The sequence below is a fragment of the Pteronotus mesoamericanus genome, unplaced genomic scaffold (genome assembly GCF_021234165.1).
Source record: "Pteronotus mesoamericanus isolate MK-2021 breed Mesoamerican mustached bat unplaced genomic scaffold, CSHL_Meso_final contig_173, whole genome shotgun sequence".
Taxonomy (NCBI): domain Eukaryota; kingdom Metazoa; phylum Chordata; class Mammalia; order Chiroptera; family Mormoopidae; genus Pteronotus; species Pteronotus mesoamericanus.
Genome location: NW_026555072.1, coordinates 4,126,464 through 4,180,668, shown reverse-complemented (window position 1 = coordinate 4,180,668; position 54,205 = coordinate 4,126,464). Strand labels below are relative to the sequence as shown.

The window sequence follows — 54,205 nt, the reverse complement described above, 5'->3', positions numbered from 1 at the left end:
CTGGATCATATGGTCAATGTATATTTAACATTGTCAGAAACTTCCAAAATGTTTGTACTATTTTACATTTCTCCCTACATGTATTCATAGTTCCAGACTCTCCACAAACTTGCCAACACTTGGTATGGTTGCTCTTTTTAATTCCAACTATTCAAATAGTTGTGTAGTGGTATTTCATTGTCATTTTGATTTGCATTTCCCTAATGATTAGTGATGCTGAACATCTTTTCATGTGTTTGCCATTTATATATCTTCTTTGTTGACGCATCTGCTCAAACAATTTGCCCATTTTTCTGTTGTTTGTATTCTTATTGAAAATTCCATCAGTTGTAATGGGCAGTGCAAGACATGACTAAAAACTCAAAAATTTTACATAATTCATGACTACCCAAGGACAAAAATTTCATAATGATTATTTTCTAAAATGTATGCTGAACTGGAATATTCTCTACATGTCATAACAAACTTGAAATTCTTTTAAAGTTTGAAAAGAATTTAACTATTTATAATCAGTATTGCTGCGAAGTCTACATAGGTTCAGAATTTAATTAGTAAACAAAAATAATCTTATTTCCATGTATTCTTTTGGTACATATCAACACCTTAGTTGTTCCTCAGTGCATTAGCTAAAATCATCAAAGTTTCTACCTGTTAAGTCACATTTCACACTTTGTGCTAATTAGACTAATCCCACAGATTCCATTTTACAAAAATAATTTGTCAAACTTGTGTCCATGTTCCAAACTTTTGTCCAAAAGTGGCAAACGCAAAAACCTCTATTGCATTGTTTGTGCAAATACTAACAGCTAAGATATGATTTGCAAGCATGAAGATGAATTCTATTGAAGATCTGCAGAGCAGGCTATATTCTAGGGGAGCTACAGGCTTTCCTTTGAGGAAAAGCAGGGCCATAGGTTCGCAGCTCAATTGTTACAGTTGATGTGGGTTTCCTTTTAGATGCCTGGAAAATGACTATGCTGACCACATCCACATTCTGAAATACTTTTTGAGAACTTGTAACCAAACTGCAGGAACTGACTCATGTTGCAGTACCCAGCCACCACACAATCTTTCAGAATAAACTCCGGTCAAAGGCAGAAATATCAAGGTTTTAAAAGATAGGCAGCAAATTGCCTACTTACATGGGGGAATAAAAGGGGAAAATCCCCAGAAACATGGGCAAAACGGCTCAAGCCCCAGCAGGCCATCAGACATGATCAGAAAGACCAAACAGAACACACAATTTCATGAGCAACAGATGTGTTTCCTTCAAAGCTAAAGGTCAGAGACTGGTAGAAAATGGACCTTATTGTCTAGCCCTCTATATTATACCTCGAAAGTAGGGCTCAGTTGAGAGCAGTGCTTGTAAGACGACTTGGAGAAGATGGTGTCTTAAACACCCATTTCTGGATTCCTTGTTCACTAAGTCAGGAGCAAGAGCCCTTGTCTCCCAGAAGAAATGGAGGAATGTTGGGGATACCAGAAAGAAGTGAGTCAAGAGTTCAAGGACACCTGGGCTTATGACCAAAGATTCACTGGTACCCTGGAAATCCCCTACATCCTTCCTTACCTATTTTTACATCTTTCTCAGACCCCAAGGCATCTCATTCAAGGGAATCAGTTTCCTCGTGATGTGCCAACTCTCACTCCCTCTGTCAGTGCAGAGTTCCTGCTTCAGAGAAGGATGCAAAGGAGCAAACTAGACCCTCCCCCACAAACATTCTATGTTCCCAAGTTACTAATTTCTCCTCCCCACAAGTGAAACTCTCATTCTCTCAGTCAGTTTCAGCCAGAGGTGGTAAGGAAATCCGGTCCAGTTAAACTGAACTATAAATGACAAAACCAAAACTCTTTTCTGCAGGTGGGTCCGTGGCTAAAAAAATATGAATGTTAACCCAAATGCATAACTAACTAGTGGAAAGTTGGACGAGGTGATAAGTATTAGGTATAGAGTCTCAGGTAGTTGTAGTAGACAAACCTGGACAATACCTACTACAAATAGTTATCAAGTCCCTGCAAGCCCTATACATTTTCAGGCCTGGTTATATAGTCCAATGTTGATAAAAACAACATGTATATGTCTATTCTCATTGATATCATGTCTCTTATCATGTAAACTCCCACATGACAGAAATTGTACATACCTTACACAAAATGTAGGACTTACCGGGTTATGATAATAAAATACTGTTAAGAGGCTGCAATCCATTTACAGCAATCAACTCTATCTTTAAGAAATTGCAAAAATGCTTTTAGCACAAATTTAAAAGATAAAAGTAGATACAATCTCATTCCTCCCAATTGGTCAACTGCTTTTATTTTCCCACACATTTTTGCTGCCTCCAATTGTGAAACAGGCACTATGCAACACACCTTTTTAACCTGTATAAAACAATATTTTCATACAGAATTTTAAGATGAAACTTATCCATTGCATGAACATAAAACTGAGGACCACCAAAAACTACTTTAACACAGAAGTACTTAAGATATTGCCTATGGACAACAAATTTTGGGCGAGCATGAGTAGAACGGAAACAAACATCCCACTGCTAGTCTCTTGAGTACTCACTCCATACCTCTCTGAGGAACAGATGTGATAGGAAGAATTACCCATTTTTGGCTCTTTAGCTGATAAAGAGTTAGTAGCTCAACTTTATTTTTCTTTACCAAGGTTTCCATATCATACTAACTGAAATTACAATAGTAGCATTTCACCAAAAGAGAGTCCTGCCAACTTGTATATACTCAGGTTATGAGGCACAATGGCTGGACTCTCCAGGATCCCTATATAAATCACCTGTACTCCAGAACACCCGTTCTCCTTCTCTTTAGTTATTACGTTCTCTATGTTCCAGCAGTTTCTTACTATGGCCAACTATGTGATCTGCTATTCACTCCCTCCCAGACCTCAGCTACTTTCCCCTTTGCTTGCTGTTCTACGCCAGCCTCGTTTCTGTCCATTGACCATGTCAAGCTTGCTTCCACCTCTACTGCAGTGACCCCATTTTATCTGCATGGAATCCTCTTCCTCCAGATACTGTCATGGTTGGCTCCTACTTCCCATGGGTAATTCTCTCATAAATATTAGAAAAACCTTTCCTGTCAACCCTGGATAAAGTAGCTCTTCCTTGGACCCCTGGGTACTCTGTACCTGTCTTGACACAGCTTTATTTTTCTCCATAGCACTAACTCTTGACACATACTTATTTGTTCAATCATTCATTCTCCCTGCTCCATGCAAGCAGAGATCTTGTTCACTGCTGTATTACCAGACAGAGAACACAATCTAGTATGTGGTACGTGTGCAACACATTTGTGTAAAACGAATATTTCCCATATGGCATTTTTGTCCATTGTTCTGCTGTAAGTTTATGGTGTTTACATGGAACCTGGAATGATTTTTGTTAACATCCCATACTTCAAGGGTCAGACGGACGGGAGCTGTAGGAGAGTGGTCATTTCTCTAACAATAAGAGAAATAGTGCAGGGATGAGAAAAGAAGGAACACCTTCTTTATACTCTCCCTACTATCCATAGGTAGAAGATAAGGAATGGTCTTTTAGAGCATGGCTATCAAACAGGATGAAAAGATAGAAATTTACTGCCTTTACTAACGAACTTGTCCCAAACAGTACTTATTTTATCTCACTCAGAGAAAAGATCCCTAAAATAATGAGCTGCCCTTTTAGAGTATGAGCTATTTTGTTTTTAAATCTGCATTAACATTTCCTTCTATGGGGCCACAAAGGATTAAGCAAAAGTAGGTTTACAGTTGTGAGTGTGTCAGTTTGTATTCTTATATTATTTATTAATTATTGTATTATTTTCCATATGAACAACTTTTACCCCTACTTTTGCCCTATGCTGTATATACCTACTATTGATGTGGACTTAACATTTCATGCTGAAAGAAATAAAGCATTTTTATTGTCTTTGCTGCTATGGTCAAACCTGTATCAGAAAACATACATACCAAGTTTGTGCCATTACAAAGAACTTGATGGTTATCTGTATGTTTTCCAAAAATTATGGGAAATGACACTGAGGTTTAAATCACTACTAAATCACAAATACAAGTGAAGACTCTATATGTCTAACTGCAGCATTATGACAGGTAACATTTTTTAGTGTTAGTAGTATAAACGCTCTTCACTATCTTCACCTCCTCAGGAGAGGGTATCCCTCATTTTCCACATATTTACTTAGTGACACTTTTTTAAAAACTCATAATAAATTTGATTGAGGGTAGAGCAGGTCTTTGTACCCAAATTGACTTAAGTTCTATTTAAAAATCATTTTCCAAGATATCATTGTGGAGACCTTTTTTCTCTCAATGATTTTTAAACAGGGAAATAAGTTGAAAGCTTGGGGAAAATTCTTAGACATTATTTACTAACACATTCCCTACTATGTCTCCTTCTTCTACCTTCATTAAAAAAAGGAAATAAAACCAGTTTCTCTGCATTATTTTCCTGTCTTCAGCATTTTCTTTCTCTTACTTTAAAAAGGAAAGCTGGCTGCCAAAGGAAGGTGCCTAAAGACTTTTATATCAGTCTGTGAAATGAACTTTGTCTCAAAAATGGCAAAGAATGAAATAAAAGATATAGTCATTGATGTGAAAGGAACAAACTGAATTTGTTATTTACTCCTCCTCCTCCTCCTTTCCCTCATGGTTCCTTAACCCCATCCCTTCTTTGGATCTGCAGGTAGGTACTGAATGAGTTATGTGAGATAATGAATGAATGAATAAACAAATGAAAGCATGAAGTCAGGAATGATTAGTTATTTTCCTACAAGCAAGCTCAGTCCAAGGCTAGGAGATTTTTTAAAAGAGATTTCTAAGCACTCTGAACCCATGGGTTATAGGAGCTTGCTCTCCCCCTCTAAGTCAAATTCTCAGCCTGCATCTGATAGAGGAGGAAATTCTCAATATAAAACCTGTTTCTGAAAATTAATTCTTCATCCAAACATAGGGTTTTATGTACACAGCTGGCTTCTTGTAATTATTTACTTAGAAGTTTTGCACTTCTAGATAGCACCCAGAACTAGACAGAGATAAAGGTGAAAAATATTAGTTACTACAGAGTCTTACTCATTTTCCTTTTCAATGGATTAATTCTAGAACAGATAGAAAAATCTTCAGAGAGGCTGCTGAAAAGTACATCCCTAGGACCCAAATGCTCACATACTTCTTCCTTTCACCCCAACTTTCAAGTGAAAACATTAGAAAAAAATAGGGGAAATTACATGAGTAAATGTTTTAGGGCATGAGATCAACTGAAAAAAAGAAATTCCCCTCCTGGACTTCAGCGGCCTAATTAAAACTCATAAAACACAAATGACTAAAACTGTTCCCGTTGATTTGTAAAATAAGAAGCAGAAAAAGTCAACTTTGTATTTCAGTATTTGAAGGGCCAGGCCTGTAAGATGTGACACTTTGCAGGATAGAAATGAGAAGACCATTTCTGAGACTTTCGAATTCAGTCAACTTTTATTCTGCTTTTCTACCAGAAAGAAATACTTTCCTCTTTGGATTTTAAGTCTAGTCCTACAGCGTACTAGTTTTGAGTGGCCACAAGCATATTCCTTTACTTCACTATGCCTCAGTGTCCTCATCTGTGAAGTGGGCATAATGGGTTGTCAAGAGGATTGGACAGGTAAATGTGGGTAGAGCTAATACAATAGTGCCTACCTAGAACATGGTTAAGTATGCAACAAATGGCAGCAACCATTGTCAGCACTGTTTTACTTAATCTAATGTGAAAAAAGATTCATAATTTAGAATGGAGCCATGGGGTTTAAAACTAAACTGAAGGATTTGGGAAGAAAACTCAAGTGTGTTATGCACCATTACTTCCGGGACCACAGCATGTACTTGACATGTGTTATCTCATTTCATGCAACAGCCCTGTGAGCTAGTACTGATGCTCCACTCTCTTGGGCTTAGGGAAACAAATGGAGCAAGGGCCAAAGTCAGCTGAAAGCACAAGTCTATTTGTTTCCAAAGTCTGTGCCTCTTAGGGAGCAAACACTACAATGGATGCTGTGAACAGGCACCTTCTTGGAGTCATGGTAACCACTGTCACATACTTGATACTTACTGGAAAATGTCTGGAGGTTTGGAGACTTTTTCAGGTAATCAGAACTTTGGAAGGACTCTGCAAAGTTTTGCTAGACCTGTACAAATTCATTGTTTTTCTCATTTTTAAGAACTCTAGTCTCAGTATATATCCCCAAATCCTAACTGAGAGAAATCAATGTGTTTTCATTTAAAAAGTCTTTATCCAACTGCTTTTAGAAAAAGTGGAAAAACTAAACTTTCTTCCAATACCACCACCAACAAAGAACAGGTTTTTGGTAGAATAGGTACTTCAGAAGAATTAAACACTTCCAAGGCAGAAAGGGAAGATCCTTTAAAAATAAAACCTTGTTTTCCATAATCAATGACTCCATCTTCTACCTTAAAGTAACCAGGTACATTTCATTTTTAAGCAAATTATTACTTTATTACATTGACCATTTAAAGAAAGCAACTAGAAACTATTTATTAAAATATAGCTAAGAAAAACCAAATGTCAATTATTATATTGACTTACAAAGCATATTACATTCAACTTTTAAATGCATCTAATCTGTTCCTTTAAGAATTTAAAAGAAAGCTTTAGTTGAAATGTGGCTCAGTGGATTGAGCACCAGCCTGTGAAACAAAGGGTCGCCAGTTCGACTCCCAGAGTAGGGTACATGCCTGGGTTGCAGACCAGGTCAGGGGGCCGGGGGAGGGGGGAGAAAGTGGGGGAGAGAGAGGGGTAACCAAACATTGATGGTTCTCTCCCTCTTTCTCCCTCCCTTCCCCTCTCTCTAAAAATAAATAAAATCTTTTTTTAAAAGAATGTAAAAGAAAATCAAGTATATAAGCATTCAAATGATGTATTTACATGATCACATTATTTACAGAGAATATATGTATTTTAAAATTTTGTTTTATATTATCTTTAATACTTTAGAATGTATAAACTATAATAAATGTAAGATTGAGAGACAACAGATTACACTTGAGAATTTAAGAATTTGAACCAGGGAATGTCCAAGATTAAACCACTTGCATCTTTTCACATAACATATAGAACAGTTGTTTGATACTGATATTTTTAATTTTTCAAAGGAAAAGGGTAGCAAGTAAGGTGTTTCTGGGTGGAATACATGTTATGTATAGTTCCCCAGTTCTCTAAGTCAAAGGTAGTTCATAAAATACAAAAGTATTTTACTTTGCATGTTCTCCTTAGTAATTACAATCTTCTTGAATTTAAAAATACTCCCTGATTATATTCAAATTTGGCTGTTTCCTCTCCTGAATGAAGTTGTGAGTTCTCCAAATTCTGATCGCACAACCAAAACAGTTTAAGAAAAAGAAATCACCATGGCTATGAATATAAAAATGGTAACTAATAATGAGACAAATCCAATGAGCAAAAAAATTTTTTCATTATTTACAGCAGTCTGAGACTGATAGGAGGAAATTAGCTTGAAGGTGGAGATCGAAGGGAAATAAATTTCGACCTTTACATTTGTTCAAAGATATTAATGCTAATGTTTCACTAAAATGCCAAACAAATAAATAACTAAAGCATACAATGTCAGAGATAAGTGCTAACAAGAAAATTAAGTAGGGCAGAAGAATCAGGAATTTGGAAAACAGAATGGGGAGGCTGCTATTAGCATTGAATGAATTTTTTTATCCCTAGAAATATATAGGTATTGGAGAGACATTTTATGTATTTTCTTGAGAAGTACTTACGGTTAAAAGTATCTTTTCAGGGATTCAGAGTCATGCAGCTCAAGTTCCATAGGCTGCCCGATTTCCCCCTAGGGGCCCTTCCTTTGTCTTAGTGTATCTCCCACACCATAGAACGCACCCACCCCAGAGAATGCACCCACCCCGAAGTGACCCATGCCCTCTTTCCTCAAAGCCCAGACCTCCCTCCTGGGGTTAATGGCCCCAAGAATATCTTCACAATAACTTTATCCCCTGTTCAGGATAATTTTCTTGGGGCTAAGGAAAGAATTATTTTGTGTGTCTTAATTTTTCCAGATAAAGAAGTCAGGCCATTGATAGAGATCAATGTTGGGAAAACTATAAAGAGACTAGGAACCTCTAAGCCTCCTGGAACTCCCACACTCCCACCCAGGAGAACCTGTTATAAGCATTCCACTGCAGGCCCCTGGTAATGACCATGGCGGTAAAGTCATCAGCTTTTGATGAAACCAGGCAGAGGGTGACAAGGAATAAAGGAAACAGCTGAAACGTCTTTCTGATTCAGTCAAGAGTTCTAGTCCCACATCTCCAAGCCTTTTTCATATCTGAAGTGGACTCAGCAAGAGCAGACTGCAGCTAGACTGCTTGCTTTTAAATCTTGGCGCTACAATTTCCTGGCTGTATTTTACTTTGGGCAAGTTGCTTTATCTCTCTGTGCATCTATTTTCCCATGCAAAATGTAGATAATCATATTGGCCACATATAGTTTTTGTGAGGATTAAGTAAGTTAATATATATGAAGTATTTTATACCAAAACACATCTACTGAGTATCTATTATGTGCCAGGAACTGTTCTAGATGCCAGTATTCATTTGGAGTAGTGCCTAGCACATAATATGAGCTCTATGCGTATCAGTCATTGAAAGTCCACAAACCCTTATCTGACCCTCAGATTGATAATTCTTACAATGATTTTATAAATTTAATAGGGTGACTATTCTAACTACAGAAGACTCCTAGGGGAGAGGATCTAGTGCAGCACTCCATGATCAAACACATTAAAATTGCTATAATAAAACATACTAACATTAATTCTAAGTGGGATAAATGAAGACTACAAATAGTTTCACATTAGTTCAGGTTACAATTTGCTGCCAAATTTTTGACATTAAAATCGTTTGGTTTTCAGGTCTTTTTGGATTTCAGAAGAGATAGTGAACCTACATATTAAATAAGGGATAAAACCTATTGAAGTCTATTTTTCCTTTCTAACTTCTTTACATGCTACTGACCAAAAAAAGAAGTCAAAACCATTTAGGAGTAGAGAGTAGGAAGCTCTTTAAGCATGGAAAATCCACACAGAATAACTAACATATCCCAAATATTAAGTCTAAACAACTTCTGCCCCCAATACAGTGTGCCATAAAATTCTCAGTCAACCAAATCATTTCCACAAACAACAGATCTCAAACAATCTTTAAGGGTTTTTAAAAGTAATTTTTGAACACAGGGTAAAATACCTAAGTTTTACCACTGCTTTAATAGCACAACTTTATCTTTCCCCTAGAAAAAAAGATAAGCTATTAAATGACAAATAATTAACTTAAAAGCATATACATTAAAAGAATACAGTGTCCTCTGTAATCAGTCTAGGGGAGATAAATAAATGTGATGCCAAAGTGGTAAATTATCCTGCTTCCCAAATAATTTTCTCTACATTGCATTTTAAGGAAATATTTGAAGCTCTTGAAGAGCTATACAATAACCAGTTCAAGATGTTCTCACTGCTGATCAGCACTGGATAAGAGATTAACAAAATCCATAGAAGACAACTTCTCCTGACTATTGCCCTCATATGTTATTTACCTTCTCCAATTTTTCTGACCCCTTTCCATTTATTTTATATTGAAGTTTTGCTTTGTTCAAGACCTAAGGTTTATCACTCCCATAGTGATTCATACACAAAAGGCAAGTTAGGAAGACATGAAACAAATGGAGATACTTATGTTGCTTCGTGGTTTTTTCCCTTCTCATTACCCTCCTACTCAATGAGACTGTAGTGGGAGGTCTGAATGACATTTCCTAAGTGAGAACTTAAAGCTACATTTCAACACCCAATCCCTCAGTTGTCATAGGAACAACACTATGAAGCTTATTTAGGTTCTGACAAACAGCCACTTACTTTGCTAGCAATTTAAGCTCTCCCTTCCAATCAAATATATAATAAACAAATACATATACATACCTTAAAAAATTGATGGAGGGATTGGGAAAAAAAGAAAAAGGACTTACGGACATGGACCACAGTGTGGTGATTGCTGAGAAGGGGAGGAATCAGGGGCTTAAAAAGTAATATAAAAAATAATTTAAAAATTGGGCAAAATTGTATACCTCATCAAAAATTTAAGAAACAAGCCCAAAGAGAGAATGTTTATATTTCTGACTATGAAAATACCAAATATAATTTGAGGTAAAAGTATTTTGAGGTCTGTCACTTGACCTGATTCCCTTTAGTTTGTAGCTTTACATACCCATAAAGGCATGTGCACGCTGTTTACAGAGTATATAAAAATATTAATACTCTCAATAAACACCATGGAGAATAACAATGCTATGTTATTATTTTACATATATTTTTTTAAAACAAGAGAACCGAAAATGTAGAGCTAAAAAAATTCTTCTGGAATATATTTTCCAGCATTTATTGTTTCAACCTGCTTCTATCATATTTTTGTTCAGAACAATGGGTTCTAAATGGATGAATCAAACCTATAAATTATACAGAGGCCCTTTTTCCATTAAACATGGAAGTCTTTGGCCAGATTATTAAATATCATGTTTTGTCCAAGTATTTACATAAAATACAGAGCTGAAAATAATTAGGAATCACTGAATACGAGCAAGCAGTTGGATATAAATTACCTGTAAATATCTCAATGCTTTGTCACCATTTTTCTGTCTTCAAGACTATAAAACCTATAAATTAATGTACTTTAAGGAAATGAGCAGCATTTTTCCACATCCTCAGTCACACCTTAATTAAGTCAAATAATTTGTAATATTCACACATTTGGATCTCCGATCCGATTTTATGGGAGGCCCTGCCCCTAAAGGCCATAGTTATCTTTTTTTTTTTAATCTATGTCTTTGAAAGCTATTAGTCTGAGAAAATAACTTTTTTAAGTTCTCAAAGTATATAAGAACTGATTAATAAATCCCAATAGATTCATTTTTCTTTCCTCCACCCTCATCCCACTCTAGTTCCAGAGACAAGCTGTAGCATTGCTATCCTGTTTTTTATTATACATTTTTCCCTTTCAAGTTATGGATTTTAGAGGTTTTGAAAGCAACAGAATGGGAACCAATTCAGAAATGCAGATTCAACCTTCAATTTGGCTTAAGATACTAAAAAGATAAATAAGATTACAGGCTATGTAACCCAAAACTTACAACTCTGATAGTAGCAGTTTTAATTATATGTATTCATATTTATAACAAGAGATCACCAAAGTTACCTATATAATTGCTAGCAGTTAAGTAACAATTCTCTACCATATGATTCTATAAGTATTCATCACATGATTACTTCTATTGACCAATAAAAAACTGGTCAAATCAGGAAGCCGCCTATCATTCTAATTTTAGTTTTTTATTCCATTTTACTTTTCTAGCAAATAATTCTTAAGAAGCCAAGTCAAAAAATCAGACATTCACACCTAATATAAACTTGTGTTCCCTTAGAGTTCATGAACAAGAACTTACTGTACAGAATACAGGTATCCAAAGCTTTATTGTATTTTTTTGGACATCTTAAACACAGGACAGCTCAGACTCAAGAGTAGAAAACAATTTAATGTTTTAAAGACAGATAGTCACACTAGTAAGAACCGTTAATCAGAACCTCTCAAAATGTAATGTACCATATAGAAGTAATTACCCTTTTGCTATACTAATGTAATCAAATAGAACAATCTTAAAATTGATGATACAAATGTAAAAAAAAACCTATTATCATCTTAATCTGCCTTTCATAAGCAGTAGGAAATGTTTCTAACGCATTACTTAAAACTTTAATTTTGTACAGTTCTAACTAAATACTTGACATCCTTGGGTAGAGGGACTGAAAAGGAGGGCAAGTTGACTAATTCTACAAGCATCTTTTCAAAAATCATGCATACTATTCAGACTAAATGGAAATCAACATCCATGAAGTCAATGCTGCGACTCTACCAAACAACTCATTTTGATTGTTTCCTGCCTTAAAACAGAAAAGGTAAAAGAGGGGAAAAAGCCAAACTAATTATATTAAATATATTTGGCTATACTGGTAATGCTCAGTTCATCTTTGTTAATTTAATTGCCTGGCTGCTTCTCAGCTTTTATGCTATACTCTTGGGCTGCTACTCTTTAGAATTCCTTACTCTGTTTATGTGTTCTCTGGTTCAACACAGTTCTTAGGGGGTCTGCGAACAATTTCACAATTCCTACACATACCATATGATATCCATTAGAGAGCAATGCCACTTTTCACTTACCAATTCTGGATAAAGCAGTATTTCCTGGTGATAGAATGCTGCTTCCGTTCATTTAAATTCCCTCTTCACAGCTTGGTAAATCTGATTATAAAATGTCTTTGTTCCAGATTACACGAAGTGCTTTTCCTACAAAAGTTGTCTAAGAAGTTAAATGCATTTCATTCCTGTGACAAAATGAGTAAAAACAAGGAGTCGGGGGGAGACAGGGAGTAAGTCCACACAAGTTCCTGGCAAAGATTTTTAGTTGCATTTTTCTGAGTTTAATCAGTAAGCTATATTAAAGTGACAGTTACCAGTTCAGGAAGCCAGAGTTTGATCAAGTCAGCCACAACCCATTGGGTGTCTTCCACTGATGCATGGACCCCAAGGAAGCAGTCACTTGGTCATCTATCACATGTGGCTGAATCACTGGACACTCACCCCTCTCTCCCCTCCACCCCCACCCTGCCTCTCTTGAGCAGCAGCCCAGGCAGAAGAGCAGCCTGACTCCAGAAGCAGGACCTCTTATAGGGACCGCCAATTAGCTGCTGACCAATCGCAGGCAGCACCTAGTACCTAAGTCACATGACAGGGCAGTCCCTATGACTGCAGGATTTCTGAATTACTGGGGTTATACAAAGGACACTCATTCAGGAAAAGAGAAAAAAAGCCATAAGCTGAAACAGAAAACGCCCAGGCTGTGACAACTCCGGCTTTAAAACAGGGAACACCCGAGCCTCACACAGAGAGAGAGCCACAACCAAGTCTCGATGAAAAAGAGAGGAATGCCTGGCACATACTAAAAAATAATCCCAAAGCAGAGGCTGAATTTACAAACCCACTTCAGCTATAGAACCACTCCTCCTTACTCTTCCTCTGCAGTCCTCACAACAATTTTACATTCTAAACTTCTTTATTTTAAAAAGCGACAGTGAGACTCTCTGCAAAGCCACATTGAGAGTGTGTGAGACATACAAACCTCTTCTCTCTCCATCCTCTCAAAATACCCCTAAAGGAGATTCAAAGTTTGCCATGGAAAAGTTTCATAAATGAAATACATTTCTTCCAAAATGGTTGGATAAATCAGACAAAATGAAACACTGTCAGGACAAATTTGTGTGGTAACTATCAAATCATATGCCTCTCACCCTCCTTCTCTCTCATGTAATCATTTTAGACTGTTCAAATCAAGAATATTCTTGTTAAGCAAATGAGCCTCCCTGTTAGTAAACTAGCTCTTAATTTATTTTTAACACCATTAATTTATTTCTTAAATATTTTATGTCCCAAGAAAAATTAAACTGTGAACACACTTACCATTTTCTATGACACACTCTTCCTAAACTGTACTTACAAATGTTCTTTGTTAGGGTCTGCTGGTTCCTCCCTACCACCAATACGTGAAGCCAAAATATGGGCTCAGCTTCACCCTTTAAACCTAAAGGCCCTATTTTGATTGTGCAAAGCTGCAACAGCTCCTTCCCTGAGACAAGCCCAGAACACTGCGCTGCTTGCCATTCCCAATTTATGGAAGGAAGTGTATGTCAAACAAACCAGGTGATGACTCAGACTGCCTCCCCCAGACATATTTTCCCTAGAATGGGAGGGTAGCGTAAGTGCAGCCCATTTGGATGTGACTCAGTTTTATTAGGCTGATGATTGTAGTTAATTTGACAAGCTCACATTTTTCTTTTATAACTTGTACATTTCAGGATCAGAATGCACCTTCTAAATGGTTTCAAGAACTGGATCATGTAAACGATAAAGTTACACCATTACTTTTAAGGTATGGCAAGCTTCTAGTTCTATTTCCAAATATTTAAAACTTCAGAATTATTTGTTGAAAACTTTACAACTGAGGCTGCCAAATGTTTGAGTTCACATGACAGCTGTAAACAGATTGTATACATGTAGCTCTACTGTAGGCTTTTCCCATGAAGGACTCTTTCCATTCTAGGGTCTTAAGTCTCTAAGTCTGGAGCCCACGTGACAGGTTCTTCAGGAAGTGGTGGGGATCATGAGAGCCATGTTGCAGCTTTCACTTTTGCATTTACTTCAATTCACATTCTAATCTGAGCTACTAACACACATGAAATACAACCATCTCTCTCTCTCTCTCTCTCTCTCTCTCTCTCTCTCACACACACACACACACACACACACACACACGATAATCTTTTAATCCCAACCTGCTTAAAAGCAACAAAAGCAAAACTTGAAATCATCATAATGTCACTTGTGAAAATTCCAATTAAATAAGTTGGCATGTCTAAAAGTCTTCCTCTTCAGTAAAAAGTTTACCACTAATATGGGGGCAGTATTACATGGAATAAATGCAGTAATTAGAAGTGCGATTCCCCACACAAATAATATGGAAGGCTCGATCTGAGCAGTTTAACTAGTTATCTCTTTTCAGCATACTTCCTTTACCTTGAACAAACTCAGCAACTTCTCGGACCAAGGCTTGACATTTATTGCTGATTATGCCTTGAAGGATAACTAATTTTGTTATAATACATAAAACATTTTCTATTTCTATAATATGTAAAATGTTCAAATATCTGATTTTCACATTGGTAGAAGACAGCAGAGAAAAGGTATACACCCTGAAACAGGGAAAAGCAGTTAAATCAGGAGTTGACTGTTCACTTTACTAAAAGATTCCCTTTAGGGTTATACTGGAATAAACCCCCACATTAAATTTAAATATAGAATTGATTCTCAGAAATTAAATGGACACAAAACTATTTAGAAACACATTTCCAAATTATACTTTTGAAATGTTTCTATTTTAAATATGTGTACATAGTTCTCATTCAGTTATTAAAATTCATTATTTCAACAGAGAGATGTTAATCTAGCCATTGACTTTTTTGAGTAAAAATTTATTGGCTTAAAGAAAGTTACCTTTCTGCCCCAGCTGGTGTGGCTCAGTAGATTGCGTGACAGCCTGTGAACCAAAGGCTAGCTGGTTCGATTCCCAGTCAGGGTACATGCCTGGGTTGTGGGCCAGGTCCCAGTAGGGAGCATTTGAGAGGCAACCACACACTGATGTTTCTCTCCCTCTCTTTCTCCTTCCCTTTCCCTCTCTCTACAAATAAATAAATAAGATCATTTTTTTAAAAGTTCCCTTTCTATGATAGAAAGAGAACATAAGTTCTATAATTATATGGCTTTCAGTGGAAGTAAACACTGACTGAAAACTGACTGTTCATAAAATCAAACACCTAAAACTTCTGGCATCTTCAAGAATCTACAACATTTTAAAAGTCTGAAGCCTGGCTCTGCCACTCCTAACTGTGGCATCTGGATTAAAAAGCTAATGCTGTAGTTATACGTGGATTTTTTACTATGCAGGAGATTTATACCCCTAACCTCCACTTTGTTTATGAATCAACTGTATATGTAAAGACAGTGGCTGCCTGACAAATAGTAAGCACTATGTATGGTTGGCTATACTATTCATTATCATCCAGTCTCTATCCCTTGACTGTTCTTTGCATCATTGTTTTGGATTAATACACATCTTAGCAATTCCCTAAATAACATTTCTGCCCAAGAAAAATACAATTCTATAACTTTTTTAAAAGACTCACTTGTAGCAATTTCATTAATGATGACAAATGTCTAGCCACTTCATATTTTCCTCCCAAAGTTTCAGTGATTTAAATATGCATCTGATTTTACATCTGACATCTGTTTGGGCCTTTCTGTCCAAACTTCTCGGAGTTTTCAAAGCAAATGCAGAATCGAGCCAGGGTCAGCCAGGAAAAATATTCAAGAACTTCCAATCTAGTCAGCCCAAATGGGTCAAGATATAGAAACTCATCAGCCGGGAAAGATGATGAACAGGTCAAAAACTGAGTGAAACACTACAGCTCTGTCCAGGGTAGTGTGCTGCCCTTGATATCAACAACAGGCCCCCAAATGGGAGTGCAAGGAAGTGGTTTCAGACCCAGAAAAAGGTACCCAAGATCCACTGTTTATTCTTTCCACAGGGTCATAACATAAAACTCCACCAGTTAGTCTAAGGGAAAACTATGGAGTTGGAGGGGGTGTGAGGGGTACAGAAAGAAGCCTCAACATACATTCTTCTCCTATGCTGTCTTTCATTAAGAAATTTCATTTCTTAAAGGAGAAACTACATGGATTTCTATCTGAAAACTATATGAAAAAAATTCAAGCATCCCACAAACCCTTCAGTAACAAAAGCTAATGATTCCCAGCCAGCATATAACATATTTAAAGAATGATAAAAAAGGACAGCAACTAGATACCTCTGAAGTACAGGCAAGTTTTATAAAAATGGAATTCGTCAAACATGGTGCTCCACACTGCTCTGGAGGATAAGAGAAGTAATTCTATGTTTTGTTTGAGGGTGAGAAACTGCTCTAACTTGTCTTTATCCAGGCAATGTTTCTGAGACAGATGGTAACATAATGAGGGAAAGCCAACAAAATGGAAAGAAAGTGGTTAGGATTATAAATGATTCCCCTCATCTCCGTGTGGGAGCTCAGCTTGAAGACGCCCAGAGACCTGATTTAACAGTTCAGTTAAAGGAAGGTTTGGAACTCCAGCATAAAGCATCCTCTCATTCACCACTCCTGTCCCCAGGCAATCTCTAAATACCAAATGATCCAACTGTGTCAAGTTCCCATAAACCACTACTACAGATCAGGATGCAGACAGACAGTCTGGGTTCCAATACTGGCTTTAGGAGGGACTTAGGAAACTCCTTTTATTTCATCAAGGCATTTACAGCATCTGTAGAATGGGAATAAGAAAGTATAAGGAAGAAACAGAAATTGCAGCTTCAAAAATGTCTGCCACCACCATCAGCTCACTGAGGATGAGTTGCCACCCTCAAAACCAATCTTCCAACTCCTAGGGGGAGGGGAATCCTGTTCATTTGAAGGCTGACAAAGTGATTTTATCATCTATGCTTTACAGACATCAAAAAAATCTTTGGATAGCTGCTTGATTTACTCTCTGATTATAGCAAAGTATCCTACTTTGAGATCAGACAATTAGTTTTGTATACCTATTAGAAAATGTTCATAGAAACCTAACTATGCATCTATGTGTATGTCTCTACAGGCTTACACACAAACTATATCTAGACTTATGTAAGATAATCTGAACATTTCTTTATGAGAGTCTGTCTCTGTTTCAGGCTTTTCATGTTATATAAGCAGGCACTTTACTGGTCTTCCTACAATGATTTCAGATCTAAGCAGTATACTCCACTCAGAAAAGTTTTATTAGTTGTCTTCTTTCCCCACCCACTTTATAAAGAACGGACTGACTCAGTTTTTTGATGGCAACGCCACTGGGTAGGAGTGAGTAAAGGAGTAGGCAGGGTGGGAGAAAGGGAGGAGGGGTAGGAGGTGGAGGAGGTGGTAGGAGCCAAGAGCTGAATCATAGCCATGTGAGTAATCTTAGGCTTTTTTTCTTCCTAAGGGCATGAATCAAATTAAGCTTGTTTTGCTGTGGGTGAAGGAAGAGGAACATAATAGCATGAATCAGAGCAATTATCAAATATGCGGCACTTACTAAAAATTAATTGCAATCATTGCCTTCACTTACATGTCTGCCAGAAAATGCCAGAGAGCTTTTGTTAATCAATATAATCCTTTACAAAAATTCTTAAGATTTTGAACTTGATTCTCACCATCTTCCCTTTAATATTCCCTTTTACACATAAATTTCAGAAACAGGAATTATTTCGGAGCTTCTGTGAGATAATCTTTGGCCCTTGGAGATAAGTGTGAAAACAAAGTGGCTAATAATGGGTAGAGAACAGGCTACACACTATCTAGCCATGAGTGCTGGAAACAAAATACTAATTTTATGAAAACAATTGTTCAGAAATGAGTTTAATCTCTCAAAGGCATTCCAACAGGAATGCTGCATACAATAACAAACCCTGGGGGGAAGTGGGCATTCCTTTCATAATAGTTTTCAGTGAAAATAAAGTTGTCATACAAAACTTTTGAACTGCCTTATACTGAAATAAGTGGATCCTCATCAACATAAGAATTTATTAGAAGTAATATTGACAAAGAGATTGATCAAAACATAAAATCAGGTTTTTGGAATTTACGTAGAGAATAAGAACATAGTTCATTTATTTAGTGTACATATGTAACCAAACTTAGAGAAAGGCAACTTCCTTTTCTGCCATATTTTTAATCTGTTTAGTAATTTGTGGACTATAAATATTACCACGGAAGGAAAAAATGGCTATCTAAAGAGAAAGGCTAGATTGAGCAAATATTTTCTACTCTTTGGCAAGTCTGTGCATTAGTAAGTCAAGAGAGCATATTTTGAACTTTACTGACACATTTACATTTTTTACCACACCAACAAGCTAAAATGCATTGTCTCTTTTGTTATCTACCCTTGGTGTTTTTTTTCCTTTTAAACATGGATGTGGATACTCCGTAGATAGGCAAATGCTACCTCTGAACCTAGTACCCTTATAAAATATTCCGCATATGGGAGCTCAAAAAGAATAGTGTCTTACCACAGTCAGGTTTTTCAAAATGTATTTCTATTTATGGAATGGTGGGTTTTTTTGGGTGTGCATGTGTGCTAGCACAACCTTTATAGAATCTCCAAATAAATTATTTCAAGACCACTGTGAGTAAGGAAAAGCTTTTAACTTTCCCATGTCTATGTGTTCCTCAGTTTGGAAATTTTAATCTGTAATGACAAGTTCTTTGGAGATGACAATTTGTATCCCAGGTTTAACTATTTCCAAATCTGCTTATATACCATTAACATTTTGGAGATTTGGTCAAGATATATTTTCATAATCCACAAAGATATATCAATATGAGGTCCATATAAAATGAGCCAGATCTGTTTTCAGACTAGGTGACTAGATTTCCCTACCCAGAGCCTTTAACTTCCCTGCCACCTTACCCCAGCCAAGTTAATAATATTGCAGTATTTAACTTTTTACCTTTCAAGTCAGTACTCTCCCTACTTAAAATCTCTAGTTTCTTAGGTAGTAGAAATAATGTCAAACCCAATTTTGTCATATTCTGACCTCTGTCTGTTGCAAGAGGCTAGAAGTATCCACAGATTTTCAATACATATTTTAGTTCTTTATCTTTTTAAAAATGTTCTAAATAGTAAATGCAGAAGACACTGAAAAATAAGTCTTATCAATTCTCAGAGTTCAAGTCCTCTGAAGAGTCCTTGAGGGTACTCTACATGGGTTTTTTTTCCTGCTCCCCAGTATACTAAATCTGGGGTAGGTGGAGGGGTGGTTACTACATTCTAACATTTTACATGGAAAGACCTGGAATGTTCAAAGGCATAAATGAATTTATTACTTTTATACATCAGTTGCTAACTATGCTAAGGTGACCTTGTTTTTTTTTCTAGCAGTAAGAAGAAAAAAACAAAAGTGAAGACAATTTGAAGGCCAGGGACCCACGCAAGGCCAATGGTGGAGGTGAAAGTGATGGTCGTGGTGCTCTTTGGTTGGGAGGTGATGACGTAAAGGAGTCAGTGAGACAAAACAAGATGGGAGTGTCAGAATCCCGCACAATGCAGACCACACCTTAGAATTCTGGCTTGTAAAGGGGAATAAACAGAAATGGGAATTAGACACAAGAAAAGGAAATTACTATTTCATTTTTAAAATGATTTTAATTATGAGCTTTTGTTTCTAATCTTGTACCAAGTCCTCTGTCCCAATTTTCCTATAATGCAGCTTTCAGTTTATTCCCTAATATACCTAATCCATCATTTTTCTCTCTCTAAGATGTGGCTAAGCTATCAAAAAACTGCAGCCTGTGGAGAGTGGCTGAGGCTACAGTGAGGGGGCCTGAAACTGCTGGATTAAAGGATCTAGATGTATATAAGTGGAAGGAGGGAAAGGAAAGTACAGAGAGGTACGTGTCCATTGTCTGATGTGGGTGAGAAAAGTCCTGTCATATGGAAACTGGACTGAGGCCCTAGGCATAGGAGGGTCTTAGAAAGAGCTGGGATAGAAACCTGGCAGTAGTGTTAAAGGGGAAGTCACTCTATCCAATTGGTAGCTGACCTGAGGTCTTTCCTAATCCTGTGATTTTAGAACTCCCACTTGATCTATTTCAAGAGTTTTACAGAGCTTTTTAAATTGCTCTAAAACAATTTAGTTTAAAAAAGAGATTGTGCTGAAGCAAATTGATGGAGAGTTCTTCTGTTGGAGAATCACAAATTAATTTAACCTGATTAGTTTCTCTGTGAGGTGACAATGTCCGAATCCCTCTATAACATCTCAGTCTCTGTTCTCGCCTCCTGTGACTAGGAACCCTCCACTAAAGTGGGGTGGCTGGTTGTACAGTATGACGAAACTACTTTTCCTTTCTATTTACACCCCAACAGGTCACTGAAAGAGAGAAATATGATCCATTAAAAACTGCAGCTGTACTATAGTTATGTGAGATGTTACCATGGGGGAAAGCTGGGTGATGGATCTGCAAACTCTTTCCATACTATTTTGTGTTAACTTCTTAGGAGCCTATAATTATTTAAAAAGAAAGAGTTGAAAAACAAAACCGGCAGGTGTCTGAAAAATTTCTCTTCAAACTAATCATAACAAACCAAAGTGAAAACTAATTTCTGGATAATTAGTCCCAATAATGCTAGCTCTCTACTTAATGTTGGAGAAAGACATTCAATAGGAAAACCAAGACACCATAACCCCAGTATCTGGGCCAAAACTCTCTCTTTTTGTTTAAAGCACATGAAAAAGTAACATTTTGTATCTTAAAAACTAAAATGTAAATTAATAATTAAAATGACAAAAATAAGATTTATATATTAGTTTTATAATTTGAGGATCTTGAAAAGAGACTCATTCTCTTTTATCCAACCTGAAATGTCATTAATTGTAAGCACTCCATTCTTTCATGTAGCATGAGAAAAGAGACAAACATTGCCTATTAACTATGAGACAATGCCTTAAAGACAGCTCTGAATTGACAGTCAAACTAGCTTCTTACTGTGTTTTTCTGGGATATTTGGTAATTTTTCCTGCCCTCAGTTGCATTGCTTGGCATGTGTCTAGAAGTCCTTCTGCATATATATCAGCAACAAATAACACAGCTTCAAGTACATGTATTTTCCTGATTATTGCTTTGAAAGAACATGTTGGATTTCAGTCATTTCTCTAATAATGAACATTTGCTTCACTAATTTCATATCTACTCCCTATTGTTCTCATGCCTTTCCTTCTGAGTACAGTTACATTTTGTTTCAACGCAAATAAAATATCATTTCAATAAATGTAATCTTATTAAGAGCATATCAAACAGCAGGTACCCCCAGCCATATACAGAACCAACAATACAACTCAACTAAATGGCTGGCCATGAGAACAGCTATGACCAACTTTGTTAATGTATCAGCAACAGCAACTGCATCATGACCACTATCTGACAGATGGCAATTCAGAGAGGTTATCCATTCTAATATGCATCCCAATCTTAGAAATGGTCAAATATGAAGAGTGGGTAGAGGGGGTATCTTAGGATATATGAAATATCAGAGATGTTGCAGGTTTTCTCCCAGCCAGGGCAAATCCTCATTTCCTATAGCCTATTTCTGATCACTTAATCCAGGTAATTCACTTATTCTGTCAAAAAAAATTTGAGTACAGTAACTTCAAGATTCCACACTAGGTTTAGGGGGTATAGCTATTAACAAGAGACAAAGTCCCTGAACTCATGGAGTTACTTAGTCGAGAGGGGAAAGGACACACGATAAAATAAATGCAGCACTGGCTGGTGTGGCTCAGTGGAATGAGCACTGGCTCGCGAACCAAAGCGTCACCAATTCCATTCCCAGTCAGGACGCATGCCTGGGTTGTGGGCCAGGTCCCCAGTAGGGGGTATATGAGAAGAAACATTGATGTTTCTCCCCCTCTCTTTCTCCTTCCCTTCTCTCTAATAAATAAAAATTTTAAAAAATAAATGCAAAATATGCTAGCTGATGATCATGAAATCTCTGGCAGAATACAGAAGTCAACTAGTTGGATGTCAACTAGACATCCAAGCAGACATGAGGTTGAAAATGAACAGAGTTCCAAGATGAAATCATCAATGTTTAAGTGGTATTTAAAGCCAGGAGATTAATTTGACTTTGGGAGAAGAACAGATAGAAAAGTGATAGAAAGACTGAGGCACTTGAATATGAACAGATTGAGCTGATGCTAGAAGGAATCAGCAAAAGATACATACAGGCAAAAAACACCCTCTGGAACACCAGAACACCAAGTGTGGAATCAAGGAAGATGAGTGAAGAAAACAATTTCAAGGGAGATGGCAGGAGCAGGTTGGTCCACTCCTGCAGGCAGGATGAATAAGGTAAGAACTGGGGACTCATCACTGGATTTGAAATGTGGAAGTCCTGGGCACTTTTGACAAGAGACATTTTGAGGGGATAGAGCGACATGAAGCCTAAGTGGAGTGAAGAAAATGGACAATGGAAGGAGAGGTATTCAAGGCAATAAACAGAGACAATAATTTCAAAGAGAAGTAGCACAGTAGCTGAAAGGGGATGTGAGTGGGAGAAATGGATGATGATGCTGGGGAACACATGGGTAATTGGAGAAGCCTCGATAGGAAACAGGATAGGACCCAGTGTGCCATGGAGAGGTTGCACTTTGGTGATAGTAGAGGAAAACAGCCCCATGAGTACCCATGGAGGTATGTCAGAGGTAGGAATATGTGGAAGGTAAATTTTATATCATACCTTTGTTCAAGACCTCTTTAGACATGGATTAGTTTGTTCTCTGTGACTTTTTGTTGTTTCTCTTGCCATGCTAGATATAGTAAGCCTCTAGCTCCAATCCAAATTGTTTTTAATAACTAAAGAAACAGATTTTAAAAAGAAAGAAACAGAAAACCTTTGTTGTTGATGTCACACAGAGTAATTTCTGGCAATATATTGAAATATCTGGCAAACGTTAAACCACAAGCGTTAAACAAAACTTTGAGTAATAAATGGAACTTGATTTTTGTTTACACAGCTAAGAAACACAATTGATTCAAAGCAAAGTGCATCAATGCCAAATAATACTGCAAAGCAACTATAGCAACTTTAATATTAGTATTTTTTGTATCTTAGTCACATTGTTTGGAAACACCCAACTACGTGATTTATCAGATATGTCACCTGGAATCACAAAACAAACTTCAGATTGAGTATCTCACTAGTAGTGGCATTTATCACCCTAGTCAGAGGTACTCCCTGTGTACCACCTCTCAGCTGACCTGACAAGCTGGTGGTCATCAGGTAGAGTCTATTTGTGGCCATAGAACTGAGGCTGACCAAGTTCTAGGTAACTGAGGACACCAAGGCCAACCACTGAGCTTCTTGAGCTCGACAAATTAGTAACCTGTAAACGACATTAAAATTTATTGCAAAATTGATGTGTCAGGTAGTGACTGTGAAAAGAAGCATCTAAATTCTTAGACCATTATCAATAACAAAAAACATCAACAGGCTTAATCTAGAGGCAGACAGCAATGTGGTTAAGAGCATGGACTGCAAAGCAAAAGTCTACAAACTAAACTGCGGGTTACTTGCCGAACATTTCTGTGCTTGTTGTCTGTAAAATGAAGGTAATCAATAGTATCTATTTCACGGGGTTACTGGGAGGGCAAAGTGAACTGCTATATGGAAAAATATAAAGTCTTAGCCTCCATCTTGGAATTTAAAACTAACCACAAATGAATTAGAGAGAAGTAGCATGAGGACCCTCTTGGGAATTCACAAAACCTGGGACTCAACATATCATACATCCTTGGAGCATAAGCTCTACTCCAACATTTGAGGACATTAAATAGTGTACTTTGAAAAATAATTTTTAAATTGTTTTGATATAAAAACAGACATATAATGCATACAAAATTCACATGTGAGGGTAAGGCAGAGACTTGAAATAAATTGTATAATGCTTGCCTCGAAGCCTTCCATCCCCATACTCTCTGAGGTTTAGTGACCTCTTCTGAAAGTTAAGAGGAACACTGGCATAAAGCTTTGTCTTCTGAGTAAGAGAGAAGAGATCTACCACCTATGAGGAAATCATGCTGTGAGGACTCTTCCATTTAAGTGAAAGAAAACTAGAAAAGTTCAATTACTGCTGAATTTCTTTTTAGCAAGTGGTGGGGTTAACAATTAAATCAGGACTCCCAACAGTCAGCTTACCCATTCTTCCATGTTACCCTGGGATGTGGGATCTCCCCTAAATGGTACTTAGTTGCTCAATTAGAGATGCCATGTGGTAAATACTGTGTTTTTTAGAGGGAGAGTCTGGAAATCCCCACAGTATTTCTGCAGGGACTGTGGTCTCTACCCTGAATGCTATCAAAATGCCCATCCCTCTCTGCCTCCCCCACATCAGGAGGCTTGCGGCTCCCAGGGCTGTTCCAACCAGGCCTGTCACAACCTGTCCCTTACTTTTAGCCCTAGAGTTAAAGAGACAGAACTCCACAGATGAGAGAAATAAAGAAATGATGGTATGGATAGCTTCCATCTTGAAAACTATACACATTTTAAAGAGGAGCAAGGAATAAGTGTGCGTTCAGAAGGAGAGTCTCAGGGTTATTAAAATTTAAACTTGTATCACTTATAAACACTGTGCTCTGATGATTAATAAATGAAATATTGATTTGCTCATGCAGAAATTATCCTTTACCTTACTATATATGCGGTCTCAGGCTGGGCTCTGGGACAGTAGACACACACATAGACACCATACCCTCCAAAATGCAAGACACAACTGTAAAGACCAGGCACAAATATTAGGAAAGATAATGAATAGTAAGGTAACATGTAGGTTCTAAATTAATGAAAGGTAATTAATAATTAATTACCTTAAACTTTGGAATGTTTTCTTCACAGGAAATCTACCAGAAAGCCCAATATATAAAACAGATCAAAGCAAGTGATTTGGTAGAAGCTCTGTTCTCTGATGTCTGACCCCAGCCTTGAACACTGCCAGTGCTCAGCCTTCAGAGCAGTGCTTAGCTTTGGAGCACTCAAGAAGGAGAGAGGGGTGTGCTTTCCAAGGTGAGCATCACTCATGAGCAGGTAGGAGAGAGCCCACTAGGTGGGAAGAACTAAAAAGACACAAATGTGGAGGCAGAAACAGTGCCCCAGGTGTGCTCAAAGGACAAAAAAAGAGCAGAGGTCAGAAACAGAGGGTTCATGGATGAGAGGATTAAAAAAACTGGCACAATGATTTCCCCTTTCTGACTTAAAGTCCAATCCTGAAGAACAGGCAGCATGTGTGCAGTTAGTTAGCTGTGCAGCTGCAGCCTGAGAAGGGCTGGATGAAGGATGAAGGTGCATAGCTGAAGAGCACTGCTCACTAGCAGGAAGACACACTTCTTATCTCAGCATGGCTTCTTGTCCTGGATTTCACCCAAGCCCCACCACACCATTCCATAGGGTTTTCTCTTTTAAGGGAGATACATGAAGATGGGGGACTCTCAAACAAGATGCCTCCAGGGCTAAAATATCAAATAAAAACAAGAGTGGGAGGCCAGGGCAAGTTTCAGAACATGTACCTCTGCTTACCATGACAGATATTTCTTAACACCCATCTCCCAAATTCCCTGTGAGCAGAAGATTCTATACCTACAGACCAGTATACGTTCCAACATTAAAAGAGGGATTGGAGTGCTTGCTTCGGCAGCACATATACTAAAACTGGAACGATACAGAGAAGATTAGTATGGCCCCTGCGCAAGGATGACATGCAAATTCATGAAGCGTTTCATATTTTTCAAGGACTCATGGACAAAACCAAAGGGGAAGAGTTGAGGGAGGGAGGGGGCAAGGGAAAGTGTTGGGGGGTAGGCAGAGACAAATGTATTTGAAAAAATAAATAAATAATTGAAAATATCAAATACCCCCCCACACACACACACACAAAAAGAGGGATTGGAGTCTGCCTTGCCTACTGCACTGTTCCCATCCTCTTGTCCAGAGTCTAACATACGTGTTCAATACATTTCTGTTAAGTGAGTACATAAGAACCAAATATTAGATTAAGCAGCATATCATAAACCAAATTCTTTTGTCTCTCCTCCATTGGAGAAACACTGCATCTCTGAGGAAGTAGATGGGGTAGCAGCTTCTAAGTAAAGGTAAATCTATGTATAAGTTACTCATCAAGTCACTACTAACAGTGCCAGAGTTACTGTATTTGCCCTCCACATCTCAATTTTTCAAGCTCTTTTGCTATACTGTTATGCTTACCTCAGTCTCAATATAATCCTTTCCTTCCTTTTCTATTTTTCACCCTTGTCAAAGATTTCATTTGGGGTTTACCAAGAAAAAAATCAAATTCACTAAGTAAATGAGGAGCATTAAGTGCAGTTCCATATCAGGCTGGCAGGTGGCACTACATCTACCTCCAGCTTCAGTGTGGGGTTTGAGGAATCAGTGAGTTCCAAGATGGACCAGCTGAAGTTCTACGTAAGGATTATCCCAAATATCAGAATGAAACAACTCTTACATGGTAACAAAAAGGCAGCTACAGACACCAACCACTGAATGAGATACTTAGAGCTTCAGAGCAAAGACCAAAATGTCCCAGAAATGAACAGCTCCTGGAGTTGCCAGGACTGATGTAATTCTTGATCATCTTGCTAAGAGCTGCAGGACTTTGGGAGGTGGGTGTCATATTCAGCATATGAAGATATACCATTGTTCAGGGCCAATTTCTAGAGAAAAGGAAAAAATGGGACTGAGGAAAAGCAGAAGACAGGTTTCACTGGAAAAGCCCATTTACCAAAGAGTGTATGAGAGCCAGCTCTAGCTGAATCAGGACTCACCATTTACAGCTAAGGAATTTTTATCTGCACCTATCCCCAAACACACTTAGTTCCTTCATCTTCCATTCACCCCAGACAGGTCCTGAGCTGATCCCATACTATAACTGCTTTTGCACTTGGCCTCTGGGTATATTCAGAACTTCCCTTTGACCTTTTAAGAACGCCAATGGTAGTTCTGGAATAAGGTTTAGTTTGATATATTTCTGCTTGACTATTTAAAGTTTTTCATTATAAAAATTCTTAAAAGCATGTACAGAAGTAGAGGGAATTTTATATAATGAACTCCATATATCTTCAACTGACTTCAAAGATTGTTTTGCCAATGCTGTTTTATTTATCTCCATTTTTCTTCCCTCTTTTTAAAAGTTAATATAATTGGTATTAGAAGGCAGCCCTGGCAGGTGTGGCTCAGTGGACTGAGCACCAACCTGTGAACCAAAAAGTGGCTGGTTTGATTTCCAGTCAAGGCACATGCCTGGCTTGCGGGCGGCAGGTCCCCAGCTGGGGGCACATGAGAAGCAACGGAATGAATCGATGTTTCTCTCGCACAGCGATGTTTCTCTCCCTCTTTTTCCCCCTCTTTTTCCCTCTGTAAAAATAAATAAAATGTTTAAAAAATTAAAAAAGAAGGCAACTGACTCACTCAGAGCCACCCTGTTAGAAGCAGATAAGATTATAACTCAGCCTAAATTTTACAAAATTGGAAAAAGTTCTCAAGAGATTAGAACTGAGAAGATACAAAATAAAAAAGACAGACCTTGAGTGAAAATCACATCCCACTTTTATCATTAGGAAAATAGGTGAAAAATAATATGTAAATCTTCTCATGCCAAAAAGTATTTTTTTTAATATTGTTTCAAATGGTTAGGGTACTTTGTATTTTTCTGTAGAATTTAAATTGTCAGCAAATGAAAGATTAATATTCTGTAAACTACAATAAAAACCTGTTATGTCCATGTTGGATACTTTAAAAGGTAATATGGGGGAGAGCTTAATATTTTTAAGGTGAAGTTCAATGACTATAATTGAAAATAGAGCTCAATTTTTGTTATTTTATACCCATGTCGTTTTTGGTGGAGACAGTAGGGGCATCTTTTTAAACACAATTTGAAGAGAACAGAGAATATTTCTTTTCCAGGTAACTAAAGCACACTTACTAATTAAAACCAAGAAACAGACATCTGGTCTTCTCCAAGGAGTGTGATAAAATATTTTATTTTATAAAATCAGCAGCCTTGAGCCCTGGCTGGTGTGGATCAGTGGACTGAGCGCCGGCCTTCGAACCAAAGGGTAGCCAGTTTGATTCCCAGTCAGGTACATGCCTGCATTGTGGGCCAGGTCCCCAGTAGGGGGCGTGCAGGAGGCAACCACACATTGGTGTTTCCTTCTCTTCCTCCCTCCTTCCCCTCTCTAAAAATAAACAAATAAAATCTTTAAAAAATAAAAATAAAAATAAAATCAGCAGCCTGGATTATTTTATTTGCTGTCCCTCCACCTGCCCTTTCAGTTCTGGCTAAATCTCATCCTCTTTCTCTCACACTTGCTAGGTGCTCAAAGATGGTTTAATTTTATTTTTCAATTCAAAAAATATTTCCAATACACAGAATGAACTCTTATTGGTTTATCTGATACTCTTCCCATTCTTCACAAATCTTACCCTTCTCAGCTTTCCAACTCTCTTCTCTTGCCCCAGCCCCATTCCATCTCTTCATTGATTTTAATGTTCTGACATTGAAAATAGAGGTAAGTGCTCTAAAATGTCTTAAGAATGATGTATCATGCCAAATACTATGGGTCCGTTACCTTTTACAAATCTATGACCACTTGGAACACTGAAGATAGGAACTTGTTTGAAAGGCAAATAGGAGCACAGAACATCTAAACTGCTAAGGCCTTGCAGCTGTATCTGAGTCTCCAGGCACAAGCTAAACATTGAAAAATAGAACTTAAGTGTTTATTAACAAGAACCACATATTAGTGCCACTTGATGCTAACAAAACCTTATCCTTACAGTGCATTATATTCTGACTTTGGGACCCTATAATTTGTTTATGCTTAGTAATAATCTAAACAATGTTCAAGTGTAGCACTCCTTACTGGTTGATGGATCTAAAGCTCATGGGCGATGTAATAGGAGCCCCTAAATACCTTTGACAAAGGAATGCTTCACCCAGGATAGTCAACAGCTAATTACTACCTCCATGATGGAGAGATCAAATGGAAGTGGAGGCAATAATTACTCTGTAAGAAATTGGGGTTGAGCAAAAATAGTGTACTCTGAAAGTAAAAACCTAAAAGAATGGACCCTGGGAATCACAAATAAATGGTTTTTTTTATTAGTAAGCTATAGTTTCTACTCTTTGAGATGTCTAGAAATAATATTTAACTATAGCTATTTGCTACAATGGGTGAATCAGGCTAAAGTTTCTTTCATACATCTCAGTAAGGCAGGGAGGACAATGGTTTTAATTTCTTGTGTGTTTAAGTCATGGCTGTTCAATGTCAGCAATGTTGATATTAGGGGCCAGATCATTCATTATTAGGGCAGATCTTGTCCTGAACATTGTAGGATGTTTAGCAGCTAACAGCATCTCGAATCCCCAGTGGTGAAAACAGCAACAAGTCTCCAAACACTGCCAAATGTCCCCTAGGGGGTGTAGTCATCCTCAGTTGAGAATAACTGTTAGGTTTCCAAATACACTTTTCTTTGTGTAGCCCTTCTTCCTTATCTTTCCCCGCCCACAAAAGCCAAATTCAATATAACCTATGCATTTTCTTTCTAATCTATAACTTTTTCAATGAACAGGTATGAAAATTAAAAGAAACCATAAGCAGAATGGGTGACTTGCTTCCGGGAGGATACATAACAGGCACTTAAAAAAATGTTAGTTCCCACTCCCCTTTTCTGTTAAGAAATTTATAGCTTTTCATGCAGATAGCTGTCATTCCACATACTTTATTTTAAAGAGGCGTACACAGCCCTGGCCGGGTAACTCAGTTGGTTAGAACATTATCCCCATACACCAAGGTTGTAGGTTCATTCCCCAGTAAGGACAGATAACTCTTGATTCTTATCAATGGGTGAATGCATGAATAAGTGGAACAACAAATCGATGTTTCTCTCTGAATCTCTCCCTCTCTATATCTCTAAAATCAATTTTAAAAATGTAGATATTTTGAATATGACATTGCATTCAAAATAATCTAACTAAAACTTGTGATTTCTTCAATCTTTTCTCTCCATAGGACAAATGCAAGTATTAATTTTTAGGAAGAACACTGGATTACACAGTTACTTAGCCTTATAAAGGAAATGTGTTTTTGTAATGCTTCAGTGAATTCTTGCCAGGAGGTATGGTCTTAAAAACATAGCACCTTCAACAATGATGTCTAACAGTAACAGCCCACAGTACTTAGAGCTTCCCACCCAAGTTTCTATGGTGATACTTGAACTCATATAATTTGAATTCAAACTACCTAGTATTTAAGGAAAGGAAAACCCTTTCCCTCATTCCTTAAAACATTTTTTGAGATTAACTAGTTGAGGGAGAGAAAGGACTACTTTATACTTTTTTTAAAAAATTTCAATTACAGTTGGTATACAATATTTTATATTAGTTTCAGGTGTACAACATAGTGGTTAGGCAATTATATACATTACAAAGTGATCCCCTGATAATTCAAACCTTATTTTATACTTTTTAATAATGTTTTCTAAATTAAGAAATTAAAAATTTTGAACTTCTGGTCAAGATGGAGGCATAGGTGAACATGGCTCGCCTCGTCACACAACCACATTAAATTACAACTAAATTACACACCAATGGTCACCTAGGACTGTCAGAAATCAAAAAAAAAAGTTTTGTTTTGATGTCTGTCAAGTATGGAACTAAAGAACCTCCATTAATCCAAAAGGATAGGAGAGATGCGGAGACACGGGAACATGGAGATGTGGATGGAACAGGCTGGTCCACACACCAACTTCTCTGGTGGATAAAATTTGAGATGAATGCCTTAGTAGTGAGGGATCCCAGCCCCACACCAGGCCCCCAGCCCAGGGTTCCAATGCCAGGAAATTAACTCCCCATAACTTCTGGCTGTAAAAATCAGCAGGGATTTCAGACAGTGAAAAAAACTTTTGAACTCCCTGACAGTTCCTGATAGTTTGGCCTTTGCCAAACTTATTCAGACACACTCTTTCTGAGTTCCAGCACCACCAGGGCAGCAGCTTGAAAGGCACCAGTGGCTTCTGGTGAGGAACTGAAGTGTCTTGGCAAGAGCTTGGGGACAGCTCTCTCCCAGACAGAAGGGCAGACAGAGGCCATTGTGCCTCTTCTGATCCCTCCCCCCACAAAGCCAGAAAACAGGCAGGTGAGAGGCAGATCTGAGATTCCAGCAAACTAGTTTACGCTGTTTGCCCCACCCTGGCATTTACCTGAGGCTCTGCCCTACCCAACTTACAGGCCTACCGCTAGCCCTCTTACCACCACCCAAGTGGTCCTGGCCCAGCACAACTAGCAGCCATCTGCAGATTGCTTTATAGCTCATGCTGGGTGGACCTGGGCAGAAAACAGGTGCAACTGACCCTGACTTGCACCATCTGAGAAACCCCAGAGCCTGTGCACCCAGTGGACAACTACAGATCATGTCAGATCACTATCACCCAGCCCCTGCACAGCTGATCCCTTCATGGATGACAGAGGTTGGTGGTCAGTAGTCAGAGCCAGTGCTTGCAGATGACTGGCTTGAGTAAATCCATCCCTTTAACCTGCCAACAGCAACCAAGGCTCAACTACAAGAGGAGGGTATACTCAGCCCACATAGAGGGTACCTTGAGTACCCAGTTTGGGTGATAGGGGAGGCTGTGCCACCGGACCCTACAGGACACCTACTACATTAGTCCATACACCAAGACATGGAGTCAAAGCATCTCTACCTAATACAAAGAAACAAATGCAGGGAGGCTGCCAAAACTAGGAGACAAACATGTACCAAATTAAAGAACAGATCAAAACTCCAGAAAAATAACTAAACAAAATAGAGATGAGCAATCTATCAGAAGAATTCAAAACACTGGTTTTAAGGATACTCAAGGAACTCAGTGAGTACTTCTACAACATAAAGAGCCAAGCAGAAATGAAGGAGACAGAAATTGAAATAAAGAACAATTTACAGGGAACCAACAGTAGGGTGAAGTTGAGAATCAAATCAGAAGTATGGAAATAAGGAAACAAAAAACAACCAATCAGAACAAGAAGAAGAAAAAAGAATCCAAAATAACGAGGACAGTGTAAGAAGCTTCTGGGACAACTTCAAAGGGTCCAACAATCATATCATAAGGGTGCTGGAAGGAAAATAGAAAGAGCAAGATATTGGAAAGCTATTTGAAAACCAATGAAAGAAAACTTCCCTGATTTGGTGAAAGAAATAGATATGCAAGTCCAGGAAGCACAGAGAGTCCCAAATAAGATGGACCCAAAGAGGATCACACCAAGACACATCATAATTAAAATGCCAAAGGTTAGAGATAAAGAAGGAATCGTAAAAGCGACAAGAGAAAAAAAGTCAGTTACCTACAGGGAAGTTCCCATAAGCCTGCCAGCTGATTTCTCCAAAGAATCTTTGCAGGCTAGAAGGGATTGGCAAGAAATATCCAAAGTCATGAAAAGCAGGGACCTATACCCAAGATTGCTCTACCCAGCAAAGCTATCATTTAGAATGGAAAGGCAAATAAAGAGCTTCCCAGACAAGAAAATACTAAAGGAGTTCATCATCACTAAACCATTATTATATGAAATATTAAAGGGATTTATTTAAGGGAGAAAAAAGGAAATCAAAACTATGAATAATAAAATAGCAGTAAACACATACCTATCAACAATAGAATCTGAAAAAAACTTACTAAGCAAACAAGAACAGAGACAGAATCATGGATACAGAGAGCAATTTGATGGTTGCCAGATGGGAGGGGGGTGTGGGGAATAGGTGAACAGGTGAGGGGTTTAAGAAATACAAATTTGTAGTTTCAGAATAGCCATGAGGATGTAAAGTATAATATAGGAAATGGGAGTAACCAAAGAATTTATACACATGACTCATGGACATGACCAAAGGTGGGGGAGACTGCCTGAGGGAGTGGGGAGTGCTGGGGGGTGGGAAATAGGGAAAAATTGGGACAACTGTAACACCACGATCACTAAAATATTTTTTAAAAAAGAAATTAAAATTTTTCAAATAAGACCTCAAATCTAATGAACTATATATAAGAATTCTACGGCTGTTTTCTAAGACTCATTAACTTTTTTACAATCAAGAAATACTAGACATCTTTTAAGAAGAGGCAGAGTTAAGTGAGCCACATAGTTGAGAAATCATCAGCAAAATACTAATCAGAGCTGAAACCTGACATATACTCACCCATGTTCCTTAGGTACAATACATTCCAGTGATTCAAAATATATTCCATTTCCTCTAAGTGCCCATTTAATCTGTCAAACTGGATGACAATACCGTAAAGCTGCTGAAATTCTGAAATCCATCCTCCACAACACTTCTCCAAGAAAGTTAAGAAAAATACATGCATCCTTTTCAGATGTGGAAAGGTCTTAAAATTACACAAGGATTTCAAAATAACCCTCTAAACTGCTTAATATGAACAGCATTTCAAATTCTTGGTCTAATTTTAAACTTCCATATTAGTTGTAAATGGTACTCAAAATTTTTCCTTGTGTTCCTAAGAATGTTAAATGGTTTAGGGTCCTTCTAGCAGATATAGGAATAAACTCTTTAAAACCATGGGTTGTATCTTTAAAAGGTGTCAAAGGAAAAGCAGATGAAATACTGTAATCTCCACCCACTGTCACTTAAGACATACAGCCCACACACTCTGAATGCCCAGACAGCATCCTGCATCCACCCTTTCTTTCAAGTCCACAGCATTAGACCATGGAAACTCAGGATGTGTGGCCACAGTGGTCCCTGCTCTGGCTCCAGCTGGCCCACCACACAGCATGGCCATGACCTTAGTCACACTTCCCCCTGACATCCTGTAAGTGTGCTCAGGCTGGAGCCAGACCTTCCCACTGTGCTGCCTGCCCTGCTCCTGGAAATGACAAACCCCTACTCCCTAAAACATTCCATTCTCCTCTAACACCAACACAGCTTCCTGCACCCCACCCCTTCTAAACAACAGGTCTTTGAATATCATTCACCATCCTGGTCACACCTTTAACCATTTAGTTATTAAGGGAGGTATTTACAACTTCAGTTCAGATTTTCACAAAAGCAAGAGTTCTCTGATTTTAACTAAACTATTTCAACAATCCCTTATAGTCCAGAAACTATAAGCACAGACAACATTTAGAATCTAAAATATGGCACTGACAAATTTGCACAACAAAGCTCACTTCATTAAAGAAGTACTTCTTCACTTAGTAGAGAGGGTGCCCTTTGGATTCAGATGTACATAAGCACTATCTTCACAATCCTTAGTTGGATTCAAAGGATTTCAGAAATCACTGACTTGTGTGTATAACTCTTTGAAAAAAATCATGAATCATTTTAATAAGTTAATGAGAAAAAATGCTCCCTGTTTCATTTTAGTTGTAGAGTCAAGAAGCAAGCAACTTTTGTTTCATTAGATGATGGAAATGACACTATTGATCGGCAGTATTAATCTCATCTTCTTCCTAAGAAGTGAATGTGGGTCCTAAGGATGGTTTTTTAAGCAAAGATATAAAGCTGGGTAGAATAACAATAAGGAAGGAGTAAATGCATTCACTGTTTAGAGTCATAGTATTCTACACATTCAAAAACAAGACGCTGATGTTCTGATTCTGCCTAAGATGGTATGAATACTCTATCCAGTCTTCCTGAGTGAACCAAACTATAAAATTTGGAGAGACTTCCCGAGAAGCTAATTGAGGACTCTGAAAAATAAATAATAGCAGGCAGATTACTAAAGACTAGAATTTGAAGTAACACCTAACTGGCAGTGAGTTTTCCATTACTTTCCCCCCAATATGCCAAGCCTGAAGTCACATTGTAAGCAGGCACCAGGTGATGAGAGAGACAGACACAGAAAGAGAGGGACAGAGAGAGACAGAGAGACAGAAAGACAGAGAACCATGGGAGATACCCTGTAGCCCTGGCTCAAGGAGCAGGAAAGAAAACATTAACACTTGGAGAGAGGGGGAAATTCTCACTTTTTTTTCCCCTTCTCTCTATTCTCTCAGGCCACAACCCAACAAATGGTAATGGCAGCCTGCAGGAACAAAACTCTGAGGGAGAACTTTTTTCTGAGGTCAGTGGAACTGTGTTTCTAAGAGGCTGGGGCCAAGCCCTACCCTTTTTAGTCTCCTTGTTCTCCAGTTGCTTGGCCCCAGGGACATGGGCACAGTTGTGGAAATATATGGCAGAGCAGAGTAGTGAAATCAAGCTTTCTGGCTAAATGACAAAAAAAAAAAGTGAAGTCCCACAAAATTGAAAAGTATTGGAGATCACAGAGAAGGGGGAGCTTGGGAAAGAGTCTCCATAAAATGCTTATGGACTTCAGGCTTACTCATAAGCTGTGCATGTTTGGACCTCATTCTAAACATAGTACTAAAGACTTAAAAACTGAATTGCCTATGCCCCACACTGGTCACTGGAGGATGCACAAACCAGACAAATGCAAATAGCACTACCAAGGTTTGGAAAACTGAACTGATATTGGGACAACACCTCACAGAAGGTGGGTTAGAAGTTGTTCTCCAAACCCTACAAAGTTGACTGACTGCTAAAACAAATATTAACATTTTTCATAGGATTTAAACAATATCCAAGTCTTAAATAATGTAATTCTCAAAATGCCCTGTATAAAATCCAAAATCATTCAGCACGGGAAAAGACAACAGATGCCAATGCCGAAATGACACAGATGTTTGATGCATCGGACAAAAGCTGTAAAGCAGTTACTATAATTCTGCAGCAACCAATCATCAGCAATCTTGAAACCTGTGGAAGAATAGAAAGTCTGAGCAAAGATACAAAAGCTATAAAGTAGAATTGTTGGAAATTTTAGAACTGAAAAATAAAAGAACTGAAATAAGAACTCGTCTGATGGGTACACTGCAGCATGAAGATGAGAGTCAGTGAACTTGTAAATACATAACTATTAGCTAATCTGAACAACAAAAAATATTTAAAAACAAAACAACAGGAGACTTTTGGTCAAGATAAAGGCATAGGTAAACACAGCTCACCTCCTGGCACAACTACAACAAAAATTACAACTAGACTACAAAACAAACACCCGGACACATCAGAAAAATCAAGCTGTATGGAAGTCTAACAACCAAGTAATTAAAGAAGTCACATTCATCCAGACAAGTAGTGGAGGCAGAGACATGGAGACATGGAAAGGGTGGTCCCAACTCACATGTGGTAGATAAAAATAGGGAGGGATACCTTGCGAGGGGATCCCAGCCCTAAACAAGACCACACAGCCCAGGGTTCCAGTGCCAGGAAGGTAAGTCCCCATAACTTCTGCCTGGAAAAAGCAGTGGTGGTTGGGGTGGCAAAAGCAACTGCAGGATTCTCAGGAGATTCCTCCTAAAGGGCCAGGAATGGACTTAGGCAAACTCACTCCTTCTGACCTCCTGCACCGGGGCAGCAGCTGAAAGGGCACTAGTGGTATACAGGGAGAAAATGAAATGTCTGGCATCAGGGTGACTGCTGGGGGACAGCTTCCTCCTGGACAAAAAAAACTCCAGAGTCCAGAAAGTGGCATTGTGGCCTTTCTGAGCCCTCCACGACAGAGAGCCACAGAGCAGCCACACCTTATCAGATGCTCCATCACCCTGGTTCACATGGGTTGGCCCGCCCTGGCAATTACCCAAGGCTCCAACTTACTGGTGCACTTTTCTACAATAGGCCAGGCTACTGAGACAGTGAGTCCAAGTAGCTCTACCTATTTCATAGAAACAAGCAGAAGGAGGCTGCCAAAATAAGGAGACAAAGAAATATGGCCCAAATAAAAGAAGAGAGCAAAATTCCAGAAAAAGAACTTAAAAAAAAAAACCCGATAATCTATCAGAAGAAGAGTTCAAAATACTAGTTATTAGGATACTCAAGGAACTCATTGGGTACTTCAAAAGCACGAAAAGACGCAGGCAGAAATAAAGGTTACATTAAGTGAAATAAAGAAAAATCTACAAGGAACCAACAGTGGAGGGGATGAAGCTGAAAATCAAATCAAAGGTTTGGAACATAAGAAAGAAAACATTCGATCAGAACAGCACTAAGAAAAAAGAATCCAAAAAAAAACAAGGATAAGTTAAGGAGCCTCTGGGACAACTTCAAACATACCAACATTCCAATCACAAGGGTGCCAGAAGAAGAAAAAGAGCAAGAAATTAAAAAATTATTTGAAAAAATAATGAAAGAAAACTTCTGTAATTTAATGAAGGAAATAAGATGTGCAAGTCCAGGAAGCAGAGAGTCCCAAATAAGATGGACCCAAACAGGACTACACCAAGACACATCATAACTAAAATGCCAAAGGTTAAAGATAGAGCGAGAATCTTAAAAGTGGCAAGAGAAAAGCAGAGAGTTACCTACAAAGGAGTTCGCGTATGACTGTGAGCTGGTTTCTCAGAAAGAAAAAAAAAAACTTTGCAGTCAAGAAGGGGCTGGCAAGAAGTATTCCAAGTGATGAAAAAAGCAAGGACCTGTAACCTAGATTACTCTATCCAGCAAAGCTATAATTTAGAATGGAAAAGCAGATAAAGTGCTTCCCAGACAAGATAAAACTAAAGGAGTTCATCATTACCAAGCCATTCGTATATGAAATGTTAAAGGGAATTATATAAGAAAAAGAAGATCAAAACTATGAACATTAAAATGGCAAGAAATGCACAACTATCAATAACTGAATCTAAAATACAAACTAAGCTGCCCTGGCTGGTGAGGCTCAGTAGATTGCATACCAGCCTATGAAACAAAGGGCTGCCAGTTCAAATCCTAGTCAAGGCACATGTCTGGATTATGGGTGAGGTCCCCATTGGGGGGCACGTGAGAAGCAGCCAGCCACATGTTGATGTTTCTTTCTCTTTCTCTTTCCCTTCCCCCCTCTCTAAGAATAAATAATTTTTTAAGTTAAAAAATTTTAAAAAGGCTTTCAAAATAAATAAAAAACAAACTAAGCAAGCAAGCAGAACAGAAACAGAATCATAGATATGGAGATTATTTGGAGGGTTATCAGATAGGAGTGGGAAGGGGAAGAATGGGGGGAATAGGTGCAGAGATTAAGAAGTACAAATTGGTAGGTAGAACTTATATCCATGACTCATGGACATGAACTAAGGGGGCGACTGCTGAAGGGAATGGGGGTGCCAGGTCGAGTGGGGGAAAGGGGGAAAATTGGGACAACTGTATAACATAATCAATAAAATATATTTAAATATACCATAAGAAAAATAAAAGTTACACAGTGGGATTCCTTAAGTGAATAATAATACATTTATGCAGCTGTTCAAAAGAATTAAACAGATCTAAATGTATTAAAATGAGAGAGCACCAGAGACCTATTGCTAAGTGAGAAGAACATAGTGTACGTTTATGTGTGTGATATGATCTCATTTACTATTTGCATGTATGCATGAAAATTACCTGGAAACATACCCAACAAAATGTGAAAGTGTTTACCTCTGGGAAGTGGACTGAGGAAGGAGGAAGATGATTTGCTTTTTATATTATACTTTCCTGCCATGTTTGAATTATTTTAATCCTGTGGATGTTATATTTACATAAATCAAATGAAAAATAAACTCCCCAGAAATAATTTACAAATACCTTTCATATATGTTTCTCAGATACCCCAAACTATCACTCTCCTAATATCTGAGTTTTTTTTTTAATTGTAGGAAAAGGAGTAATATATTTAAAAAATAAAAATAAAAAAACGACAGAGCCCTGGGTATTTAGGGGACACTAACAGAAGATCTGCCATTTGTGTCTGAGAAGTCGCAGGAAAAAAAGAGAAAGAGTACATAATTTAACAAAATAATAGCTGAAAAGGTCTGAGACATAAATTATATCAATTCAAAAAGCAGAGTGAACCACATCTGGGATAATCCCAAAGAAAAATGTGCTGAAAACGAGAGACAGACAATCTTGAAAGCAGTTGAGAAAAATATGGCACATTACCCATAAAGCACAAAAATCCAAATGGCTACGATTTTTTGTTTAATACCATAGAAGAGAGAAAGAACTGGCACACCATTTTAAAAGCACTTATGGAAAATGGTCAACAAAGAATTTTATGTCCAGTGAATAGTATATCATTTCAGATGAAAGTGAGAGAAACTTGTATGAAGGAAAAACTAAGATAATTCATTAGCAGCTGACTTTGTCTAAGATTACAGCAAAAGGGGACTCTTTAGTCAAAAAGGAAATGATACCACAAGGAACATGAAAAATTAAGAAAGAACTCTGACCGGTGTTGTTTAGTGGGCTGGGCATCATCCTCCAAATTGAAAGGTCGCCAGTTTTGATTCCCAGTCAAGGCATATGCTTGGGTTGTGGGTTCAGTCCCCGAATGTGTTGTGTATAATCTCTCCCTTCCCTTCTCCCTGAAAATAAATAAAATCTTTTTTTAAAAATGAAGAAAGAGCAACAGAAATTGTAGCTATCTGGGTAAATATAAAACACCATACTTCTCTTGAGTTCTTTGTTGAAAGCAAAAATTCTAACATTTTTTATGGGGTTTTCAACATGCAAATGTAACAGATAAAAGTAACAAAAGGGAAGAAAAAGGGATCTATAGGGTGGTAAGGTTTCTACAGTCTACACTTAAAGTGGTAAAATGTTGATTCTAAATTGCCTGTGAAACGTGTCTATTGCCATCCCTAAAGAAGGCACTAGAAAAAAATTTAAAAAGATACAAAGAGATTTATGAGATCAATCAAAACAAAACACTAAGAAATGTTCAAATAACTCAAAAGAATCCAGGAAACAAAAGGATGAAAAATGAACAAAAAATAATGATGAAATGATGAATGAAGGTGAATGGATTAGCCAAAGAACATATATGCATAACCCACAGACACAGACAACAGTGTTGTGATGGCCAGACGGAAGAGGGATGGTAGAGACTGAGTGGAGATAGGCAAATGGGAGTGAGGGGAACATCTATATTAGTATCAACAATAAAAATAAAGTTAAATGATCAAATCAATGATAAATCAAATAATAAATCAAGTGATAGGCATAAATCCCAGCATGATGTAATAAATGATGACATTAAACTCAAATAGTCTAAACCTGTGAATTAAAAGACAGATTATGAGAATAAAAATATGAACCAACTACATGCTAACAAAAACTAGAAATATATCAGTAAGTAGGTTAAAAGTAAAAGGATGGGAAAAGGTATACCATGCAAGCAACCTAAAATGCAAAAGCAACCTAAAATGGCTTTGTCAGAAAGAGTAAACTTCAAAACAGAGATAATTGCCTGGTGTAGACGAAAAGGGGCCATGCACCAAACCTGACAAGCTCAGTGAAGGCCTAGGCCTGCATGGCAGCCTTACAAACTCAGAGACCTAAAAAGTAACCACATTGGATGGTCTGAAATTAAAACTTTCTAACTAAAAGCAGTTCTTTGGCAGGTGGTATGCCCTAGAGCAGTCTTTTTCCCCTAACAAAAGTCAATCTTTACCTTAACTGAGCCTTTCTGTCATCGTTTTGCATCTAGGATAACATACCTGGTAATATGCCTTTGGAATAACAAAACAATTTCCCACCCGAACCCCCAAAGCACAACCACTGAATCAGAGGAAGACCACAAATCCCTTCATTGTTATTATTGTGTTAATTGTTGACTATTAACTATCCTGAACCTACTTATGTTAAAGAAGAAGTATGTGCCTGTTCATTTTACTTTTTATCCAACACCAGAGGTTTCCAACTTTCTCCAGCCCGTTTCCCAAACTATCACCAATGAATTTCCTGTAACTCCCTTATGTCTTGCCCTTTGATTCTAATGTATAAAATATGTGGCAAAACTGCCATTTTCTAGAGCATTTTCTCAATACATTGAGGTTTTGCTTCCTGGCAATTGTCAGTTGGCTCAAATTTATTTTATTTTATGGCTCAAACAAAGTCATAAAAATTTTCTACATGTTTGAATGTTTCTTACGTTGACACAAGGACAAAGAACTTTACATGATAAAAGAGTCAATTTGCCAAGAAGATGTGCATTTATACCCCAAAACAGACCTTCAAAATACATGGAATCAAAAACTGACAGAACTCAAAGGAGAAACAGGCAAATCTGAGGTTGTAAGCTTTGACACTCCTTTCTCAGTAATATATAGAAATAGTAGACAGAAAGTACTGTGAACAATTGAATCTCATATTTATAAAACATTCTGTCCAACAAATGCATAATATGAATTCTTTTAAAGTACACACAAAACATTCTGAGATAGATCATACCCTGATAACTGACAAATTTAGAAAGATTGAAAAAACAAAGTGTGTCTCCTGATCATAATAAAATTAAACTAGAAATCAACAGAAATTTAAATTTCCAAATAGTTGGAAATTATACAACATACTACTAAATAATATATGGATAAAAGAGAAAGTCTCAAGTGAAAAAGTATTTGGATTGAACAAAATGAAAATACAACATATCAAAATGTGTGTGATGCAGTTAAAATGGTGCTTATAGGGAAAGTTTATAATATTAAAGATTTATATTAAAAAGGAAAGGTCTTTAATGAATAATCTAAGCTTTCACCTGCAGAACCTAGAAAGCAAAGAGCAATATACACCTAAAGCAAGAAAGATAGCAAGAATATCAGAGATAACAGCAAAAATAAATGAAATTGGAAGCAAAAACAAAACAAAAAAAAAATCAATGAAAACAAAAACTGGTTCTTTGAACATATCAATGAAATTGTTAAGCTTCTAGCAAAACTGCTGAAGGAAAAAGAGAAAACACAACTAATATCTGGAATGACAAGAAATAACATAGATTCCACTGACATTAAAAGAATAAGGGAATATTATGAAAACTCTACACACATAAATTTGACAACTAATAGTTTAATTATTTTACCATTTTTAAAAATTGATCTTCGTAAGGCATATTGGTCTGTGGTTTTGTTGTTATTCTTGTTTTTTTTTACCATCTTTAATATCAATGTAATGCTGGCCTTATATAATGAGTTAGGAAGTTTCCCCTCTTCTTCTAAAAGAGATTATCTAAAATTAGTATTATTTCTTCCTGAAATCATTTTTTTGTAATTTACCAATGAAACCATCTGGGTCTGGAAATTTCTTTTTCAGAAGAATTTTAACTATGAATCCAGTTTTATTAATAAATATAGGACTATTCAATTTATCAATTTCATCTGAGGTGGTAGGTGGTTGTTTTATTTTCAGGAATTGGCTGGTGTAAGGAGTCCCTGTTCAATCCTTGTTTGATTCCCCCTGAATTAGAGAACAGACAATTTGATCCAAGATCTTTCAGATTATCAGAAAGGTATCTAGTCTTCCTGTGTTGTATGAAAGGAGAGAAGGTTAGAAAGGTATCTAGTATTCTTGACAAAGAATCTGATGGGGAAAGGGGGAGGTTACAGGGAGTCTTGAGGGGGATTTACATTTCAGGTTTCCAGCTTCTGAGATTGGCCTGTCACATACCAACAAAGTTACTACAGTCATCCAAAATCCAATTGCCTGGCCAGTACAAAGGATTTGAAATGATGTTCAATTAAGTAGCTAGAAACTGTTGAGCTACAGATGGGGCTGGGGTAGAACGTAGGGGGTGGAGAGTGGGGTCACATCTAAGTGCAAAGCTGGCCAGGGAAGACCACAGGGTCTCTATCCCCACTCCCACCAGAACAACTGCCTTCTGAACCACCTTCTGGGATTCCTCCATCTTACATGCAGCAAATACTTCGGGCACAGGTTAAGTGCTAACATAGCTTCAGTTGCTACAGAAAAAAAAAATTTTGGAAAATACTGCCCTCAGATGTCCCAAAGGGGGTGACTTGGGTTCTGGCATGGGCTCTTTGGGAAGGCAATGGGCCAGCCATTCCCAGCCTAAGGGCACTTCAATGGAGTCAGCCTGCATTTGGAAACAAAGTTGTGGTAGCCAACTCACTGGCTGCAATTTTTCTTCCATTTAGTCAGACACAAGCTAAGATTCATAAAAGCCAAAATCGCCCTCATGAATCTCCATGCCCATGCCCTTATTTCACTAAGATGAGGAGACTGTGGTGTAGTGTGGGAAGAGACTGGCCCAAGGGCGCATACCTTGCTGAGGCAAAAATGAGATTGAAGCCCACGTTCCAGGATCCCAGCACAGTGCTCTCTCTATACTACTCACAAAACAAATATTAACTGGACAGCTACTATGTATGTAAAGCAACGCGATGACAGTATCTCTCATCATGTTATTTGAACTTCAGTGGGGAATAGATATTAAACAATTACACAAATAACTGATATTGAAATGAGTTATTGTTACTAAAGATAAACACAAGGATCATTACTACATTGCCTTAAAAAATCTTAAAGACACAGCCCACCAAAACCAGTACCACATTCATAGTGATTCCAATGGAAAAGTTTCACCTTGGAAAATAGGGGAATTATTACATGTAATCTTTTGGTGATGAAGTGAGATTTTATGTTAAGTCCTTAACTTCCATCTGAAGCACAATCTTAGGTACAAAAGGAAAATGTCATGTTAATATACTGAGAAGCTAGACAAAAATGGGCATTTAAAGTCATGATTCTAGCCATGGGCACCACACTTTGCTTTGTTGAACCAGGATAAAGGAGCCATTGTAAGGTGAATCAAACCAAGAGTGAACCCACATACTGAAGGGAACATAGTCCTGGAGTGACAAAGGCCCTGAAACAGGTTCCAGCAACCAGAATGACATACTCCAGAAAGCAGGAACTCTCTGTGGAGTAAACCCGGTAGTTCTACGTACCAGGGAATGAATGTGTCTAGGATTATATGTTTCATCACATTGATAGTGAAAAAAGGACAGAAGGGAACATGCACAGATAAAGCTTCTAGTTTTATCTTAGAACCTGACAAATATAACACTTTTCAATGAGAAAACTTCTAGGAAAATTTGACAAGTTATTCTTTTAGGAGATGTTTCCCCCACGACAGACACTCTCATGGTGCAAGCAATGAAAGTATCTGTGATTTCCCCCTACACTTTCAAGGGATAAACACAATCATGGAATCTGAGACTTGAGGTGAAAGTGATCATCATTTAAGCTTTTCAGATGGCAAATTACCACATAGAGTTTAATAAACCTCTGATCATTCTATTATAATAGGAAGTCAGGCTTTTAACTATAACAATCAACAAAAGAACAAAAAATACGTATAACATCCCTGACTGGTGTGCCTCAGTTGGTTGGGCATTATCCTGCAAAGTGAAAGGTCACAGGTTCAATTCCTGCTCAAGGTATATGCCTGGATTGTGAGTTTGGTCCCTGGTCAGGGCACATGGGAGAGGCAACCAGTCAATGTTTCTCTCCCTCTCTTTCTCTCTCCTTTCCCCTCTCTCTAAAAATAAGTAAATAAAATTTTAAAAAGATACTTATATATGAAATTCTGTATGAGGCACAGAACCTTTTGGAAGAAAAAAAAAGTTAAGTCATTTATGAGGCAGCTGAGATAACTACTAGAAGAGACATTCCAAGTGAGGTAAACTGATCAAACAGTTTGTAACACAAAAGCAGAAGTTAACTGTCAGAGATTGTCATCACAGTAGTTAGGATTCAGGCCACACAGGTGCCAAACTGGTGTCTGAACACCTTTTGGGGCTTCCTGCTCATAATTTCAAAACCTCTGAAGGTACTTATTTTGGTTTAAGGTATAAATTTAAGATTAAAATTTTTTTTTTAATTTTCACTCAAGGATGTGTTTATCGGCTTTAGAGAGGGAAAGGGAGGGAGACAGGGAGAGAAACATTGATCAATTGGTTGCCTCTCTCACACGCCCCAACCAGGGACAAAACCCGTAATTCTGGCATGTACCCTGACTGGGGAATCGAACCCACAACCTTTCAGTTTATGGGACAATGCTCCAACAAACTGAACCACACCAGTCAGGGCTTAAAAATGTTTGTATGTATTCAGCTAAAAATTGACATTTATACGAGTCAACTTCAATGGGGAAGAAATAAGTTATTGTTGTCACAACAACAATTAATCTTGGGCCCTATGTTTCAATGTCTTGATATTGAAGTAGGACAAGATGAAATATGCACAAATAAAGCTTCTAGTTTTATCTCAGGACTTGATAAAATAACATTTGTTTTTATATCTTTTCACTGCTTTATCCAGAGCACCTAGGTTAGAGTCTGGCATATAGTGGGTCCTCAAAAATGTTTTTTTGAATAAATACACAATCTCATTATTAGACACAAATTTTTCAAAACTAAATATAGATGCCCTAAAAAATCAGTATGTTGTTATTTATAGGTAAGAAAGGAAATATCAAATCAAACATCTATTTTATTACTTTTCTCTTAGTCTGGTCTGGTGAAGTCAGACAAGTGAGAAAAATGTGTACCCTCTATTGTTTACTACTTATGTGATCTTGGACAAATAACTTGAATGCCTCTCAAGTACCTATGGCCCCATATCTAAAATAATACCAATAATATCTTCCTTGGTGTCATGGTAAGGATCAAATATGGTCATGTTGTCTCAGCTGACACACGACAGCTGTTCAACAAATGAGAACCTATGAGAAAGTTAAGAAAACCTCTCATATTCTCCTTTGACTTCAAACATGGATTCTGAGTAGAGGCTTATGTCATCCATGTCACTTTTTAAGTTTTTCCCAAAGAAACCAATATTTCACTCATTACAGTGCTAATTCTCTACCCTGGTTGCAGATTGGAACCCTAAGAGACCTTTCCAGCAAGATCTGTTCACTGTGACACTCCAGTGGTGGATAGGCAGACAGAGCTCCTGGTGGAGCCCCAGGACCCTGTGCCTTCCAGGAGCCCAGGTTCTTGGGGACAGTGGGACACCAATAAGAAAGTAGTCAGAACACAGAGGGCATGATGCTTCAGAGGCAGGTGAAAGGCTGGCAGAACAGAGAATAAGAGGAAGAATGGCCAGCATGAATTAGGAGCACAAAGCCTGTTCCTCAGAGAAGCATCCTTAAGTTTAACCAGTTCATGAAAGACCAGTTGGAAATAACTTTTTCCAAAAGACAAATAGAAAATTGGCTGGTTGATTTGGTTTAAACCATAACATATGGATAGACTTAAATGCTGTTGAAAAGTCTCTATTTTAAAAGCAACACATGTATTTTTTTCAATGTAAATTTAACATTTAAAAAAATTTATAAGTGATGTTATCTGTAGGTCAATATTCACCAAGTTGAGTAAAAGGGGGTACCAATCAAGTAGAAGCTGTTCTCATTTTTACCTCCCCAATAAGCCATATGCTAAATATAGATCTTTGTAAAACTTCAAGGATCTTGCAACCTTTCAGGACTCAGTTTCTCCATCTGTTTTAGGAAAATCACAGAAGGATGGATCTAGTGAAAACACTATGCTCTTCTGAAAACAGAAATCATTGTTACTTTTCTCTAGGCTAGGTGTTTTATTACCAAATATGCGTATCTTTTAATATGTGATATCAGAGAAGGGTAAGAGAGACCAGGGTTTAAAAAAATAACACAATGAGTTAATGCAGACTCAAAAAATAATTGCCTAGACACCTTGTTCACCCCTAAACAGATCACATTCACCCCCTCTTTTCTTTTAATCAAATTTCTCAAACTCTGTCTCCAAGATGCCATAAACATCTCTCATTAGCCAAGGCCTAACTTAAGATAGAATAAATCTACTTATAGGCTGGGAACTTTCTTGCTAAGTATGTGGTTGTTATAATCACATAAGATGATCACAGTATTTAGTCAATAGCTTACTCAGGCCCCAGTGCTGCATGCTAATCTAACACACTTTCTTAGGCCATAGCAAAGAGTGGAAGATGTCCAGAAAGAAAATTCAAGGCTTAAAAAACACTCCAATTTAGTATTGATGATGGATGAATCATATATATTTTTGTGCTATATATAAATTATAATTAAGTTAACATGGCAGCAAAGGCCTTATTTTATAACAGCATCAAATAAAATGGAGGAAAAAAAATCATTAAAACAATATAGCCAAGACCAGCCTATTTTAAAAACATGGGGTTTTTAGAGTACATGAAGAAAAATGGATCTTTCATAAATTCCAATACAAAGAAAATTTTAATATTCATTAAACACTGCAGGCTTTCACAGGCCTTAAATTTAATACTACATGCTCTGGGAACTTGCTCATACGCTCACAGGCCTAAAATAGTTAAGTCTTTGGCCTTCAATTTTCTCCCCAAGGCTTTGGTTAAGTTTCATGTATTATACCTGAAAGAAATAATAGCTAGCAGCCACAAATATATGAATACTACACACTAATTTATTTGTCAGGAAAGGCACCAGTTAAAAGGAAACTTAAAGTGCCTCCCATCTCTCATCCCTATCCCCTGCACCTGTGGCCAAGCTAGTGGTTGAGTTGCCTCAGGTAAAGGGAATTAAAGGAGAGGAGAGTTCCTAACAGTAAATGAGAAACCTCCCCAGATTGTCTTAAAGGCAGGCAATTCTGTTTTATGTTAGTTTTAACTCTTATATAACTTTACCTATGCACAGAGGTAAAAACATAAATTAAAATGTGCTGAGAAAAATGTGTAAGGCCCAATTACACAATTCATAGAAAAGCAATACATTTGTGCCTCCTAATCAAGAGAAAAGCATTCTGAGAAAGCAGACACACTCACCTCCCAAAGGCCCAGGGCCTTTGCAACTTGGCTACCTTATGGGTGGACCACAGCTCAAGACTGCTGGGCACATTAGAACCATAGCACATCTATCCTTCCCTCATGGCAACATCAACCTGATGAGTTGTTTGGTTTTTTAAGATTTTACTTATTTATTTTTGGACAGAGGGGAAGGGAGGAAGAAAGAGAGTGAGAGAAACATCAATGTGTAGTTGCTTCTCCTGCACCCTCTCCTGGGGACCTGGCCTGCAACCCAGGCATATACCCTAGACTGGGAATCAAACCAGTGACGCTTTGGCTTGCAGGCCAGCACTCAATCCACTGAGCCACACCAGCCAGGGCTGATTATAAGTTTTCTGAATAAGGTGTCTCTATTGGCCAAGGGAGGCCCTCACTCCATCACTTTTTGTTTGGAAGGCAGTTTCATTTCATGTAACATCACCACACTAGAGTTGATTTGGGAAAGGTGGGTGTGGAGCAGCACTAAAGGAAAATATTATATCCTCTGCAGAAATTCCAGGCCTTTTCTGCTACTTTCAGGGTCACCAGAGTTCCCTGTGGTCACTTTCAGGGGATAAACTCAAACAGTGCAAAAGGTAATATTCTAGGTAATGAAAGCATAAACCAATAAAATAAGCCTTAGATTGTCTCTCCCATTTGTTATTCCCATCTTTCATATACAGCATCTTCTAAATTTAATCATTATTCTTCAAACTATTACATTAATTGTGGAAAAATAAATGATGCTATTTAGGGACCAAAAATCACTTGTATTTTTAAAACTAACTTGTAATATAAATACTTGTTTCAATATACAAAGTAGCAAAAAGGTAGTCTTCAACTCTTGGAATAGAAGGTAAACTGTTACTTTAAAAACTAGATAGATATATATGGTGTCCAAGTGTGACAAATGATTTGAGAGTATTTGAAAGCATTTAAAGGAATCAACTTCTAAGAATAAAAAGTTTAATTAGACAGTATACTTTTAGATTTGTATTTCATTGTAAAATTTTGGTTGTCATAATAAAAAAAGTTGGCAAAATGAGGCTCACTGTGAAATTTGTCAGCCTCTTCCTACCTGCCAGTGTGCATGAGACTGCTGTTCAAGTTAAGGCAAAATATATAACTTCCCTATGGTTCAATTTCCTTTTCCTCAGTAAAATGAGAAAATTGTCAAAGATTGGTCCCCGCTTCTCAATACTTTTCAAAAAAAGTAAAGCTTATAAAGCATTTTGCAAATACAGAAAAAAAAGCAATTTTAAAAGATATGGGAGAAAATAAAATGTGCAAACAGGATAAACATTTCTAGATAAAAAATTCTTTTAACTACTTTGTCTATGTCTCCTATATTATCAAATGTATTTTACAGCAGCCAAAATCCTTAGAGAAATATTTTTAATAAATACTCTTTGAACTGAGGAATTGTCTCAGATTGGAGACCAAAGGAGACATGATGACTAAAAGCACTGTGGGATCCTAGAACAGAAAAAGGACATAAGTGGGAAAATGGTGAAATACAAATAAAGTCTGGAACTGAGTAAGTAGTTTTGTACCACTGTTCCTTTTCTGATCTTGATAAGAGTACCATTGTTAATGCAAAACTGAGTAAAACTGGGTAATGGGTACATGGGAACTCTCTGTGTAACATTTTTACAAATGTAAAATTAGTTCAAAATAAACAAATTAGAAAATACTCTTTCAGAAATCAATTAAGAACCTAAATGTTCTAAAATAGTTTAATACAATACATATGATTTGATTCTGCTAGTGAAATGATTCTACTAGATGGTACCCTATTTTCTTCAGATAGCTCTTTTTACATCTGTCATCCATCACAGGATATAAATTTTTCTTGAGCTTATTATATAGCCCCAATGAGCACCATCTCTAATAGATTCTATGATTTGACTCATTGCATAAAGCAATGTTTGCTTTATTTTCTTGAAATGTCTTTTTCTAGGATTCAAATTTCATTATCTTTCAGAATTTTAATATTAACATTTCTAAATTCAGTCGTTTAACACGTTTATCCAGCCCTTACCTTGTGTCACATCTCAACACTTCATCTCTGCAATCTGAGTCAACCCATTCTTATGCAAACTTGAAAACTGCACAAGACCCAGAGAGCAACTTTGAGCATGGAGCTTTTCACTTTGTCTTTATGACTCTCCTGACACCCAAACACCTCATTGACCTTTACTGCTCAAACGAAAGGTTAGCTATTCAGTAACTTCTAGATTCCTTTTTATGTCAAAGCTAAAAACCTAAGTTCCTTTTAAACTTAAAGCCAAATAGGTAAGTCTACCAATTCCAGTATGGTTTGGCCTCTGCACTCCAAACTTACTTATCTGCAGCATTTCCTAGTCAATTCCATAACCTCCTTGTAAAACATTTCTGTCATCTGTGCTTCTCAACTTGCCACAGCTCCAATAAACCCAACACAATGAGTTTCATTACATTCTCAAGCTTCATTTAAAAAAAAGACATTTCAAACATTGTTAATGTGATTTTTTAAAAATAAGGATTAAACCTGTTTGGGATCACTTATGTCAAAATGAAAATAGTGTCATGCCACTTACTATTTCCAAGTTCTAAACTTAGCTAAGACTAGAAAACATTTAATCTCTGAATTTTACAGAATAAGCACTTAATATACTTTGGAAAGAACTGGAAAATACAATTCTAAATAAGGAGTAAATACTTGTAACACCTGGCCCTAACCAAACCAGAAGACATAGAAAAAGGAGATACTTCCAATTTGTTTTTTTGTTTTTGCTTTTTTATTTTTAATTTTAAAAAAATTTAATTCAATTTACTGGGGTAACATTGGTTAATAACATTATGTAGGGTTCATATATACAATTCTATATATAGTACATAAACTACGAAAACATAATGCAATATACAGGTGATACCCTCAATTTGGATTAAAGTATCATGCAAAAGGCCTGAGGCAATTCTTAATAAATCAAATGTCCATATAAATCTCTACAGTTATTTCTTATTCTCATATACCAGCAAAATCTATAAAGGATAGAATACAATAATCAAATTGGATCTTAAAAACTATTCTCTTTTAAATATAATTTGCTCCAATTGTGAAAGCCAAATTTTTAGAGGAAATTTTCCCTAAATACAACACAAAATTCTACAGTATGGGTTTTCTGGTGCTCTAAACTTCATCTAAATTCACCACCAGTTTGGAAAGAACAGTATGTTCACTTAAAGACAAATTATCTCCCACTTTAAATGCAAAGATATACTTTTTCATGTTGAAGAAATTAAACTGAGGGAAACATATGCTATAATAAGAATTTTAATTCATTATTTCTAACCCATTAGATTTCTTTAAAAAATCAAAACTGCTCATAAACTTGCCTGTGGCCTCAAATTATTTAAATAAATATTCCATTAAATTAATTGTTCAAAGACCTTTAGAGAATAACTTCACCAAGGATCATTATGCTCAGTCTCTTCTATTCATGCCATTCAAATTCATGCACTTCGAGAAAATATTCTTACTTATTTATCAGGCTTAAAGAAGGGAAAATTATTTATCCAAAGCCTTACCCAAATGAATAAAACTTGAGATTATCTTCCATAGATGTGGAATATCTTTATATATAATGTATTTATTTATATTCCATATAAATTTTAAATATAGAATATACATTTATGTTTATATTATTTCCAAGCCCCTAGAAATCCAAAGTAACAAGAGAAAACAAAAATTAACAAAAAAATGGGAAAATAAGATCATTGAAATAATTTAGCTAAAAATTAAATATCCAGTTATGTCCTAAGTTTAGCTGAGTTTGTTATCTTTTTTAAGAAAAAAAAATCATAAAGACATCAAAATCCCCAAGACAGCTAGAAAAATCCATTTTTAATGTATCATTCTTGATCTTATTTCTTTGATCAAGTAATAAGTGCCTGATACATGCTAGGCATTGGATTAGGTGGGTGCTGGTATTACAGTAATAACACACAACATGAAGTCCTTGTCCTTATGGAGTTTAATTCTAACAAGGAAAAGAGATCAGTCAATAATCCATATCCACAAAAATAAGACAGATACTATGATAGAAAATGAAAGCAAACCCCCTTATCTGGTCCAAGGTCAAGCGATATTAAGTAAAAGGAATTTCAAAGAAAATACATTAATATTTTAAAATATTTTCAATATGAATAAAAACAAATTTTCTGATTAACACTCATAATTGAAAATTCCACAACAGACTCTCCTATCTTTACATTTTGGTTGATTGTGTTTTTGCCCTATTTATGTGCTATAACCTTTGATTTTAAAAAAAAAAAGCACCTATGTTTATGAAAAGGATGGTTGGTCAGTTCTTATACTTTTATACCATGATTAGAAAAAAAAGCTAAGAAAATAAATTCAAACAAACCTTTTGTGTTTCCAGTTGATAGACATCACCACTAACCTTTTAAAAAAATCAATTGGCTCTTCTTGCTTACCCCTGGCCCTTCTTCAATGCAAAATCACGAGCAAGTTTATCAGCTAAGAATTCCCCCAAGGAAGCAAGTAGAAAAGGAGCCATACTTAAGAGAACTCTAACTTCCCCAAGATGACTCCTTTAGATAAAGAAGAAACATAACTTTGTAAGGGTGAACTGAACTACTTCTAGATTTCACAGGGGGAATCTGTACTGTTGACCAATTCATCTGCCTTTTGTATTATAGCAAACTTTAAATAGCTCTCCTTCCACTTATATCCCTTCTAAATTCACTATTGTTACTCATTTATGAGTTCACTGGTATTAGTCAGTACAAGTCAATTAGTCACTATATTTTTAAAACCACCAGCTCCCCCCACTTCTGGTTTTCTTCTCCCTTTGTTATTTTGTACACTTAAGAATATGAGTAACTATACATAAGAAATGTTGTTCTGTATTTTTTGTTTGTGGTTTAAACAGTGACCATATTCCACTAACAAAATGAGTGCAACTCTTCATGGTCACATGTCTTCTCGTAAAAAGGCAACACTTGCGTTTAAACCTTCAGATTAAAAATTTATTCCACATGTTGTTTGATCATCGTTTTCACAAACCTATTTAGAAACAGCTCAAATTCTTTTACTGAAACAATAAAGCATTAAATGGATACCACTCTTTCTTTTCTTTTCTTTTTTTTTTTACATAAAGGCACTACTAGTCTAGTATGCTTTTTGTTAATCACACACGAGGAATGAAAAATAATCGAGGAAACTACAGATTGTACGAGCCTTTTAAAATTGTCAAGGCCCAACATAATTTCCCCAATTCATCTTTTCAACCTCATCTGCCAAGTCTTCCTCAGATCTGCTGTCAGTTCATGCTGGATTGAAGGAAAGAGCATTTTTGCGGTAAGCAATCCACAGGGATCTTGAAAGCTCTTCTCTCTTCCTCTCTCCATCAACAACTAACCACCTCAAAAAGCAGATGTTCCTCAAGGAATCTTCTCTAATTATGGCGACTGCCAGCCATTCACTGCCTGCTCTCCTGCTCTCTAAAGTGATACCACACTATCCTAATCCTTCCTGACCTAACACATACTAGTGTATCTCTCCAAGTAAACACTACACTCCTAGATATCCTATTTTTAAGGTTCTCTGTTTTACCCACAGCACTTGGCATTTGGGTGCACACACTAAATATTTTCAAAACTAAATCTCCATCCCCTCACCACCTTTTTAAAGGCAGGACATCACACAGACCCAGAGCATGTTGTCCTACCGGAGTTTGTGGTTTCTTTTCCATCATTCACATAGGAAAACAGAGCAGTGGTGAACAGACAATTAAAACAAATAATGGAAGTAAGGATTCCGCAGTAGAACAGCAATAAATAATCAGCACCTGCATCTCATTTTCCTAATGAGCATAACAAACATGCCCTTCATAACACTAAAGTAACCTGCTGTTTCATAGGGACCTTTAATTCCACATGGACACACACCATGAATTGTCATGGAATTGTCTATTTGGACTTCATAGAATGGCTATACCAAATTGAGGAAGGTGTGTTATGCAATATTGTGACTAGACCGTTTTCTCCTTGAATTTCTTAAGAAAAGGAAAAGTACAAGAGATTGCCGACATGCAAATGGCAAAAACTAGAAGTCACCTTTCAGCTCGCCCTTCATTTTTTGATCCTATATATATTATATATACCACTAATCAACTGCTTTTCTTTTTTCTTTCTCCTGTGTGTGTGGGGAAGGGGTCGGGGT

The 54,205-nt window shown here is 37.2% G+C and overlaps 1 non-coding gene across 1 annotated transcript; it reads left to right on the top strand.

Moving 5' to 3' along the window:
* Positions 1-25,957: 25,957 nt before the first annotated feature.
* Positions 25,958-26,064, top strand: LOC129065300 (U6 spliceosomal RNA). Its single transcript, XR_008528565.1, has one exon. It is a non-coding gene; the product is annotated as a U6 spliceosomal RNA (small nuclear RNA).
* The last annotated feature ends 28,141 nt before the right edge of the window (positions 26,065-54,205 follow it).